General features: G+C 48.0%; 2 protein-coding genes across 8 annotated transcripts; one reads left to right on the top strand and one right to left on the bottom strand.

Moving 5' to 3' along the window:
- Positions 1–1,200: 1,200 nt before the first annotated feature.
- On the bottom strand, positions 1,201–22,942 carry LOC140904215 (uncharacterized). Its single transcript, XM_073326617.2, is given in 6 exon segments — positions 1,201–5,395; positions 5,397–6,759; positions 8,101–8,217; positions 13,618–13,744; positions 14,430–14,541; positions 22,917–22,942. Coding segments are annotated over 5 exon segments (1,944 nt in total). The 5' UTR covers positions 14,511–14,541; positions 22,917–22,942; the 3' UTR covers positions 1,201–5,139.
- Positions 22,943–23,194: 252 nt separating this feature from the next.
- On the top strand, positions 23,195–50,230 carry LOC144929959 (uncharacterized). Of its 7 annotated transcripts, none has more exons than XM_078850950.1 (6): positions 23,195–23,447; positions 24,358–24,499; positions 43,713–43,826; positions 43,936–44,036; positions 44,169–49,382; positions 50,094–50,230. In XM_078850950.1, the coding sequence occupies exon 5, from the start codon at positions 44,216–44,218 to the stop codon at positions 45,623–45,625; it is 1,410 nt and encodes a 469-aa protein (XP_078707076.1). In that variant the 5' UTR covers positions 23,195–23,447; positions 24,358–24,499; positions 43,713–43,826; positions 43,936–44,036; positions 44,169–44,215; the 3' UTR covers positions 45,626–49,382; positions 50,094–50,230. The 7 variants fall into 7 exon arrangements, with proteins under 7 accessions (XP_078707076.1, XP_078707075.1, XP_078707077.1 ...); XM_078850949.1 differs by having other exon boundaries at positions 44,208–49,382; XM_078850951.1 differs by lacking the exon at positions 43,936–44,036.
- Positions 50,231–71,647: the final 21,417 nt, after the last annotated feature.

The raw sequence follows: 71,647 nt of genomic DNA on the forward strand, positions 1-71,647 counted from the left end.
CCAGCCAGGGCTCTGTCAAGCCGGGCCTTAAAAACCTCTAAGGATAGATATTCCATCACCTCCCTAGGGAACCCATTCCCATGCTTCACCACCCTCCTAGGGAAACAGTTTTTCCTAATATCCAACCTAGACCTCCCCCACTGCAATATGAGACCATTACTCCTTGTTCTGTCATCGGCCACCACTGAGAACAGCCGAGCTCCATCCTCTTTGGAACCCCCCTTCAGGTAGCTGAAGGCTGCTATCAAATCCCCCCTCACTCTTCTCTTCTGCAGACTAAATAACCCCAGTTCCCACAGCCTCTTCCTCATAAATCATGTGCCCCAGCCCCGTAATCATTTTAGTTGCCCTCTGCTGAATTCTCCAATTTGTCAACATCCTTGCTGTAGTGTGGGGGGGGGGGGGGGGGCCCAAAACTGGATGCAGTAGTCCAGATATGGCCTCACCCATGCCAAATAGAGGGGAATTATCACTTCCCTCGATCTGCTGGCAACACTCCTATTAATGCAGCCCAATATGCCATTAGCCTTCTTGGCAGCAAAGGCACACTTGGCTCATATCCACCTTCCCATCCACTGTAATCCCCAGGTCCTTTTTTTGCATAACTGCCACTTAGCCAGTCAGTCCCCAGCCTGTAGCGGTGGATGGGATTCTTCTCTCCTAAGTGCAGGACTCTGCACTTGTCCTTGGTGAACCTCCTCAGATTTCTTTTGGCCCAATCCTCCAATTTGTCTAGGTCACTCTGGACCCAAATCCTACCCTCCAGAGACTGGACGCGTTACATGCTCTCACAGAGGGAAGAGCACACGTTCCATGATTTCACAGGCAGAATTTTAGGGCTATTTTGAGCCAGGGAACTATGCTATCGGGTGCTTTCCCTGTGTGGATTTGACAGGTGGATCAATATAAGATGCACATTGTGACCCTTCTCAGGGTGCTGAGGGCTGAGAGTCTCCTTGTTGCCTCCTGGACACTAGGAAGAGGGACTTTTGCATTTGGGAGCTGGATGTTAGCAACCAAACTCACCAGCCTGTCAGGCACTCAAGCACCCTTCTCTGAGCTACAGCAGCCCTGCCAGTTGACAATAGAAGCACCCGAACCCCTGGAGTTCCATCAGTGTGTCCCACTCTGAGGTCTAGCCCCGATCACCAGATATTCACAGAAATCCCAGATCCCCTCTGCCCAAAGCAACGGTATAGCCCAGGTTACCAGTTTTACTGTAGATCACTGCTACCATATCACACACAGCACTTGAGTACAGTTATTGAACAAACAGAAATGTATTTAACAAGAGAGAGAGATTTAAACAGAAACAAATGAGAGTGACGGAAACCAATCGTTACCAACAAAACAAAAATCACAAAATGCAACCTACACTTTTTAATAGTTACCTTTCCCGATCTAAGTAGATTCTCACCTCACATTTCAGTCTATTGCAGTGATTGCTAGTCCCTAGGAGCCATGGCCCTGCCTTTCATGAAGAACCACTGGTTGTTATGGATCTCTTTTGTCATAAACTGAAGCAGTCTTTTGTCTTTATTTGCAGAAAGGATGATTTCCTCATTGTCATATTGGCCTTTTCACTTCCACAGGGTTTTGATGTCTACAGTTTGGCTTTCATAGTTTTCCATTGGCTTTTCTGGGTTGGTGTAAAGGTTGACAATGGAGCAATACGTTGCATAATTAGCTAGCAAGGGAGGGGTGACAATTCCCTCCCACTGGAATGGGCCGTCCCCCACAAGACCAATGATTGGAGTGACTCACTTTCATGACAATACCATTTTCCGTGCACTTACATTACTTCTTCAATATGGCTCATACACACCTCTCTCAGTGATTAGGAGTATCAGTAATTAACAAGCTTTCAGTAGAGATCTCACTGCTATGCTTCCTGGATAAATATCATAAAATCAGTGTATTAGGTACAGCAAGTTTCTCAGGTCTGATACAGAAGTTGCTTGTGAACAACAGTGACCCATTTGGCAATCGGCCCCAATGAGTTTTTGTCTCTCAAGCACTGAGCTATACCGTCACTCCCTGATATAATAGAAAGGCCAGCACAAAAAATAGAGAAAGGAACAATAAGATACTAAAATGGCAATGGTTGGAACTCTATTTCTCTCAGTCTTTGGACTGATGGGTTCTAAGAGCTGTAGCTACAGTTGAGGAACCAGGCAATGGGACAGCTGGTTCAGCCCTCCATACTAGTAGCTTTCTTACATATAGGGAGATGAGTCAAAATTAGAATTGATGTCATGACTCGCTTCCCATAGGAGATCACTCTGTCTAAGGCTATGTCTACACTTCAAACACTGGAAATACTCTAAGAATCTAACATTGTCTTCACTGGGTCTAAGGTCACATTAACTACTTCTCTCAGCAGAGTGGATTTTTCACACCCCTGACAGATGTGGCCATGTCAACATAGCTTTTCAGCGTAGACGAGCCTTTAGATGGCTTTTTGATATAAAAGGCAATGGACTTCAACCTTTTCCTTAATACTGATGGTTGATGATTGAAGTTTTCCCACCTGCTGGTCACATCCTATGACAGATGTCATGCCTCTCCTTTACAAATTAGAGAAGTGGGGAAGTCAGTGACCCTTACAGTCTAAGCAGGTAAAAAAATTATACAACTTGTCTCTGCGAATAGTTTTCATTGGGCCGATATTCTCTTATACACTCTTTTTCACACACATTCTCCCACCCTAACCTTTGGAGTGAGGTTTTCTACCAGAATTCCTTATACTACAGGGGGTAAATTAAATCAAATTAACTTTTCAAGATAAGAAATCATTTCCTGTACAACTAACAAAACAAAAAACAAGACAACTTTCAGTTTTCCAAAATAATTCAGATTATCATGAGCCTCTTATTCTTTAACCAATAACTTCATCTATAATTTCATTTTCAGTGGTAACACGAATATATTCAAAGATCACAAATTCTTGTCATATATGTTAGTTTTCTTTTAATCCCCATTGCCAACAACTGAACCTTGGCTCAAGTTGTGGTTTGGCCCAACGTTGGTCCCAACCACTGCTGTAAGTTCATATATCTTTGGTTCTTCTGCCATGTGTCTTGGTGGAAGGGGTCTCCTAGGTGGGAATGTTTGCATCATGAGGAAGAATCTCTCTTTTCAAACTTGTTAATGTTTCAAAGTAGGAGGAGGTGGAGGAGAAGTGATGTAAATGCATAAAAACACAAGAGAAACTGTCTGGTCTACACTAAAGACATTGATCAGTGTAACTATATTGCTCACAGGAGCGAAAAATCAATACAGCTGAGCAGCGTAGTTACAGAGCCCTAGGCCCCTGTGTAGATGGCATTACGTCAGCAGGAGCGCTTCTCCTGCCAACATAGTCCACCCCGCACAAGCGGCGGTGGCTAATGAAGTCCAATAGTGGGAGAGATCTCTCCCGCTGGCTGAGAGCATCTGTAATAACAATGCTGCACCAACATCAGCTGTATTGTGTATCCATCGCATCAGACACAAAACCACAGAATCAGGACTCAGCATGTGTGTATCCAGAAGTCTGAAAATGGAGCCTGACACATTCGTTGCCTCATTGGTTACCATCATTTCTGCAGCCTGAAAGTCCTTGTTACCCACTCAGGCAGCCAGTTTGGATCCAAAGACTGAGTGCTTCATAGGACATTCCTTCCCCTTGGATCCCAAATGGTGAATGGTGATTGTTCTCAATCGAACCCTGGCATCCTTTGGAACGGTAATCAGCGACACTGCACTAATAAGTGGAGTGGTACAAACAATTTTCCTGGGGTCATTGGTCACCAGAGCTTCCTTTACTGGGGTGGAAACCAAGAACTGAGTGTGTATTCTTTCAACCCCAGTTCTTTTCAAATCCTTGGCCTTGGTTAGGGTAAATTTACATTTCTCTGAAGTAGAATCCTTTACAAAACCACTCAAAATCTCAGCAGTGTTAGTAAAGAATGACTTCCAGAAACATGCCCAGTTTTTCTTTAATTTCTGATTGGAGATTTTAAATAACTACTGTTTCTTTGTTAGCATGTCAGTAAATTGGAGAGTTCTCTCCTGTTGACAGAACTGCACTTGAACTGTCTCCATGTCATCATGGAGGGATGCGGAAAAAGCAAAGCTGAAGTGAGAAATTATGACTTTAGCAAATCGCCATTTGTCTTAAATTCTCCAATAAATCTGAGCTACATCCTATCAAACAGAACTAGTATCCAACTGGGTGACCAAACACTCTTCAGGAAAGATAAAAAGCCATGTCACAGAGAGATAGAATACATGACAATGAACGTGTCAAGTGAAATTTCAGGGCAGGTTACATCTGATTATTCAGAATCAGGACAGGAGATTCTCCCATCACATTCTCCTCTGATCCATTCAAATCAGCTTCACTCAGACTGTCTCAATAGTCAGCTATGTTATTTACAAAATTTTAGTATCCTAGCATCCCCATAATGGGGGACAAAACAGCCACCTTGCCAGAAGTGACTTTACCAATAGATGGAACCTAGGATTTAAACTCCAGATGATCACACTGTGTTTGGGATCTATTTGAATTCCCCTTCTAGGTCTTTGACACTTTCACCTCCAGTCATAGTGACTCCGATATAGGATTAAAGAAGCCAAAGTATCATCTCCAAGCACAGACAACTGAGAACACTTCATCACATGACACTTTGAGACGTGGAGGGATAGAACGCGATGAAGATAAACTCTGCATGGCTCAGACAGGAGGTAACAGTTCTGCAGTGATGGAGAAGGAGGGAATCTCTGAGTCACCCCGTCTCCTTCCAGTGTCAGAGGCTGAAAGGACACTTTTTTCCCTGCCCCTGCTCCTCTTCATTTAAATATAACTTGAAAAGTTCCCAATATAACTGCTCTTCAGCACAACCCAGAGCAACGTGAGAAGAACTGGCAATGATACAATCTGTATCATCGGTGACTAACAATAACTTTGCAATAAGAGGAATGCTATAAATGTGATGCTCCCTGGTTCCTGATAGGAAGGGCATACTCAAATTACTCATGAGACAATGGAAGTGATAGAAAGGACAAATGGGTCCACCTCAGAACAGGGCAAACTGCAAAAGGCAAAAATGGGCCCCTCATCTAGACAAGCTAAGGGAAAATGGGGCTGCAAACAGTTCAAGCAGCTTTAAAAGTTATTATGTGGGAATCAGGAAAAGTATTAAAGAAAAAAAAAGTACGGATAGCCCTAGAGGTTTTTATGGTATTGATCTCCCGTGCAGATTCTCTGATAGCTAACATGGGCTTAGTGCCAAGAGAAGGTATTCCCACACTCACGTCATTCATAGGGCCTCTCCCCTGTATGGATTCTCTGATGTTCAGAAAGGGCTGAGATGTTAGTGAAGCTTTCCCCACACTCACTGCATTCACAGGGCCTCTCTCCCATGTGGATTCTCTGATGCCTAATAAGGTGCGAGCTGCGAATGAAGGTTTTCCCACACTCACTGCATTCATAGGGCCTCTCCCCTGTATGGATTCTCTGATGTTTAGAAAGGGCTGAGGTGTTAGTGAAGCATTTTCCACACTCACGGCATTCAAAGGGTCTCTCTCCTGTGTGGATTCTCTGATGTTCAGAAAGGCCTGATCTGTGAGTGAAATTTTTCCCACACTCACTGCATTCATAGGGCCTCTCCCCTGTGTGGAGTCTCTGATGTTCAGAAAGGGCTGATTTGCTAGTGAAACTTTTCCCACACTCATTGCATTTATATGGCCTCTCCCCTGTATGTATTCTCTGATGTTGAAGAAGACCTGATCTGCGAGTGAAGGTTTTCCCACACTCACGGCATTCATAGGGCCTCTCCCCTGTGTGGAGTCTCTGATGTTCAGAAAGGGCTGAGGTGTTAGTGAAGCTTTCCCCACACTCACGGCATTCATAAGGCCTCTCCCCTGTGTGGATTCTCTGATGCCTAATAAGGTGTGAGCTACGATTGAAGGTTTTCCCACACTCACTGCATTCATAGGGCTTCTCCCCTGTGTGGATTCTCTGATGGAGAAAAAGGCCTGATCTCTGAGTGAAGTTTTTCCCACACTCACGGCATTCGTAGGGCCTCTCCCCTGTGTGGATTCTCTGATGTTCAGAAAGGGCTGAGCTGCTAGTGAAGTTTTTCCCACACTCACTGCATTCATAGGGCCTCTCCCCTGTGTGGATTCTCTGATGGAGGAAAACGCCTGATCTGTGAGTGAAGCTTTTCCCACATTCACGGCATTCATAGGGCCTCTCCCCTGTGTGGATTCGCTGATGTTCAGAAAGGGCTGAGCTCTTAGTGAAGCATTTTCCACACTCACTGCATTCATAGGGCCTCTCCCCTGTGTGGATTCTCTGATGATTAAGAAGGGCTGATCTGTTAGTGAAGTTTTTCCCACACTCACTGCATTCATAGGGTTTCTCACCTGTGTGAATTCTCTGATGCTTTATAAGGGCTGAGTTGTCACATAAGTTTTTCCCACAGTCAGTGCATGTATGTTTCCTCTTTCCCCTGAGGATTTCCTGCTGGGTTGCGGTTTCCTTGATGTCCTTCTGAGTTCCCTGACAGGAAATACATTTATCCACTTTCTCCCCTGGCTGGTTTCCCTCCTCTCTCTCTGGTCGGTGCTGAATCTCACAGGATTTTCCCTGCTCATTACTCCTGGACACATTCCTTTTCAATCTTTGTGATAATTCTCTGTGTTTATCCACTTGCCCAGCATCTTCCTGCTGATAATTCTGCTCCTCTTTCTCACATACCATTGCTTCACCTCCTGTGGTAGAGACAGAAACCTCAAAACAGGGATGGAAAGGGGAAGGCCAAATCAAAACAAGTGCTGGAAAGAGGTCAAATAAAAATCAGGCACTCAACTCCCCCAAACTCTTTCCCAAAATGTAGTAGCAGGATTTTATGTTTGCATTTTATATAATTTAGAATGAAGGATAAAGAATAATAATGTAGCATGTATTAAATGTATTGGTGTATGATTTGATCATATCCTGCCAGCCACCCTTTTTGAATAACAGAAAGGAACGGCTTAATGGGACAATGGGTACAGATACATCAGCCAGAATCTGTGTCTGGACTGATTTCAAGGCAGTAACAGATCTTTGAGGGTCACCAATTTGTTGTAGGTTTACCATTTTGAAATAAGAAAGAATCCCATGATGGTTTTCTTTTGCATTGCAATTTGACGTTTCTGTTCAAAATGTTGTGTGTAAATGAATTCTGTTTTGTCTGTGAATGAGGAATGTGTGTTTTAAGAGATAAGTGTGAAGGCCATCGCTGAACCAGATGTACGAGGGAGGAACTGGAGACAGACATAAGGGCTCCAGGAGGCAGCAACATGCCCCTATTGAAATGTCAGAGGGGGACAGTCTGACAACTTTAAAGGTGAGACAGTCACCTATCAATGGGGACAAGACAGCTGTGACCAAAACCACCATGGGATAACTCCCTGAGGAACTTGATGAAAGAACAAGATAAAGGATGAAAAGGATAATTTAAGAAAACGAGCACTTGTCATACAATAATTGATTACAGCATGCCAGTGCAAAACTCATTGGTCCCAATGAAGGAAAATCACTATATACACAGGATGCCTGGCCATGAAACTTTGGGTTTGTCCTGCCAAGACTTCAAAGCATCATGTCATAACCAACAGAACCCGGCTCCTCCTACCTGTGATCAACCTAGCTGGCCAATAGATTGATTTGGACTCTGGACTGGTAACTATAACATCGACTGGCAGGACAGTGTATTTGTGTGGTACACAAATGATACAACAATTAGCATATGCATTCTATCTTCAATAAATGCGGCGTATTGCCTTTTTCCCTGAAAAAAGATCCCATGTGTTTGTTATAAGACAAATAGAGAGAGGAGGGGATCAATTTGGCCTTCACTTCCCATCCAAATTTGCAGGGGGAAGGGAGGAAGCTCCTGCCTGGTGTCTGCTAGGATCTGCAGGAAGCCATGAGCTATATTTACCCTGAGGATACGACCCCTGCTAGGGACAATAATGAACTGAGAGACCTCCCAAGGGCTTTGTCGGGCATCCCAGATATTTTCTTCAGGCACTTACAGATTTTGAGTTGGTTTAATGTTTCCTCACCTGTGTAGGGTGCTCTCAGGATCTCTCTTTCCTCTGAACCCTGGAGGTCTGGGACCCATGACTCTTCCCCTTGTTCCACCTGGGAGATCACATCAGGTTTGGATACTGGAAACCCTGCTTAGATGAAAGAAAAACCAAGGAGTACAGTTGATTTCATAAGACTTTGTCACAAAAAACAAACATTCTATTAATTTAACTTCAGTACTTAGTGTGACCTGGTGTGCCATGGGCAGTCCTCACTGAAAATGCCAAGGTCAGGGGAGGCTGAAAAAGGGAGAGCAGATGCTCCTAAAACTGGTGGTTAACACTGAAGTTAAATTCACCAACCAGTCACAAACAGTGCTTCCGATCACCCACACTGGTTATCGAGAAGCTGAAAAAAGAAATCACACAGCTCCTTTTATTGCATTCTAGTTCTCTGACTCCCAATCAGCACCTAAGTCCAGTACAGTGAGAGGTTATTTAAAAACTCTGCAGAAATAGACAAAACGTTCTTCTGACCCCAAAGGGTCAGCGACATTACCAGGTCAGTATAGGTTTGAATCTTACATAAAATACCATGCTGCCTGCCAATCCTTTAGCATCTAAACTAAAGGTTTATTATAAAAGAAACAAACAATAAGGGAGTTGTTAAATGGGAGAGCAGTCAGATACATTCAGAAATCTATATATCAGGTTCTTAGCAGTACTGGTGAGTTGCTGGCTTCAAAGTCCATCTGGAACATATCCACAGCTTGGATGGGTCATTCAGTCCTTTGTTTAAAGCTTAGTTTGTAGAAAAGTTGCTCCAGAGGTAGGAAGAGGGACTGAAGACAAAATGGAGTTGATTCAGCTGTCCTTTATATTACTTTTGCCACGTCGCTTGTACTTCCTGTGTCCCAAACACAAGCTTCATAGCACATGGTATGGAAAAGCCTTGGAGTTCTAAGTACACAGGCATATCCCTGCATGTCTTGCTGACTCAATAGATGTATCCCATTAGTCCTTTACATGGGTTCATTGTACAGGTGATGACCCTGGATGGGCTATCGAACCGGCTAGGCACTGCTGACGCCAATATATCTGGGTGTGTCACCCAGAAACACTGCACAAGTGTGGAAATACAGATATACCCTACATATCTATAACTCACAATACAAAGGTGATACAAACATAGAAAGAAAATTATCATACTTAGAAAATCATAACGTTTTCACTGACATTACATGGCATATCTAGTACGACTCATTGCAATTTATTATATTGGTATTAATAATAAAATTAATAAATAATAATAAAGGGTCTTACAATTTCAGACAGTGTCACACTTAGTAAACCAATGAATTCTCAGGACCATCTCCCCAGGTCCTTGAAGTTGCTGAACACTCTGCTTATGAGGGATTGAAATACCCACATACCTGCTGCAAACACACACAGACAGACACTGTGTCCGTCTGTACCCCTATGTTCACTCTTCTAGAAAATTATGACCAATTTTGTACATAATCTGGCTTCTGAGGTATCATTTGAAAACACATAATCTACTGAATATTATCCTCCTGTTAAAATGTGTAGCAACACTGTATCTAAAGTTATGAGGTTTTACTGTGTGATATTACTGAAAAAGTTACAATGCTGGAGAACACCCACAGAGGAGTTCTTCAGAGACAGCAAGGCAAACAGCTGGTCAAACAGCCATTCTCCGGCAGGGAGAAGGTGTGAAGAAGACATTTACAGTCCATTACAGGGACCACTTGAAGATCATATCTACAACAGACAGCCTGTCACCATGACTCAGCTGAGAACTGACGTTGTTTCCAGTCCAAAGGACTGAATTTTAAAAAGAGGTGAGAAAAATGCTTGGGACTCTCTCTCTCTCCCCCATTTCCCTCTGCTCATGACAACTCCTGAAGAACTGAACTTGGGGGGCAGGGGTGGGTAGGGGGAGTCCTGGCTGAAAGGAAAGTCAGCCTGTCTCAGCATATGGTGAGAGAAACATTTGCTTTGAATCCATTTTAGCTTGTTAAGTTAGACATTTAGTGTTTCATCTTGTATTTCTTTTGTAAACAATTCTGACTTTTATGCCTCATTACCTGTAGTCACTTAAAATCTTTTTTTCAGTTGTTAACAATTTTGTTTTATCTAACCAGTGTTTTTGGATTAAAGTGTGTTGCAAACTTCATTTGGGATAACAAGGCTGGTGCATGTCATTTTCCACTGATGAAATGACAGACTTCATATGAGCTTGCATTGTTCAGTAGTGTGCTGGACAATGCAAGATGCACATTTCTGGAAGAAAGTCTGGGACCAGAGAATTTTCTGGGGTTCTCCTGTGGTGCACTGTAATTTGTGAGTGGCTGACTAGCAGCACTCAATACTGTGTAGCTGGGAGCGAGTTACATGCCGGAGATTGTGTGTTAACTGCCCAGGAGTGGCTGTTCTCACAGCAAAGCAGTGTAAAAGGCACCCCAGCTTGGGGAACTGAGGGGAAACAGCTGTTCAACAGTCCAAATTGTACTGTGGTTAATGTCACAGATACTCAATTTCAAAGAGTCTCCTAAAACACAGAGAAAGTAAATCCATGTCCCACAAATCGAAAACTCCAGACAGAGGGCAAATCTCCCTGGCACTGCTTCTTGCTGACACAGAGGTCCAGAGACAATGAGAGAGTCCTGGGGAAGCTGGGAACAGTAAGCATGGGCTGGTGGGGTTCAGTGGAGAAAGGGAACAGGAAGGGCAGGGATATTACTGAATGCAGGATCTCAGCAGTCCTAGATGTCAGGATAGCACATATTATAGCCCACTGGAAAACATAATCCCAACTATACATATAAAATGATGGGGTCTAAATTAGCTTTTTCCACTGAAGAGAGGGATCTTGGAGTCACTGTGGATAGTTCTCTGAAAACATCCACTCAGTGTGCAGAGACAGTCAAAAAGTGAACAGAATGTTCGGAATCATTAAGAAAGGGATAGATAGTAAGTCAGAAAATATCATATTGCCTCTATATAAATCCATGGTACGCCCACATCTTGAACACTGTGTGCAGACATGGTCAACCCATCTCAAAAAAGATATACTGGAATTGGAAAAGGTTCAGAAAATGGGGGGGAGGGGGAGAGAAACCAACTCGGGGTATGAAACAGCTTCTGTATGAGGAGAGATTAAAAAGACAGGGACTTTTTAGCTTGGAAAAGAGAAGGGGGGATATCTGAGAGGTCTATAAAATCATGACGGGTGTGGAGAAAGTAAAGAAGGAAGTGTTATTTACTCCTTCTCATAACACAAGGACTAGGAATCACACAATGAAATTAATAGGCAACAGGTTTAAAACAAACAAAAAGGCAGTATTTCTTCACACAACCCACAGTCAACCTGTGGAGCTCTTTGCCAAAGGATATTGTGAAGACCAAGACTATAACAGGGTTCAAAAACAGAACATGATAAATTCACGGAGGATAGGTACATCAAAAGCTATTATCCAGGATGGGCAGAGATGGTGTCCCTAAATTCTGTTTTCCATAAGCTGGGAATGGGTGACAGGAGATGGATCACTTGATGATGACCTGTTCTGTTCACTCCCTCTGGGACACCTGGCATTGGCCACTGTCAGAAGTATCCAAGCATGCTAAAGGAGTTGGCGGATGTGATTGCAGAGCCATTGGCCATTATCTTTGAAAACTCATAGTGATCAGGGGAGGTCCTGGACAACTGGAAAAAGGCAAATGTAGTGCCCATCTTTGAAAAAGGGAAGGAGGAGGATCTGGGGATCTACAGGCCAGTCAGCATCACCTCAGTCCCTGAAAAAAAACATGGAACCAATTTTGAAGCACTTCAAGGACAAAAAAGTGATCAGGAACAGTCAACGTGGATTCACCAAGGGCAAGTCATGCCTGACTAATCTAATTGCTTTCTATGATGAGATAACTTGTTCTGTGGATGAGGGGAAAGCAGTGGATGTGTTATTCCTTGACTTTAGCAATGCTTTTGATATGGTCTCCCACAGTATTCTTGCCAGCAAGTTAAAGAAGTACGGGCTGGATGAATGGACTATAAGGTGGATAGGAAGCTGGCTGGATCATCGGGTAGTGATCAATGGCTCCATGTCGGTTGGCTGCCAGTATCAAGCGGAGTGCCCAAAAAGGTCGGTCCTGGGGTCGGTTTTGTTCAATACCTTCATTAATGATCTGGAGGATGCTGTGGATTGCACCCTCAGCAAGTCTGCAGATGACACTAAACTGGGAGGAGAGGTAGATATGCTGGAGGGTAGGGATAGGATACAGAAGGACCTAGACACATTAGAGGATTGGGCCAAAATAAACCTGAGGAGGTTCAACAAGGACAAGTGGATGTTTGTCCTTAGCTACATCTAGTTTGGGGATGTAACTCAGTGATAGAGCACATGTTTTGCATGTATGAGGCGCTGGGTTGAATCCCCAGCATCTCCAAGTTTGCCTTTGGAGGGGGGATTTGATAGCTGCTTTCAACTACCTGAAAGGGGGTTCCAAAGAGGATGTATCTAGGCTATTCTCAGTGGTGGCAGATGGCAGAACAAGGAGCAATGGTCTCAAGTTCCAGTGGGGGGAGGTTAAAGTTGAATATTAGGAAAAAAATCTTTACTAGGAGGGGGGTGAAGGACTAGAATGGGTTTCCTGGGGAGGTGGTGGAATCTCCTTCCTTTGAGGTTTTTAAGGTCAGGTTTTACAAAGCCCTGGCTGGGATGATTTAGGTGGGGATTGGTCCTGCTTTGAGCAGGGGGTTGGACTAGATGACCTCCTGAGGTCCCTTCCAACCCTGATATTCTATGAACGCTAGGAAATTATAAGCTATAATTCAGGAGCAACAGATTCTAATTAGTCTGGAAAAGCAGAATGTGAAAAATAAGAATCAGGGTCATGTGACTTTGGCAATGGGGGACTCAAAAATCCAAGATGCCTGCAGAGAAGAGAGATTATGGCTATTACACATGGTGATGGGAGAGCAAGACTCTCCAGGTCTCAAGAAGCTTCGCTACTAACTTAAGTCATTTTCACACGCTGGGGTACAATCCAGATCAATGAGGAGTTGTGTCATCTGTAATCCTGGGTGATATTCAAGGTTCTGCTGCTGGAGCTCCCCTCTCTGGATACCCCCCGCCAGCATTCAAGGATGCACTGAGTCTCTGTGTGATAAGTAACCCTGGACCAGCAGCTCCGACTCCAGCAGCCTGCTTGTTTCACCCCAAGCACATTCTGGTCTGGATGGAGTAGGCTCAGGGTTTGAGAGAAGGCCATGGATAGGAAGCTTCTGTTGGTTATGCTGGACCTAACCCCCAGTTTTACTTGTGTAAACAGGAGATATTTGACACTGTGCGATACTGCTCCTGTGCTCTGTTGCCAAAGTGTTCTGCAGCAGGGGAGGGTCTCTGGCACTGTGTGTGTCACTGGCATATTGGGGTGATGCTGAAACAGGACAGAGTAGAGGTGGCATTGTGGGGCTGGTGTGAACCTTATCTCTTCATTTCCCTTTCCAAGAAGAGAGGGGACAGGAACCCTTACCCAGCGAGGTCACATTCTCATAATTCTCCTGCATGACGTCTCTGTAGAGGGCTCTCTGAGCGGGGTCCAGCAGAGCCCACTCTTCCCTAGTGAAATACACAGCCACCTCCTCGAAGGTCACCAGCCCCTGAAAGAGCAAGAGTCCAACACTCAGTACCTGCTGCCCTACTCACAGCCCCAATATTTGTGGGGGAGAGGAGCCAATCAAATGGAAGCTCTGGGAGGCTCACAGTCAACAGAAGCCCACCCCCACCCTGCTCAGAGCATCCAGGAAACACCAGGGTGAGGGGACGAAGAGAGAGCCCCTCCTCTCTCCTAGCAGATCCACCACACACCTACTAGCCACAGACTGGTACAGGAGATGGAGCCCCTAGCAGGGTCCAGGGAGAGCTCCTTGGTAGGAAGCCCAACACCCTCCTCATTGTGAGGAGCTGGATATGAAGGGAGGGGAATCTCCCCAAACCTGACTGGTGGGTGCCCCCTTTATCTCTCACAGCAGCTGCTGGTTAGTCAGGTCAGGCTCTAGCACTATGAGTCTGGTGAGTTTTCCCAGCTCTATATAGGTGGGTTATTTTCTGTTTCACAAATGAGGGCATTTCCACCTCCGAACCTCATGGGTCTGTTCCTATAATCTAGACCACTTATTAAACAACTCCCAGCAGCTTTGCCACCCCCTGTCCTCCTCCCTTTCTCCACCCTGGGAATTTCCTGCCCCGCTCCAACCCAGAGGGTGCAAACCTTCCCATCTCCAGCGTATTTGCTGCCCCCTCCCTCCTGCAGGAACCCCCCAGAAACCCCCCAATAATTCCTACATGAACTGGCTCCTCTGCAGCCATTTCTCTCCCCTGTCCCATGGGAGGATGGAATGAACTGGAGCGAAACATGGACGTCATTCTGCAGCCTGGCCGGGTGAGAAGGGAAATTCTGGAGGTTTCAGAACAGGCTTTAGTTAATTTCACATCATGCTTCCCCCAGGCCCTTTCCCTGCAGACAGATATCCTAGATTCTGCCATGCTGGAAAAATGCTTCATCTCTTTATTACAGTGCAGACCTGGCCCCTCCTGCCAGGCTAAGCCCAAGGACACATTTTTAACCTCTCTTCTCCCTCACCACATCCTGTAACAAAGTCTTTGAACAAAATGCTCAAAAAAAGGAGAACCAAAGGAGTCACTTTCGATGATTCCGTCTGACACGGACCTCATGGCAGCCACACCCCAGCAAGAGGGATATGGAGTCAGGAACTGGGCTTTCCTGTCTGATGCTCATCTTGTCCACAGGAAAGTGACTCTACCAAGGATGCAGTAATTAATCTGTCTGGACAGATTAGATATCTGGAAATCTCTCTCAAAACTCTTCTCTCCCACAGCCCTTTTCAGTCTCTCTTTCTATCTCCTTTTCCCTGTCCCCTTTCCCTGCCCACCTGGTACGAAAGTCCCATTCCTGGGTTGTTTGCTCCCCATGGCTGGATTTGTCCCTGCAATTGCTAATGGGAGGAGAAATGGGGGTGGGGTGGGGGAACGCTGTTTGTGTAGAGTCATTTTAATGCCAGACCCCAGCATTTTCCCTTGGTTTCTTTTAGTTACTTGGAGTCTCTGGCTCAGAATTTAGTATTAACAGGGCCTATAGGGCTAGTACCAGCTGGAGAAAGTCATCACCTGGGCCAGGCAGAGAAGCAGCTTTAATTAAGTTCATTTCCCAGCTCAGAACCCCCACTGGGTCTCCCAGATCACAATGAAGGCTGCAATGTGTGACCCAGGAAGCTGAACCCTAATATCCTGAGCAGAGAGGGACAGTGTGTTTGAGCAGCATTCCCGTCTTTAGTTCTCTGGGGAGAGCAGTTAATGAGAGTACCTCCTCACAGGGAGAATTGCTAATCTCATTTGCCCCACTGTCCATCTGGAGTCACTCCTTGTCTTTCCATGCAGTGACTCTGGTTTAACAATGGTCTTAATGAAACCAGATTTCAGAAAGAATGAGTCCAGAATGCTGTGGATGAGACCATTGTGTGGCAATGCTAACCCCCTTTCTACCTCCCTGACCCCCCAGATCTAGGGCAAGGACTGGGGGCACGAATTTTCCCAACGGAACCGGAAGTTCCTGCAGTTTTCAAGAGAGGAGAAAAGCAAAATCTGTGTTTGATAAGTGGATAGAAAGGTATCACAGTGACTGGGCATGGCTGAGGAATGACAGGCAGTGCTTGGAGCCAGGATTCTGACACAAACTGATCAAGGAGACTAAGCATGGTTAATAGCAGCCCCCACAGCCAGGGTCCCCCAGACACCCCCCCAGTGTCCAAAGCCCAGACTCCCCCAGCCAGGGTCCCACCAGGTATTCCCTGGGACCCAGCCCCCATAGTCCCTGGCCAGGGACCCCAGATGCTTCTCAGAGCCCCACCAGCCAGGGAACCCCCATCAGACCTTCACTGCCAGCCTGAGAATCCCAAAGGATTCCCTCCACCAAGAGTCCCCAGCAGCCAGGGACTCTTTCCCCCCCCCCCCCCCACTGTGAACTCAGTCCCCCACTGCCTGCCTGGGATTCTCCCACTGCCTGCCTAGGATCCCCACCTGCCCTTCAGCAGAATCTGCCATGCCGTTTGCCAGAGACCCCCTGATGCTTTACAGTGGGACCCCACACTCTGTCTGCCTGGCATCCCCCAATCTAGTGCCAGAACTCCCCGCCCCAGCTCTGTGCACCGGGCATGGCAATGATCCCAGGAGTCTGCAGGGGAAGCCCAGACAGAGCCCCTGGCACAGCACCAGGCACCCTCTAACCCCCTGCCCCACCTCCCCAAGAGACCCCCACCCCCACTGTTCTGCAGCCAACAGGCCCCCAGTGACACCCACCTCCAGGACACATAGCCTCAGGGCTGGGCACATCAGAACTACCCCCCGAAACCTCAAACCTCCAGAACCCACCAACCTGACTAGGGTACCCCCTGCCCAGTCACCCAGAGGCCTCCCCCTACTACAATGACCCTTCAGCTCCAGCTGCAATCTCCCCACACAGACATGCCACACACCCCCGCCCCCCGGAACAGTGTTACCTCAGTATCTGATAAATGGATAGAAAGTTATCACCATCCTCTGCTGGCCAGTCACACAAGCAGAGGGAGCCCTTGGGGATGCTTCTTTAACAGGAGAGTGGAAGGCATGGAGGGCCAAAATAGGTAACAGAGTAGCAGCCGTGTTAGTCTGTATCCACAAAAAGAAAAGGTGTACTTGTGGCACCTTAGTCTCTAAGTACTCCTTTTCTTTTTGCAAAATAAGAAAGAAATTTCCATGCCCTGTCACTAGCAAATAATGGCCACCATGCATCCATCCCAGAGGTGGCTACATCTTAGCATGGCAGGAAGAAACCTCTCACAGAGACCATTTGTCATGCTGTGTGGGATACTTCTAGACCCACGCTGTACCCAGAGTGACCTCCTCATCCCGTGCCAGCTGGAGAAAAGAAAAGGGTCCAGCCAACTCTCCTGGTACCAGCTGGGAACCACTGATCCCCCAGACAGGGCTTTGATTTGTATTAAATATGTGGCTGGTCTCTTTCTTCAGGAAACCTTTTAACAGAGATAAAGGAGGGAAAAAATGTTTCTCAAAGGAGCGGAGAAAGAAGATCACTGGGCAATTTTAACCCCCTGCAACATCCAGGATGGAGAATGACTAAGGGCCACAGGTTCCCTCCAAGGAAGGAGAAGTTGCTGGGATTTAGAAATATGGGGAACAGCCTTAAACCCAACAGGATTTCTAATTGACATTTGATAACAACATAGAAAGAGGCAAAACCTGAGTTTTGAGATCAATGTTCAGAAATGAAAGAGAAAGGGTGCAAATCGGAGGGATTTTGGATCCATTTTGCAAATTATAGAGAGGAAAGTGGAAAATCAGAGGGATTTTATATCAGTTGTTGATATGAGGTAAAATCTGTGTGTATTTCACATGAATATTTGATAAATGAATAGAGGGGAAACCCCTGTATACCCATGTTCAAGAATCTGAGAAAAAGTGGGGGGCAGTACTACTCAAAAGGATCTGGGGGTTATAGTGGATCACAAACTGAATCTCAGCTAGCCTTGTGATTCAGTTGTGACGAAGGCTAATTCTGTACTGGAATAGGTTATCAAGGGAGGTTTTGGATTCATCATCATTGGAGGTTGTTAAGGACAGGTTGGACAAACACCTCAGTGTTGGGGGCTGGACTAGATGACCTCTCATGGTTCATTCCAGCCCTACAGTTCTATGATTCTATTCTGAGGAAATGTTTGGTCACTTTATTACAGCACTGACCCGGCCCACCCCACTAGCACTAAACCAAGACATTTTGAAACCCTCCCAGTAACAAAGTCTGGAAACCAAATACGAGACAAGAGCAGAACAAAAGGAGTGACTTTGGAAGATTTCCCTTGACATTGTCCCCGGGGCAGCACACTCCCACAGCCGGGGGCACAGGGAGAGTCAGGAATCGGCTTTTCCTCTCCCTGCACCTCACCTTGTTCACTGGAAAGGGAATCTGCCCAGGGATGATGCAGTTAAGTGTGTGGGGGCAGGTTAGAGATCTGGGAATCTCTCTCCCCAGTTATTTCTCCCACTGCCCTATCAATCTCTCTCTCCCTTTTCTCCTTGTGTTTCCCATCTCCTGGCCCTCCCCCTCTGGCAGACAGACAGCCATTCCTGGGTGTTCACTCTCCTATGGCTGGATTGGCTCCTGCAATTGCTAAGGGGAGGAGAGATGTGGGGTGAGGAGGGGCTATTTGTGCAGAGTCTCTTTCATACCCATCCCCAGCATGTCCCCTGAGGTCTTTATCAATCACTTGGGAGTATCTGGCTCAAATGTGGTGTGGACAGAGCCTAGGGCTGGCCCATGGAGCTAATTACAGCTGGAGAAAGTCCTCACCTTGCCTGGGCACAGAGGAAGCTTCACTCCAACTCACTCCCAAGCCCAGACCCCACCAGGGGAGCAACAGCTGGTCAGACTGGTCTCCCAGATCACAATGCAGGCAGCAGCATCTGACCCAGGAAGCTCAACCCTAATATCCTGAGAAGAGAGACACAGTCAGACAGAGACTGAGGGCTTCCCCCAGCCCCTTTAGCAACAACTGAAACCCCCTCCCCACAAGGACATATCCTGATTTTATTTGCCCCCATTAATCTGGAGTCACTGCATGTTCTTCCTTGAAGTGTCTCTCGATTAACACTGGTCTGAGTGAAACCAGAAACATGGCTCAGGAGGGATGAGGCCAGAGTCCTTTCCTCCTCCCTCACCCTCTTCTTCTGAGAGGGATTCAAAGCAAAAGTTTTCCCTCTCAAACTTGAAGTTCCTCCAGTTTTGAAAACGGGGAGAGAAGCAAAGCCAATCCTGATTTCATATCAGTAATTGACAAATGGATAGAAAGTTATCAGCAGCCCCTGCCAGCCATTCACACAGGTGTGGGGAGCCCTAGGCGATGCTTCTTTCACAGGAGAATGCATGGCATGGAGGAGCCACATTTTTAAAGAAATTTCCATGCCCAGTGACTGGCAGATAACGGCCAATAGGGACCCACTCCAGAGACGACTACATCTCAGCACTGGATGAAACCACCCCTCATGGAGACCATTCGTCATGGGTGTTTGGGATACTGCTGGTGAACATGGTGAAGGGCTAACAGCATGGAGATTCTCAGCCACTCTGGGTACAGCCTGGGCAGCAAGGAGCCAGGCACAGACTGAGCCCTCATCCTGTGCCCCCCGAGGAAAAGAAAAGGGTCCAGCCAACTGTCCTGTGAGCAGCTGGGAGATACCATTCCCTGAAATAGGGGGAGGCCTCTGGCTTTGATGTGTATTAAATATGGGGCAAGTCACTTTCATCAGCAAACATTTTAATGAAGATAAAGGGGGAAAGAAATGAGTCTCAAATGAGAGGAGAAAGTTGACCCTTTAACTCCCTGCAACTGGCAGGATGGAGAATGACTAAGGTAACAAATTCCTCCAAAACAGGAGAACTTGCTGCAACTAAACATGGGAACATCTCCAAACAAAAGATGTTTTTTTTAAACAGACATTTGATAATTACATGGAAAAAGACTGACATCCATGTTAAGTCATTAAAGAGAAAAGGGTGGAAATGTGGAGAATTTTGATCGATTTTCACAAACTAGAAAGGAAAGTGGAAAAATGTGAGGGATTTTAATATCGATAGTCAATAGTAAGTAAGGAGGTAAAATGAGAGTGAATTTCATATTGTTATTTGACAAATTGAGAGAAAATGGGAAACGTCGGCAAAACTTTTCTAAGTATATTCAAAAATTGGAGAAAAGGTCAAAATCTGAGGATATTTTATGTTAATATTTTATTATTAGTGAGACATGGAAAAAATCTCAGGGAATATTAAATTAGAAATAGATAGCTAGAGAGAAAGGAGGACAATTTTTTAGGCCACTCTCCTGAAGACGACATCTGTGTGTAGCTCAGAGATTTGTCTCTCTCACCAAGTGAAGCGGGTCCAATAAAAGATATTACCTCACCCACCTTGTCTTTCTAAATGCAAAGCAATGCACATTGGAGAGAAAAACTGCAGCTACTTATACACTGTGGGGTAAATTAACTATCAAATGTAGCCCATAGATCCCGCTTTAGCATTTATTTTATGCAGCAGTAATGCAAAGAACCAACAGGCCTGTATCCTGTACAATACTGGCTTGAGCAGTTAGCATAAGGCTTGAGGCTTATGAACTCTGGCACAGATAAATGGTCTAACAGTCACCCCTAAGGTTTGGAGAACTGGAAACAGAGTGTCTAAGGAGGAATTTCATCCATAAAGACATCAGCCAACCAGAGGAAAATGAGCTAACACAGGCTTTTCAATAGAACATTCACAGATGTCTGACCACAGGAGTGCCACGGCACCGAATTGACACATTTGACCCCAGGATCATAAGATCATTAATACACAAACCTATAGGAGCAGGACACCCCAACATTAGTAGGGAGAGGAAATACAAATAAGGAAGAGGGGAGAAACCCCTATGAACATGTATTACACCTAGTGGCGTCAGCAGAACATATTATCGGCTACACAACTCAAGAAAGGGATCTGCATGTTGCTGTAGACAGATCAATGAAAAGCTCCACTCAGTACACAGCTGCCAGCAAAAAAGCTAACACGTGCAGATTCATAAGGAATGGGATGGAGAATAACATGGAACATCCGAATATAAATCAAGGGGGCAGCCTCCAATATCCTGCGACCACCGTGGCTACTACAGCAACAAAAATGATTAGGGGACTGGGGCACATGAGTTATGAGGAGAGGCTGAGGGAGCTGGGATTGTTTAGTCTGCAGAAGAGAAGAATGAGGGGGGATTTGATAGCTGCTTTCAACTACCTGAGAGGTGGTTCCAGAGAGGATAGTTCTAGACTATTCTCAGTGGTGGAAGAGGACAGGACAAGGAATAATGGTCCCAAGTTGCAGTGGGGGAGGTTTAGGTTGGATATTAGGAAAAACTTTTTCACTAGGAGGGTGGTGAAACACTGGAATGTGTTGCCTAAGGTGGTGGAATCTCCTTCCTTAGAAGTTTTTAAGGTCAGGCTTGACAAAGCCCTGGCTGGGATGATTTAATTGGGGATTGGTCCTGCTTTGAGCAGGGGGTTGGACTAGATGACCTCCTGAGATCCCTTCCAACCCTGATATTCTATGATTCTATGACTGCACACAGGATATTTTAGATCTATCTTGGAGAACTGGGGAAGAAATAGGTCTCAAAAGAAATATTTGATAATGAGAGAAAAGCACCCGGATCTGAAGAGATTTTCTGTTAAGTGAGAGTAGTTGGACACTTTGACAGGATTGTATATGGAAGTTCATTAAACAGACAGTAATAATTCCCCCCCCACACACACCATCCACATGGGCAGCAGGGAGCCCTTTGGGGAGGTACTTTAAGAGGGTAGGTGAGGGGAGTATGGAGCAGGAAAACTCCCTGGCAGCGGGGAGGAGGCAGCAGCAGGGGCAGGCAGGCGACTGGGGGCTAGCAGGGGAGCTGTGTTGGGCAGTTGGGGGCAGCAGTAGCCAGGACTGTGTAACCTTGGGCTGGACAGTCTCCCGTGGGTTTTCTTCCCTCCTTCTGTCCCCCCCTTCCTGGCTTTGGTGCTGGCACAGAATGGCCACCCCATCCCACCCCAGAGGCAGCTGGGTCTCAGGGCTCGGCAAGCGGCACCCATTAAGCCCCTTCTCGTTTGGGGAATGATTCAGGACAATTTCCCACAGAAATAAAATTCGCTGCAGGTCAAACCTCCCAGACCTGAGACTGTTACATGAACACTGGAGAATGAGAGAGAAAATGGGGCAAACTCTGAAAAGCAGACGGGAGGAAGGGGCAGGAACTGCTCCCTCCGCACCGGCCCGTCACAGCCCCGGGCTGCTTGGGCCCCGCCGGAGACGGCCTCTCTCGGACTCTGCCCGGGCCGTGGCAGCAGGGGGACCCCGCGAGGGGAGCCGGGCTGTCTGAGGCGAGGGGAGCAAAGCCGAGCCGGCCCCGGGGCGCGGCGGGAAGCCGGGGCGGCCGGGGGGCTGGGCTCCCGGCACCGGGGGCTCCCCGCCGGGGGGCGCGCACACCTGGGGGCACGCGGCGGGGTCCTCCCGGGGCCAGCGGCTCCTCCAGCCCCCGGCCTGGGGTACACCAGGCTCCGGGGGAAGCCCCAGCGCGGCCCCGGCCCGGGCTCGCTCGCAGGCCCTGCGGCCGGGGCCGGGCGGGTCGCGCTCCGGGGCCGCTCCCCGGCCAGGCGCGGAGCCCGGGCGCTGGGACACGCGGGGGCGCAAGTGACCGCGACCCGCTGCCCGACCCCGGGACGCGCCCCTCGGGCAGGAGACCCCCGGCCCCAGGGCCAGCCGCTGGGCGGGTCTCCCCGGCCGCCGGGCCGCTCGCCGCCTCGGGGGCCCCGGCGCTGGCCGAGGGGGGCGGGGCGGGGCGAGCCGGGGCGGGGCCGGTCCTAGGGGCGCTGCCCGGGCCCCGGGGAGCAGCCGGGCCGGAGGCCCCGGGGCTGAGGCTCCGGCCGCCCAGCGAGCAGCCCCGGCCCGCGCTCCCCGGCTCCCCCCGCAGCGCAGCGGCCGGGCCCAGGGGCGGGGCCGCGAGGGCCCAGGCCCCGCCCCCGGGACGCCAGAGGTCGCCTGAGAGGCGGGAAGGCGCCGGGGGGCTCCGGGCGGGGGGGGGGGGGGGGATGTGTGTGGTCGGGTCTGAGAGGCGCCGGCTGGGGGAGGGGCGTGGGCCGGGGGTGTCTGCGGGGGGAGGGGATGAGAGGCTCGGGGAGAGTCAGGCTGACCCTTACCTGCGCTGCAGAGGGCGGAAGCGCCTCCCGGGGCAGGCTGGGAGATGTAGTTCTTGACTCTCCCGGGAACGGAAGTGACGTAAAAGGGGATAACGAGGCGGTCTGGGAAGGCGCGCGGGGCGCTGCGGCTCTGCCTGGCTCGCGCGCGGCCGCTGGAGCCTCTCCCAGAGGCGGAGGAGGGTTTCGTGCAACTCGAGCCCTTGTCTTTGCCCCGCCCACAGAGAGGAGTGCAGGGAGAGCTGTGACCCCGCCCCGCCATGTTTCCCGGCTCCGGGCATGCGCAGATCGCGGGGTTGGGGGGGGGGTCGCGCATGCGCAGAGGCAGAGCTCGCAGGGGCTGCATTTCCCAGAGCCCCTGGTTCGGGGGCCGGGCCGGGCCAGCTGCTGCGCCCCGGGGCTGCGGGGCCGGGCTGGGCCGAAGGGTCTGTGCCGGGGAGACCTTCATCCACCCCGCCGGGCCCCGCTCCCGCCGGAGCCGCCCTGGGGCCGTCCCGGGCTCCGCCCGCCCCGCTGCGGAGCTGCAGCCTCCAGGTACCGGAGCGAGCCCCGGGGCCGGGCGGTGACGCTGCCCCAGTGTCCGGGGGGGGGACCAGCCCCCCCGGGGTCCCTGCGTGGGGCCGGGCGGGGGGAGACCTGGGGAAAGGGGCGGAGGGAAAATGTCGGCGCAGCCCGGACATGGCCGGGGGGGGGGAAGAGCCGGGGCCCCCCGAGGGGCGGGGAGGGAAAGGGGGGGCTGAGATCCCCTCGGATTTACCGGGCCCCCCCCGCTCCCGCCCTGCCCCCTTTCTCTCCCGGCAGCGACGAGCAGCAGCCCGGGTGACCCCCCCCTCCCCCACCTCCCTGAGACGGGCTCTGCCCCCCCCCGACCCCGTTTCCTCCCCACTTCGCGCGTGGCCAGTTCAAATCTCCGCCTTGGGGGGGGGGTCCCCCCATTTTACCTGCAGTGACTTGTCCCGGTTTAGGGGGGAACCTCCTGAGGTCCCTTCCAACCCTGACATTCTGTGGGAAGTGCCCCAGATGGAGACGGCCCAGTCCCAGGTTTCCCAGCCCCTACTACTTCCCTGCCCCCACCCTGCCCAACCCAGCAGCCTCCCCAAGACACCGCCGGCTAGTCACATTCCCAGACCCCACAGCCAGTGACCGTCTGACTCCAGCCCCACTCCTTTCCCCTGTGAAAGCCACATCACCCAGGGCTCCCTGCCGGCCATGTGAGTGTGGGGCAAGAAGAATCCATCCCACTCTGTTGTTGTTTTAATAGCGCTGTATAATCCCCTCAAATTTCCCCTCCTTTCTCTTGAACTGTTGAATAGAGGCATAAAATCTCCCCAGATGTTGGTGCTTCTCTCTTATAGTGGCAAATATTTCATTTGTGCCCCATTTTCTCCTCCGTTCTGAAACACTGATATCAAATTCTCGAAAATCTTCCCACTTTTCTCTCCAGGTGTCTGACTGAGATCAGGGCTCCTCTCCTACTGAGCGTGGCCCTATTCTGCCAGGTGGTGCAGAGATCCCAACTGAGATCTGGGCCCTGTTCTGCCAGGCACTGAAGAGCCCCCAAGTGAGATAAGACCCTACTGTTTCAGGTAAAACTGAGATCCAGCCCTCTTGTGCCAGGCAGTGCATGACTGCGGCCACCATTGTGCTGGGTACTTTAGAGACCCCAACTGAGATCCGTGTCCCAGTTGGGCCTGGCATTGCACTTAACCTGATGAAGATCACCCCCCACCGCTGTACCAGGCACTGCACGGACCCTGACAGAGATCCTGGCCCCACATTTTGGCTGGTGCTGCAGGGACCCCAAAGAAAATCATGGATCCTGTAATGCCTGTAACCCCTGTTTGAGGTCAGGCCCCTTGTTCTGCAGGGTTCTGCACAGACAGTGACCAAGATCGGGGTCCCCATTGTGACTGTTGCTGAACAGACACCGAGGGTATGTCTACATTGCCATTAAAAGCCCACAGCTGGCCCATGCCAGCTGACTCAGGGTCACAGGGCTCAGGTGAAGGGGCTGTTTAACTGCTGTGTAGATGTCTGAGCTAGGGCTGGAGCCAGGCTGTAGGACCCTGTGAGGTTGGAGTGTGCCAGACCTTGGGCTAGCTCCCAAGCCGGAACATCTACACCACAATTAAACAGCCCCCATAGCCTGAGCTGTGTAAGCCCAAGCCAGCAGGCACGAGCCAGCTGCTGGTGTCTAACTGCAGTGTAGATATGCCCCAGTGACAGTCCTTGCCATGAAAAGCTCAAAAGCTAAACAGGCAAATAATGGGAGGCTACTCTCCATTTTACATATGGGGAAGCTGAAACTCAGAGAGCTGAAGTAATTTGCTCAAGTTTGCATGGAGAATTTGGGGCAAAACTGGGATCTGAACCCAGATTATTTGAATCCTTGCCTCTCCCCTTAACCCCAAGCCCAGCTTATGTGTGTACAGTGGTGTTGTGGCCTGTATTCACATTGCATTGGCTTCAAAGAGAGGCTGTGGCATTTCCTTCATTGGAGGTTTTTAAGACCAGGTTAGAGATACTTAGACCTGCCTCATAGAATCATAGAATATCAGGGTTGGAAGGGACCCCAGAAGGTCATCTAGTCCAACCCCCTGCTCAAAGCAGGACCAATTCCCAGTTAAATCATCCCAGCCAGGGCTTTGTCAAGCCTGACCTTAAAAACCTCTAAGGAAGGAGATTCTACCACCTCCCTAGGTAACGCATTCCAGTGTTTCACCACCCTCTTAGTGAAAAAGTTTTTCCTAATATCCAATCTAAACCTCCCCCACTGCAACTTGCAACTAGCCTCATCACAGGAGGCTTGAGTAGATGACTTCTCAAGATCCCTTCCATGCCTACATTGAAATAATTCTCTTTTGTGCTGTGTCAAGATTCCTTCCCAACTCTGAACTCTAGGGTACAGATGTGGGGACCTGCATGAAAATCTCCTAAGCTTATTTTTACCAGCTTAGATTAAAACTTTCCAAAGGTACAAACTATTTTCCTTTTTCCCTTGGACTTTATTGCTGCCACCACCAAGCGTCTAACAGATATATAACCGGGAAAGAGCCCGCTTGGAAACGTCCTTCCCCCCAAAAAATCCTCCCCAAACCCTACACCCCCTTTCCTGGGGAAGGCTTGATAAAAATCCTCACCAATTTGCATAGGTGAACACAGACCCAAACCCTTGGATCTTAAGAACAATGAAAAAGCAATCAGGTTCTTAAAAGAAGAATTTTAATAGAAGTAAAAGAATCACCTCTATAAATCAGGATGGTAGATACCTTACAGGGTAATTAGATTCAAAACATAGAGAATCCCTCTAGGCAAAACCTTAAGTTACAAAAAGACCCACAGACAGGAATATCCATTCCATTCAGCACAGCTTATTTTCTCAGCCGTTTAAACAAACAGAATCTAACGCATCTCTAGCTAGATTACTTACTAAGTTCTAAGACTCCATTCCTTTCTGTTCCCGGCAAAAGCATTAAACAGACAGAGAGGCTTTGTTTCTCCCTCCCCCCAGCTTTTGAAAGTATCTTGTCTCCTCATTGGTCATTTTGGTCAGGTGCCAGCGAGATTATCCTAGCTTCTTAACCCTTTACAGGTGAAAGGGTTTTTCCTCTAGCCAGGAGGGATTTTAAAGGTATTTAGCCTTCCCTTTATATTTATGACATGCTGTGTCATGTTCTATTCTGAGCTGTTGGAACTGTGATGCACCATGTCAAGTTGCACAGTTTTATGGTGCATTGTTTTACCTCAGCTTCTTTGGTGCCTGTGTTGTGTTGGTTTGTTTTGAGCTCTTTTTCATTGTGTACTTTAGGGTGTGTTAGTTTGCATTGTGTTGCTTTCTTTTCCTTTGTATTGTCATTTTATGCTCTGGAGTGTAGGTTTTTTGTTGTTGTTGTTTTTGTTTCCTGAGTTGCCTGACGTTATGTTGTGGTGGGCATCTTTCTGTATGTTGTGTTTTTATATGTATATATTGAATAGCATCATAGAAATGTCAGTCTGGAAAGGACCTCAAGATGTTATGAAGTCCAGCTGTCTTTGCTGAGGTAGGACCAAATATGTGCAGATTATCTCTGACAAAGGTTTGTCCTACCTGTTCTTCAAAACTTCCAGAGAAAAAGAAGTCAGCCTTGTAAGACTATTCCAGAGTTGAACTACCTTAGCTCTGGTGATACCCACACAGATTTTAGTGGTGAGCAGCTCTGGGGTCTCCTCTCTCTCCAGTGAGTGGGCAGCTGCGTAAATAGACTAAAGTTGGGAGGAGAAAAATTTACATGTCCAAGATCACCCAGGCTGTCTGTAACGGAGCTAGAAATAGATCCCAGTTCTAGTGCCATCATACTGCTGTTTCAGGTACTGAAGGTCTCTGCTACGCTGGTGTTTTAGGCACTGGTGCAAACCCTTAGTATAGGCAGAATTTACACTAGTGCACTCTGATTGGCACTGGTGCACCATGTCCCAGTTCGAAGGCTTTCGAGGGCAGGTGGGGGACAGTGACCTTACTGAGGCCTGGGGCTGGCTGAACAGTGCAGCTGGTAATGGAGGGGCAGCCGCAGGGTGGATTTGATTTAAATAGAGTCTTCCTGACTAGTGATTTAATCGTGGTTCTCTACATAAAAGTTCTTGTTGGTTGTTATAATCTTAATACATATTCTTCATAACTCTGAGATAGATGTAGGTTTCATTATTAGAAGGTACACACTATACATTTTTAAACCGTGATTTATTTTGAAAACTTTTCAGATTATTTTTACAGCTATATCAGAAAATGAATGATTGGTTATTTCATTTACCAAAGGTAACTGAACTAGATATTTACGAACTCATTGGGAGGTGAACTATCTCCAACAGGTTAATTAATATTTGGAGGATTTTCTTGCCATGCTGTATTAGGTGGAGATCCTCACCAGACAGACATTTAAATTGTTTTATTTAACTAAAATAACATTAAGTATTCTGGATGTTTTTTCTTCAAGAGCAAACATATAATATTTTAACAGAAGAAGCATATGTCCCTTTCTTCTCACATTTATCTGCAGACTTCTTCTCCTTGTCCGGATCTATTCCGTCCCCAACAATCTTCTGTTCACTGAACTTTTTGAAACTTTGCACTTTTAGCGAGTGGTAATGGATTGACTCTGTGTATACACAAATTTGCAGGGGGACAAGAGAGTTGAGGTCTGGTATTTCTCACCTCTCTCTATATATTTATTTAAAAACATTTTTGCTGTTAAGAAGCATGTTACTTCTGGAGACACACATCCACGGTTTGAGAACTGCAAAACTAAGCATCTCTGATGGTATCATCTAGACTGAGCACTGAGTCCCATTGGGTAGGTAGATTAACCTAAATAATCTATACAGAAGCCTGTGGAACCCCATAAGATTGCGTTCCTAATCCATGAACTATTGGAACTCAGTTACAAAACTTTTCTTAAACATTATGTGAATATATTGTCTCATAATATAGAATTAGAATTTATAATCCCTATTCCATGATGAGAGACCTTTGAGCTACAATGTATCTTAATTAAAACTATCTTTAGATAAGTTTATACCTCAAAAACATTTTACAAAAAAATCTGATTTAAATCAAAACAATTTTTATCCACTCTGGGCAGCAGTGAGTGCTGGAGATATGAGCCAGGAGCACAGCCCCACAGGACTGGACACTGACTTCTCCTGACCCAGGACACACACCCCCAGCTGTGTGCAGGGACTGCAGCCTAGCTGCCATGCCAAGACAGCCTGTGCATCCATGGACAAACCACCTCTTCCTGCAGCCTAATACAGTGTTATCTGGGGACCTTTCCAAGCTGAGGGTGACGGGGCTCAGCAGATACTGGCTCTGTCACTGACCTTGCGGAACTCACAGCCCCTCTCCGTTTTCCTCCTACCCATTGTCTACTTGGATTGTGATCTCTTTGGGGCAAGAACTGTCCCTCTCTGTCTGTGCAGTGCCCAGCACAATGGGGGTGCTGATCTCCATCTGTGTCTGTGCAACGCAAAGCACAGTTTATAGACTCACAGACTTTAAGGCCAGAAGAGACCATCATGATCATCCAGTCTGACCTCCTGCACGTCGCAGGCCACAGAACCTCACTCACCCACTCCTAGAATAGATTCCTAACCTTTGGCTGAGTTAATGAAGTCCTCAAATGTTTATTTAAAGACTTCAAGTTACCAAAAAAAATCCACCATTTACACTAGTTTAAACCTGCAAATGATCCATGCCGTGCCCCATGCTGCAGAGGAAGGCCAAAAAACCAAAACCCCAAGGTCTCTGCCAATCTGTCTGTGGGCAAAATTCCTTCCCATCCCAAATATGGCAATCCATTAGACACTGAGCATGTGGGCAAGACCCAGCAGCCAGACAACTAGGAAAGAATTCTCTGTAGTAACTCAGAGCCCTGCCCATCTAGTGTCCCATCACCGGCCTTTGGAGATATTTGCTGCTAGCAGTTGCAGATCAACTACATGCCATTGTAGGCAGTCCCATCATACCAATCCCTCCAGAAATGTATCGAGCTCAGTCTTGAAGCCAGTTAGGTTTTTTGCCCCCACTGCTTCTCTTGGGAGGCTGTTCCGAAACTTCACTCTGATGGTTAGAAACTTTCACCTATTTTCAAGCCAGAATTTATTGATGGCCAATATCCATTTGTTCCAGTGCCAAAATTGGTGCTTAACCTAAGTAACTCCTCTCCGTCCCTGGTATTTATCCTTCTGATGTATTTATAGAGAGGAATCCTGTCTCCCCTCAGCCTTCTTTTGGTTTGGCTAAACAAGCCAAGCTCTTTGAGTCTCCTCTCATAAGGTAGATTTTCCATTCCTCGGATTATCCTAGTAGCCCTTCTCTGCATCTGTTCTACTTTGAATTCATCCTTCTTAAACATGGGAGGCCAGAATGGCCCTCAGTATTTCAGATGAGGTCTCAACAGTGCCTTGTATAACAATAGGTTTCAGAGTAGCAGCCGTGTTAGTCTGTATCCGCAAAAGAAAAGGAGGACTTGTGGCACCTTAGAGACAAACACATTTATTTGAGCATAAGCTTTCGTGAGCTACAGCTCACTTCATCGGATCCGATGAAGTGAGCTGTAGCTCACGAAAGCTTATGCTCAAATAAATGTGTTTGTCTCTAAGGTGCCACAAGTCCTCCTTTTCTTTTTGTATAATAATACTAACCCTTCCCTGTGTCTACTGGAAATACCTTGCCTGATGCATCCTAGGACTGCATTAACCCATATCATGGCTGCAGCACATTGGCAGCTCATAATTATTCTATTATCAACCAATACACCCAGGTCTTTCTCCTCCTCTGTCACTTCCAACTGATAAGTCCCCAGCTTATTGCAAAAATTCTTGTCATTAATCCCTAAGTATATAACTTTGCTCTGTTAATTTTTATTCCATTTCAATTACTGCAGATTTCAAGGTCATGTAGATCTTCTTGTATGATATGCCTGTCCTCCTCCATATTGGCAATCCCTCCCAGCTTTGTGTCACACTTCCACTTTTTGTGCCAAGGTCACTAATAAGAATGTTGAATAAGATTGATCCCAAGACTAATCTCTGAGGAATTCCACTAGTAACCTCCCTCCAGCCTGACAACTCACCGTTCAGTATGACCCCCCTTGTAGTCTCCCCTGTAACCAATTCCTTACCAACCTTTCATTTCTCATATCCCCATCTTCTCCAATGTAATGAATAGTTTCTCATGTGGAACTGTATCAAATGCCTTCCTGTCATCCAGATGCTACTGCATTTCCTTTGTCCAAAAAATTAGTTACCTTCTCACAGAACGAGATCGGGTTTCTCTGGCATGATCTAACTTTTGTAACACCATGTTTTATTTATTATAGTGCTGAAGGCTGGAAGGAACTGTTAGCAATAGGCTGAGAATGGCCATGTGGAGATGGGGGAGGGGATGGCAGACAGTGTGGAGGTGGCGGAGGGGATGGAATGTTGGAGGGCTATCTGGGATTTTGTTTGTAGGAGTCCATGCATCTGCTCCCTGTGGCCATGGTATATTCCATATCAAAGCAGCACATCAATAGAGCAGATGCACACACCATAGCTCCATCTGGAACATGCAGCATTCACTGCCAGACGGGATGGGCGATCTTTCAGTGGCCTAGCTTGATATTCCTGGCTGAGGTGGATTCAGTTGGATGGGGTTCTGGGGCTCTGATAGTTTGTGGTGATCCTTTTTACATAGTCAGTTCTTTCCCTTTATTGTTTTACCCCAACCTGTGCCCGATGCCACTATCTTGTTAACTTGCTTTTGTTATTTCAGTTACAATTTTTAAATAGGATCTAATAATTGCAAAGCTGAATGAAAGATAAACCAAACAGAACCATATGAATTTTGGCACATCACTAGGTATAGTTTGACCAGCTAAGGTATGCTGTAATTACCTGGCTACCTATAGCATTTTCTGGTGGGGTGGATGAAGCAATGTCAAAGAGCCAAAAGGGCTTTTAGGGTGAAAGGGCTCGTCAGGTGTTCGCTCTCTAGGGAGCATGTCACCGGCTAGGGGCTGTAGTCTTTCAGGAGTGGTGCGCTGGATTGCATTTACTGATCTCAAAATAAAAGGTTAAGACTTCTGGTTCACAATATCGAATCTTGCAAACAATTATACAAATAGGCCCTAATGCTGTTTAAACAACATGGTTTCAAGATTCAAAACTGAAATTAAAATTGAGATAAATGCATTAGAGATGAACTGACACCTAATTTCCATTTCTTAATGCCTGAAATTTTGACACTTGCTCACATCATCTTTTTTTTTAAAGCGACGCACAGCACACAGTCAAGTTAACTAATGAAAGCACACCAATTATTGATTGCTTTGTGATGCAGAAGCATCTGATTAAGCACCGAATTAAAATGGTACCATGCAAGTGGAAATGCATCAATGTAGCTTAGCTCCAATGTGTTTAATTGTGAATGAAACGTTTCTAAATTAAATAAATTGAAGGATTGTAAACAGGGGGAAATACACAGAAGTGCCTTTACCCAGTCATGTTGACTTCTTGTCCCAGCCCCCAATGAGTTCTGGCCTCCTGGTCGATTCAGCTCCCAGTCCCACATCAGCTGTGCCCTCTCCCAGCCTAACCCGTTTCTACTGCAGTTCTTTGTCCCCCTTGTCCAGACGGGGTTGGTGCTGCAGCCCCTAAGGCACCTGTGTTAATCACTGTCTCACATACTGGGGCTCTTTAGGTTTCATGGAACGATTTATCAGCATTACTGACTCTGGGAGATGGGAGAGAGGAGAGGCTGAGAGGGAGTTTGCTTCCCACACTCTGCAGGGCCATTGTCAACCCTGCTGGCCTCCATGTTGTGTCATCCTTCACCCTCCCTCATGTGTCAGAGTGTCACCTTCTGATCAGAATGCCAGTGACCTCAGCAGAACTCCCAGACAGGAGCTACATCATGATGGGGTTATGGTACTGAGAGTCAAATACATCACAGGGAGGGTGTAATTATCCTCAAAGCAAGCATTACAGTCTAGGAAGTGAAAGAATTAAAGTACTTTGTTACTTAAAATTATGCTTGAAAGGATTGGATTTTTATTAATAAATTGCAGTAAATGTTGACTTCACTGTACACACACAGACAAACAAATATTTATATAGGTAAAATACAGAAATACTTCTGGAGAAAGTTGAGTTTGATTTAAGATTATTTACGCTGTATATTTTGCATGTTACATTGACAATTTGTGTTTGAACAGTTATAAAGATTGGCTTTGGAATCTCAGCATTTACTGTAATTACATAATTGTTGCCTGACAACCCTCATAACTTCCCACCACTCTGAACATTGAAATTGTAAACACTGAAAAAAGGGCTTAAATATAAATATCGATATCAATTGAAATAATAAAATAAAAGAAATAGAGAAAATGAATTTTGCCAAACTCACTTAACAGCAATTGCAATATAGTAGGGGATGGAAATTCACAGCTAAGGCACTCAACCGTAATTCCTCCTGTAGTGACACCAGGCAATCGCGATAGGGTAAGGAATAAGGCATTTTAGTGTATAAAGTTCCAGATTAGATTATACTGCTTTGTAAAGACATGAGATCTTTCAGGATTTCAACTTCACTGTGTTGTTTCTTTTATTGGTAATTCCCATAAATCAGTAGATAAATAAGATGCTATCAGTTATGAAGTGGCAGTTTCGGTTTCAGAATATTATTTTGCGCTAGGGGCCAGGTCCTTGGAGAGGCAGAACCTTGGTTTCATTTTAACTTGTCCATGCTCAGCAGCTTCTGGAATTTGGTTCAAGGTATTTACATGTTTCCGTGGCCTGTTCTTAAAAGTGCTGCTAGAGAATGGGGGGAGGGGCGGAAACTCACTGCAGGATCAGGAGCTGAGTCCCTTACATATTTATAGCTCATCAGAGGAAGGATGGGGACTGGTGGGTGTCTGGGGATTTAATAATAAAAAAATATCATTGTTCTTAGTGAATTTACATCTTCTAATTCCCAAAACCCACTAATTATCTCTGCCTGCCCCCAGGAGTCTGGGGAGGGGAGTACTAGTAATCTCCTTTGGCCAGTATGGAACCTAAGGCACAAGGATCTTTTAGTAGCTGGCTCAAAGTCACCCATTGTGAAATTCACTTCACTGGATAAATCTCTAGTTGCTGGGCTCTACAGGGGGTGGGGAGGTGAATTCAATCCCCCATTCCTGGGCATGGACTGCCCCATGCCCCCACAATCCTCACCCCACTCTCAAACACTATCCCAACCTTCCCCTGCAGTGATGGACCCACTTGATGCTGCCAGAGCCACCTGCCATGGGATCTAGAGGGGGCAGAGGCCCAGCTCTAGAGGTGCCACCACAGCCCCCATGCTGTGCTGTCTTTCCAGTTTGCAGATGGCTCTAGTTGTCTGGGGACCCAGCCCATGCATCCACCATACACAAACTTCCTCACAACACACATCCCAGGTTGGGAAAGAACCATCTGGGGCTGGCTGCAGTCTCCCCTTGCTTCTGTGAGAGGAGTGGGGTGGTCCCTCATATAGGACACAAGCATACCTGGAGCAGAAGGGAAATGTAGTTTCTTCCAGGGGCTTGAAAATGTTTGGTTTAGACTCTGGAGCTCTGTCTTCCTGTTTGTTTCCTTCTGCTACTTTCAGATCTCATGGAGAGGCAAGGTGGGTGAGGGAATTTCATTTAGAACCAATTAAAAATACCTTTTTGATATCCAGGGAACCAACATGGCTACAACAACTCTTTTCCCTTTGTATCTCTCCCCGCCCCCCATCTCCGCCTCAGCTGAGACTGTCCCATATGATGGGAAAATAAGGGTTCAGTCCTGTAACTGGATTGGGTTTCTCCAGCACTAATGGGAGTGAAAGCCTGTGTGCATTAATGGCGGCAGCAGAAGCAGTAGCAGCTCTGAGACTCAGAGATGCAGGGAGAAGAGATGGGAGTGAGCAGGTTATGTTTGTGCAGGGTGTGAGTTACTCATATGGGAATCTGTGCCACTGCGTATGCACAGAATTCACGTCCAGTGCAGAATTTTTTTTTTTTTTTTTTGGCATGAAGAAAATACATTCTGCCTGAGAAGTGCTGCGGTTCTGCCTGTCACCCACCAGAGGCCCCTATGGCACCAGAACAGCCAGCTGGGTTCATCTTGGTGGGAAATTGTTGCCCTGAGCTATACCCCAAATGGGAAGAGAGTTAGTGGGTGCAACTTGGGAGAGTCCTGAGACACGGCTGCCTCTGGAGGTAGGGACAGGGTGGTCATTCTCTACTCACAAGAGGGTGTGGAAGGGGCCCAGGAGGAGCAAGTGTCCCTTAGGGAGACTGCCAGCTCCAGGTTACCCAGTCCCAGCCGCTTCTGCCCCCCACAATACCCCAAACCTCCTCACCCCTCCAACTATCCGCAACCAGTCTTCCCTCGCTTCCACCCCTTATTGTGTGGCAGAGAAACTCTAAGCTCTAGCCCCTTCTCTTTAACCCCCCCACCCCAATTTCAGTTGTTTGGTGGTGCCCTGATTGTTTTCCATTGATCATTTGGGAGGGAGCAAGGCTGCTCACTTGAGCCTTGCATTACCTTCCAGCTGACTAGTGAGGAGTGACAGCTCTCTTCTTGGGTGGATGGGCCAATCCCAGGGCCTGTTACCTCTCCATGATTTATTTTCCATTCCAAGTCCATATAGTAGATTTTCAATATAAATGCTTTGTTCCTTACATGCACCCCATTCGTTGATCTCTCAGTCATTATGAGTCATGACCTGTTTTGAGCTTCTGTAGACGCCCCACATGATCATCCTCCAAGAGATGTTTGGTGTGATGGGTTTGTCAGTTCTCAGGTGAGAGCTGCTGGCAAAGACCAAGTGACCCTTTGCCAAGGGATCTCTGTGTCACTGTCTAACCCCCATAGGCCTGGGAGGGGACAACTTTCTGCCAATGGCCTTCAGGATGTGTGCTGAGTTCACTTCAGTGCTCCCTCGTCCCCTCTCCATTTCCCTTCTCGGTGTGCTCTCTGGGATGCTGCCACGCTTCCTGCTCCCCAAGCCACCCTGTATCTACTCCATGTGCTGGGCTTTTGGCAGCCTTCAGTGAGAGGCCATCCAGCCCATCAAACTGCCAAACTGCTGGGCCTCAGAAGATATATATATCTTCCTACTGTGTTTTCTATTCCATGCATCTGATGAAGTGGGTTTTAGCCCACGAAAGCTTATGCCCAAATCAATTTGTTAGTCTCTAAGGTCCCACAAGGACTCCTCATTCTTTTTGCTGTTACAGACTAACACAGCTACCACTTTGAAACCAGAGATCGTTCAGTAAGTCCCTCATTTCCTCTGTGTTGAGAGGAGTGTACTTATAAGTATTATGAGCCACTCTATTGTCTGCTGGCCCTGACCACCGAATGGTTACTTGGGGGGAGCCAGGGGAGCGCTGGCACTTAAGTCTGGGTTAAAGAGGAGGAGGAGGAGCAGGAGGAGACCAATTATCCCAGATTTTCATCGTGAGTGCTGGGTTCCAATCCTGGATTTGTTTTTCAAGGTGTTTCCAATTGATTTCATTTTGGTCTTTATCCGTATTGCTGCCTGAACCAGTCAGTAAGATTACCCTTCTGTTGTATGCTACCAGCAATACGACATGCGGAGGAGCTGCTTTCTTTTATTTTTGCTTTTAGAGTATTGTTTTCTGCTTGAAGCTCACTTAATTTGTGGTTTAAATCTGTCTTTTGGTTCACCTCTGATGTAAGAGTCTTTTGGAGTGTTTCCAATTCCCGTAACTTCTTTTCATATTCACGGTACAGTATCACAATTCCTTTCTCTAACTTTCCTTTTGTCTGACCAGACCACCACAACATGCTATCCTTCACACTCATACCCTCATTCCATCCATCCTTTGCCATAGTCTTTTGAACCTTCCCATGTTTTCCTCCTATAAAATCAACGATTCTCCCTTTCGTAGAGGGTATCGATACACCCTGGGGCAAGTCATATGACATTGTTACCCCGCTTCCTGAAACCCACTCAATCGGCACTTCAGGGGAACTGACCGAGCACTCCCTTGTACTCAACGCTACTGAAGCACACTCTGGTGCTGAATACTTGGTTTGCTGTAGACGAAGGCTGCAATACCGAAAACCCTGGCCACAAACACAATCCCATTCAGTCCTCTCGTCTGTGCATCCTATATATGGTTCGTATTAAAAAGGGGTGCAAAGGGTGTCTTGGGGAGCGCCAAACCGAGGTGTGCACTAGAGGTGGTATCCCTGGTTGTGAGAAACTCTCCAAGGATTCCTGATCACACCCTGCTTGCTGCACCAAACTGGGAAGCAAGGAGATGCTTTTCCCCAAGAATCAAGCAGGCACATTTATTCACAGTCCCGGGAAGGCTGATAAACAGCTTCAAAAGTGCAGTGTCACAGTGACCAATTATGTATCTTTCCTCATCGCGCCATTTGCATATATCTTATACGTACAGAGACAAACATTGTTTCAGAGAGAGAGAGAACATTTAACGTGATACTGACATGAGCAGAACATATGCATAGACACGATTTTAATTACATCAATTATCTATGACTACCCGTAAGGCGAAGGGGTGGGGCATGAGTGTTCACAGATATCCTAGGGCTGTTTGCAGGGTTTGTTCTGTTCTAAGAGCCGAGTTACTGGGCGGACATTTGACCATGCAGACTATCAGGTACTTACAGCTGTTAGTGTCATTGGACCTCTGATGTTTCTGTTTCTGACTCAGATGCTAACAAAATTTCTAACTCTTGCCTAACACAGATTACTTAGCAAATAACCAAAAACTCAAACTAAGTCTAACATACTAGATGGATAGAATTTGAATTAGCAATTTCTCACACTGACTGATCATACAAGCAGTCCACCAAGTTTCCATACACAAGTTAAAAATCCCTTTACCCTGACACCAGTACTTCCCCCAGTTCAGTCTTTGTTCCTCAGATGTTTCCAGGAATTCTCTTGTGTGGGGAATGAGGCCAAGACCAGGGGGATGAGGCGGACGAGGCTTTCTTCTAGCAACTCGCAGAAGCTACTAGATCGCATGCCCTGGTTCTCATGGGCAACTTCAATCATCATGATATCTGCTGGGAGAGCAATACAGAGGTGCACAGACAATCCAGGAAGTTTTTGGAAAGTGTAGGGGACAATTTCCTTGTGCAAGTGCTGAAGGAATCAACTACGGGCAGAGCTCTTCTTGACCTGCTGCTCACAAACCGGGAAGAATTAGTAGGGAAGCAAAAATGGATGGGAACCTGGGAGGCAGTGACCATGAGATGGTCGAGTTCGGGATCCTGACACAAGGAAGAAAGGAAAGCAGCAGAATATGGACCCTGGACTTCAAAAAAGCAGACTTTGACTCCCTCAGGGAACTGATGGGCAAGATCCCCTGGGAGAATAATATGAGGGGGAAAGGAGTCCAGGAGAGCTGGCTGTATTTTAAAGAATCCTTATTGAGGTTACAGCGACAAACCATCCTGATGTGTAGAAAGAATAGTAAATATGGCAGGCGACCAGCTTGGCTTAACAGTGAAATCCTTGCTGATTTTAAACACAAAAAAGAAGCTTACAAGAAGTGGAAGATTGGACAAATGACCAGGGATGAGTATATAAATATTGCTCGGGCATGTAGGAATGAAATCAGGAAGGCTAAATCACACCTAGAGTTGCAGCTAGCGAGGGATGTTAAGAGTAACAAGAAGGGTTTCTTCAGGTATGTTGGCAATAAGAAGAAAGCCAAGGAAAGTGTGGGCCCCTTACTGAATGAGGGAGGCAACCTAGTGACAGAGGATGTGGAAAAAGCTAATGTACTCAATGCTTTCTTTGCCTCTGTCTTCACGAACAAGGTCAGCTCCCAGACTACTGCACTGGGCAGCCCAGCATGGGGAGGAGGTGGCCAGCCCTCTGTGAAGGAAGAAGTGGTTCGGGACTATTTAGAAAAACTGGACGTGCACAAGTCCATGGGGCCGGATGCGTTGCATCTGAGAGTGCTAAAGGAGTTGGCAGCTGTGATTGCAGAGCCATTGGCCATTTTCTTTGAAAACTCATGCCGATCAGGGGAAGTCCTGGACGACTGGAAAAAGGCTAATGTAGTGCCAATCTTTAAAAAAGGGAAGGAGGAGGATCCTGGGAACTACAGGCCAGTCAGCCTCACCTCAGTCCCCGTAAAATCATGGAGCATATCCTCAAGGAATCAATTCTGAAGCACTTAGATGAGAGGAAAGCGATCAGGAACAGTCAGCATGGATTCACCAAGGGCAAGTCATGCCTGACTAATCTAATTGCCTTCTATGATGAGATAACTGGTTCTGTGGATGAAGGGAAAGCAGTAGATGTGTTATTCCTCGACTTTAGCAAAGCTTTTGACATGGTCTCCCACAGTATTCTTGTCAGCAAGTTAAAGAAGTATGGGCTGCATGGATGCACTACAAGGTGTGTAGAAAGTTGGCTAGATTGTCGGGCTCAATGGGTAGTGACCAATGGCTCCATGTCTAGTTGGCAGCCGGTATCTAGCGGAGTGCCCCAAGGGTCGGTCCTGGGGCCGGTTTTGTTCAATACCTTCATTAATGATCTGGAGGATGGTGTGGATTTCACCCTCAGCAAGTTTGCGGATGACACTAAACTGGGAGAGTGTTAGATACGCTGGAGGGTAGGGATAGGATACAGAGGGCCCTAGACAAATTAGAGGATTGGGCCAAAAGAAATCTGATGAGGTTCAACAAGGACAAGTGCAGAGTTCTGCACTTAGGACGGAAGAATCCAATGCACCTCTACAGACTAGGGACTGAATGGCTAGGCAGCAGTTCTGCGGAAAAGGACCTAGGGTTGACAGTGGATGAGAAGCTGGATATGAGTCAACAGCGTGCCCTTGTTGCCAAGGAGGTCAGTGGCATTTTGGGGTGTATAAGTAGGGGCATTGCCAGCAGATCGAGGGACGTGATCGTTCCCCTCTATTCGACATTGGTGAGGCCTCATCTGGAGTACTGTGTCCAGTTTTGGGCCCCACACTACAAGAAGGATGTGGATAAATTGGAGAGAGTCCAGCGAAGGGCAACAAAAATGATTAGGGGTCTGGAACACATGACTTCTGAGGAGAGGCTGAGGGAACTGGGATTGTTTAGTCTACGGAAGAGAAGAATGGGGGGGGATTTGATAGCTGCTTTTAACTACTTGAAAGGTGGAGCCAAAGAGGATGGATCTAGACTATTCTCCGTGATAGCAGATGACAGGACAAGGAGTAATGGTCTCAAGTTGCGGTGGGGGAGATTTAGGTTGGATATTAGGAAAAACTTTTTCACTAGGAGGGTGGTGAAACACTGGAATGCGTTCCCTAGGGAGGTGGTGGAATCCCCTTCCTTAGAAGTTTTTAAGGTCAGGCTTGACAAAGCCCTGGCTGGGATGATTTAGTTGGGATTGGTGCTGCTCTGGGCAGGGGTTGGACTAGATGGCCTCCAGAGGTCCCTTCCAGCTCTGTTGTTCTATGATTCTATGTCACACACCACCTTATGTAGCTTTTCCATATGGTAGGAACCATTTGTTCCAAACTCAGTTCCCAGTCCAGTTTGTGGAAAAATACAGGTATCAAAATAGAGTTCAGTGTCATTTAGTCTGGTCACATGCCCTGCTGAGTCATAGTAACCATGACTCATATGCTGGCTGAAACATTCACAGGAAGGCTAAGCTCTTCCACGGTCCATTGTCTTTGTTGATGAGCCATCAGCACTGTCTGGCTTTTTCATTGTTGTACCTGAAAGGCTAGTTGTGGGTGTTACCCAGAGTAGGCATATTTGAAATACAGATACATAGTCAATGTCCATAACTTCAGATACAAACATGATCCATGCACACAAATAGGATAATCATATTAAGCAAATCATAACTTTTCCCATGACACCACACATGATGTATCTTGCACAAAATGCATCATAATTATGTCCTAAAGCCCACCCAAAATTCCTTCTTTCAGAATACTGTGGCGTATTGCGCCTGTTTGTGGTTACTCGTTAGTTTGTCAAAATGAGGGTGCAAAATATCTGACCCGGGCTTCTCTCCTTAGGCTTATTCAGGTAAATCCCAGACTTCAGCATAACTACTCCCACAAAGCCTCAACCTAATATAAAGCCCTTAACTGTAGCAAGATTAATAACCCATTTATTTATGTTCACCTCCTTGCTCCTCTATGCATGTTCCAAGCTAATAAGCAATACTCTGATAAAGACATTTTATTCCTCTAGCGAGTATAAAATTGCCCACAAGACATGAGACTAGGTCATAGATCATAAAATCAGGTCGGGGTCAACAGGAGTGAGAGTCTTGTCCCCCCTCTCCCCAACTGCCCCAGCCACAAGCTGTCTTCCCTCCAGGCTCCTTGGATCTTTGAGCCTGTCCCTTTTGAGGTTGCGTGGCCCAGTTCTTGTTTCTTACATTCTCCTTTTCCGGAAGAATTAGAGGCTGTTGTTCCTGAATTTTAGTGTTTAATTCCCAACCTTCTCCACAAACTGGTGGAGTTTAATTCTCCCTCTTATTACACTTGAGTCACTAGATTTCCTAATTCCCCAAAATGTGCTTTTGCAATGTAACAGTTCTGAGGTAGCTAAGCCTTTGACCTTCCTCCATGGTCTGCTCAAGGAATGCCCTCTCAGGTATCAGGCCTCTAGCCAGCCCCTCCCTATGGGTAGGGACCCACATGCCTCTCCTTTTGACCAGGGTTTGAGGATTGCAGCTTGTTCTCCACTGTGTTCACTGGACTAACGTCCAGTTCCTGTGCTTTGCTTTCTCTCCAAGAGCTGTGAGCAGTGTGTGTGTGATAGAGGTGGGAATTCTGCTGATACTTCTATTATGTGAATACACACTTCAGTTTCCCTCTGTGATTGGTATTGCTTTGATTAGAAAGAGCAGGAGATATGAGGTGTTTTGTCATGTAGCTGTCATAGGGTGATGTGAATGGGTCATTAAGGACTGTCTGGGATCAGCCTACATCAATGGAATACCCGACAGAGACAAGGGAATAATTGTCACCTGGCCATGGGAGGATCTCCGCTCGGCTGAATGAAGCATACATGGACTCGTTGTGTTTTTGGGAGCAGGAAGAACTGGGCTTGCAGATGCAGGGAGTTGTACTGGAGTGAAGACAAATGGACAGGCACAGTGAAAGGAAAACAAAATGTTTTCTACCGCAGCAAGGCTCAAGGGCCTTGTGGGGAGGGATAGCTCAGTGTGTTTGAACATTGGCCTGTTAAACCCAGGGTTGTGAGTTCAATCCTTGAGGGGGCCATTTAGGGATCTGGGGAAAAATTGGGGATTGGTCCTGCTTTGTGTAGGGGTTTGGACTAGATGACCTCCTGAAGTTCCTTCCACCCCTGATATTCTATGATTTTAAGGGCATTGGCCAGTCTGGACTACATAGAGAAGCAAAGACAAACAACTTTCCAATGCTTTGTTTCAGTTGACTAATGAACCCTGCTATGTTTTAAAATTCTGCCCAGTGTGCGAGCAAAAACTTGCTGAGGTGCATTGAAGCATGAATGAGGAACGGTCTCTGAAGAGGAGTGTCGTTCAGCTGGACCTGCTGGCAGAGCTCACAGGTTGAAATAGGAGTTTTGAAGCCAGAGGCTCAGTCTCAGGTGGTGAAGCTGCATGGCTTATCCTTGTGAAAGAGTGGGACCCCTTGGGGGTCTAGCGCACTCAAGGGGCACGTCCCAAGGACTGTTTTAAAATCCAGGGCATAGCACAGATCCTATGGATCCAGGACAGTGGGCCAGAGGTTAAGCCTTATGAGGAAAACATATAAAACAAGAAGAGCATCTAAATGCATATTTACCATCGCCCCCTCATCAGTTCTCTTGGGAATCCCTGATCGGTTCCGAAGTGTATTAAAACCTTTCTTAAAGGGTTACCTCTTGGTTATCAGGTCAAGTCAGTTTGTAGCCCAAAAAGCCCCCTCAATCAGCTCAAACTCAGCTATTTCTCCCAAAAAAGTCTGTCTTTTTCAGTCTCCTGAAAGAGGTAAAATCAGTCACTGCCCCCTTCTGCATTGGGCAAAGCTTCAAATGATGGGAGATCTGCATAACCAGCCTTGAGATCTGGCATTCATCACCCCTTAGTCACACCAGATTGCACAGGAAACCCATCCCTGAGCCCTCCCTGGTATCATCTGTCCCATCTCAGCATCATAGTCTGTGAAGTGTTCATGCTTTCAAGGGCTGGCTCATATATACAGATAACAGTCATAACACAGCCAGTGTTTGCTGGCAATGAAAACAGAGTAATTGACAAACATGAGCAATATCTAATCCTTTACAGCATGAAAGTGCATTGGGGGGAGGGGACAGCAGCCAGCTGTGTGGGGGAGGGGGGGCCCAGACACTGGGCATAGAGAGCCTAGAGTCAGCTGTGTGCTGGGGAGGCAGGGCATGAACCAGATGTGTGCAGGGGAGAAGTGCTGTGGACACAGCTGAGAGCAGGTGCGAGTGCCGTCTGCTCTGCAGCATGATGAGGGAGCCCAGCGTCCGACTACCAAGTGCCCTCCCTGCCCAGGGGAAGCTCCACAGTGGTTTTGCTGAGCCCAGACTTGTATGAGGAGGGAAGAAATTGGCAGCAAGTCTCAACTTCAGCCAGCCCCCAGCCTCTGCCCTGCGCCCTGTGGAAAAGTCAGGTGTCTTTAGGCAGAAATTGGGGCGGGAGGGTCATGACCCTGTGTGCCCTGCCCACACATCACCTCTGCTCTGCACCCTGGGGATGAGTCAGGTGTCTCTGGGCAGAAATCTGGGGGTTGTGATCCTGCATGCCACACCCACCCTCTGTTCAGCAATTCCGGATGTGAAGGGTGATTCCAGAAATGAGTAACTTCGGGAAAAAATGCAGTCATAGCGGCAATTTCCAGAAAACTTTGGCCCTAGTCGTAACATTAAATACGGTAGTCTCAAGATGGATGCCTGTGTTCATCAGCTCTGTCACTCTGCTTTCACATAGTTCACTCGGCTGGTGGGTTCTACCTCTTCCCCTGTTCTGTGTCCGCCTTGTCTATTTAGATTGTAAATTCTTCATGGCATGGGCCATCTACTATTCTGGGTTTGTACTGTGCCGAGCACAACAGGGACCCACTGTTAATTGGCCCTTAGACATGAAGATAATGAATATGATTTATAATAATAATTCTCCTGCCACTTTGAGCCAAAGAAGCTGGCCTTGGGATGTTACTACTTAAAAATGAGCTGCGGTTAAAGCTATGGAATATTCTTTGTGACAGGTATCCCACAAATTCCACGGACCTTCCTTATTTTCTTTGCTTTGAGCAGGGTTTCCAGTTTCCAAACCTGATGTGATTTCATGGCTGGAACAAGGGGAAAACCCGTGAGTCCCAGATCTCCATGACAGTGAGAAAAAAGTGCTCCCGAGAGCTGCATGCAAAGGTGAGGAACTGGTGAAACCAATTCAAAAACTGTCTGTGAATACAGGAAACATTTAGGATGCCCTACAAAGACCTTGTGAGCTCTCTAAGTTGAGGATTGTTCCCTGCAGATGTGGAATCATGAGGCAGATGTCACTCATGGCTTCCCATGTACCCTGACTGACAACTGGCAGCAGGTCCCTCCCCAATCTTCCTTTCCCTGAGATTTATGGTGAGATGCAGACCCAGAACTAATCCCTTCCTCTCTCCTCTGGGGAAAGGTTTGATCTCTCCCGCACATACTTTGGTTTGTTAATTCCGTTTTCCATTCCTGTCTCTAAGATTTCCTTTCTCTCTGGCGCAGGGAGTGACCTATGTCTGGATTCTCTCTGTCTCCCATTAGGTGTTGGGATGGTGAATGAGAATGAGGAGAAACCCCAGCAGGAAGATACTGAGCAAGTAGAATCACATGAAATGTTATCAGGAAGATCCAAAGGAAATGATTCTGGAAGTTGTGCACTCCCAGAAAAAGAAGAAACTTGTGAGAGTCAGCACAGGCCAGAGGAAAACCTCAGTAGCCACTCAGACCTTATTAAACACGAGAGAATCAACATGAAAAAGACACGCTACACATGCCATGAGTGTGGGAAAAATTTTAATCGGAGCTCAGAACATATCAGACATAGGAGAATCCACACAGGAGAGACGCCTTACACATGCTCTGAGTGTGGGAAAAGCTTTAGTCAGAGCTCAAACCTTATCAGACATCGTAGAATGCACACAGGGGAGAAACCCTACACATGCTCTGAGTGCGGGAAAAGCTTCAGTCGGCGCTCAAACCTTACCACACATCAGAGAATCCACACGGGTGAGAAACCTTATAGATGCTCTGAGTGTGGGAAACGCTTCATTGATGGTTCAGCCCTCATCTCACATCAGCGAATCCACACAGGAGAGAGGCCGTACACATGCTCTGTCTGTGGGAAAGGCTTCAAACACAGCTCACACCTTATCACACATCAGAGAATCCACACAGGTGAGAAACCTTATGGATGCTCTGAGTGTGGGAAGCACTTCATTGATGGTTCAGCCCTCATCTCACATCAGCGAATCCACAGCGGAGAGATGCCCTACGCCTGCTCTGAGTGCGGGAAAAGCTTCAATCAGAGCTCACACCTTATCACACATCAGAGAATCCACACGGGTGAGAAACCTTATCGATGCTCTGAGTGTGGGAGGCACTTCATTGATAGTTCAGCCCTCATCTCACATCAGCGAATCCACAGCGGACAGATGCCCTACATATGCTCTGAGTGTGGGAAAAGCTTCTATCAGAGCTATGCTCTGATCACACATCAGAGAATCCACACTGGAGAGATGCCCTACACTTGCTCTGAGTGCAGGAAAAGCTTCATTCATAGTTCAGCCCTCATTTCACATCAGAGAATCCACACAGGAGAGAGACCCTACACCTGCTCTGCGTGCAGGAAAAGCTTCAATCAGAGCTCTGCCCTGATCACACATCAGAGAATCCACACAGGAGAGAGACCCTACACATGCTCTGAGTGCAGGAAAAGCTTCAGTCGGAGCTCTGCCCTTATCACACACCAGAGAATCCACACAGGAGAGATGCCCTACACATGTTCTGAGTGTGGGAAAAGCTTTAGTTGGCACTCAAACCTTATCACACATCGTAGAATACACAGTGGAGAGAGACCCTACACATGCTCTGCGTGTGGGAAAAGCTTCAATCAGAGCTCAAGCCTTATTAGACATAATAAAATCCACATGAGAGAGAACTGTAATAAATGCCTTGACTAGGGCTGGCCAAAGATTTTTTTTTAAAAAAATCACATTTGCTAATTCCCACATAGTGATCTTTGCACCATCTTCACCGTGGTCTCTCAGCTCCCCCAGATGAGTTGCCTGCTTCTGCCTTTTGCTGCTCACCCTTCTTTGGGGTCAGTCTTGGAATCTTTTCTATCAACTCCTTTCGTTTTGAGTTGTAGGAGTGTGTCCCCCTCCAGCCAGGAATTTTCATCCACTCCAGACAGATGGTTTGATTCCAACAAGCTTCACTGAGGCAAAAACTACCTGTGCCTTACATCCACTAGGATTGTACATGGCGTTGGCGGCAGCTCCTGTTAGTGATCTTGGTGTAAAAAGACAATTACAGTTGTAGAGCCGATGCAGCCCAGGTGCAGTGGTTGTATTAGCTTTCCTCTTGAACTGACCTAAACTCCATCACTTTTTCTAGTCTAAACAAACCCTGAGCATCACGGTTACACTGTTTCCCCCATTTGAAAGCAATTGTTAGTCATCAAGTTTCCACTTCGGGAACAAATTGTTTCATTCCTAGTTGCTCTAGTGTTGCTTCAGGTTGTGCTGGAGAGCAGATATTTTTTACTACCATTTTCCTCACTTAAAATATATTGAACTATAACAAAGAGCAGGAACAGGGCAGGGATAGGGGAAAAGATCATTTCACCCTCTGTAACAACAGAAGAAGATAGGGTAAGTCAGAGGGATTCCCTTATTCCCCATCACTATCCCAACGCCCATGTTGTTCAATTGGTTAGGTCAATATTTTTTCTAAAGGGCTGGGAAGAGGATTGCCTAATAAATGACTTGTAACTAAGCAAAATACCCATGCATTTGGCTCCCAAAGCAGTTGTGACCCAGGCACTGCAGGAGGTCACTCCTGCAGGTATCTCCTTCCAAATCAGATGCATGATGCCTATTATTTGGGAAATGCAATCCCTAGCTAGGTAGAAATGGAAAAAATGAAACTGACATTTCTGTTCCGCTCACCCTGGGAGATGCTGCAAATGTGTAGAAAATGAAATCCGTGTTGAATGTGATAGAGCTGCAGAAAGATACCTATTTTTAATAGATTCCTGACTTTTGGTGTCTTACAGGGATTTTAAGACACACCTGAATTTAGTCCCTAATTTAAATCCTTGCCACCAGATTAAAGAAATAAAAGGCCATATTTGGGGGATTTATACCTCATTATCGCAACTGATATGTTGTGTGGTTGGTGAAGAATTCTACCCCAGAGAAGTGTAAAATTACTCCAAGTAAGGTCAACGATTTGACAAGAACTCAGGTAGAAATTACAGGTTTTAGTGGTTGATTTTCACCCAAAGAGATGGACGCTGTGGTGACCTATGGCCCAGGTAAACTATTTTTAGAACGCTGCTCTCTAGTTAAGTGGCATTGATCACACTCCTAAAGGATGCTATCATTAAATTGTGAACAGCTGTCTTCTACCATTTGGCTCCAAAGTTTCATGAACCCCAGAGAGAAACAGCTGATTGCTTCAGAACGATTCTATGCCTATGGGTCCCAGTCTGGCTGCCTTGTTGGACAAGAAGCACTTCCATGCTGGGCAAATGATGGTAGCCAATGGGGAAATGTATCAGATTACAAGTTCAGACTGCGGGACACATGAATGCTGAGTCGTCATGCTGTGGTTTTGTCTCTTAGTTTTGTTCTTGAGTCTAATGAACTCACAGAAATGGAAGGCTCCTAGGTTATTGTAGAATGTGACTTCACACAAAGCTCACTGGGTGGAAATGGGAATAAAGACAAAACTTCCCTATTGGTTTATATTTTTAATCTTTGAATAAGTTGTTACCAGCGACAATGAAATTAAACATGAAGTTAATTAGTGAAACGTAAGAGGCTGATTCTGTGATAATTTTCAGTGTTACAGTATAATTCAGCTTTTCTTCTAGTTCTCTCCCTGCCCCCTCCTACTATATCGGAAATGGTGACTAATCCTGAAATTAAAACCTTACTCCAAAGGAATTAGAGTGGGGGAATATGTGAGAGAAATAGCATGTACGAGAACAGAGACCCAGTATAGGCTGTAATTATTTGTATTTCAAATGGAATTTATTTTGATAAATTTTAAGATCTTCTGTTAAGAGGAAAATTACTTGAGACAAGATGTGAACTTTTTATCCAGTTAGAGGGGAACAGCCACAGAGTTCCCCAGGTCTCTTGTTTGCAAAGCAAAGATGTCACATCAGGCAGGAGATGTCAAAATCTAAAATGGTGATGGATGTGTGATGGGAGCTTTTCTGGGTTGTTTGGGGTTTTTTTGTTTGTTTTTTGTTTTGTTTTCTTTTTGCAACCAGGTATTTTTATAGGGCCTGAGGCCCCTTTTCCTTCCAGCTGTTTAACCCTCAGGCCTGGCTCTGGAAACCACCTCAGAACTGTCCTTGTGTTACTTTCATGTTTCATATCTTTGGGGTTCACACACCCACACTACATGCAGTTCACAGCAACTGTTCTTTTGAGAAACCTGCTGGGTTAAGCGGGCCTTTTCCAAACTGACATTGGCCCAAAGTCTGCCTCAATTCCGCTGGATTGGAACATGTCTGTATCAAAGGAGTGGTTCACACCTGATTTGCCCAGAGACCTTGGGGGAGGTGTGGTAAAATAGGATAAGTAGGAGTCAACAACAATAAAGGTAAAGGCGAAAGACCTTCACCTTGCAGGTCAACAAGCCTGTTCTATTCATTCCCTCTGAAGCATCTGGCACTGGTCACTCTTAGGCAGCACACAGGGCTAGATGGACCATTGGTCTGACCCAATATGACCAGCCTTGCGTTCTTATGTAAGTCGTCTACGGCCTTGTCTATGCTGGCAAGTTTCTGCACGGTAAATCAGCTTTCGGTGGTGTAACTTCTCAGGTGTACGCATGGACAAGCCACTTAGTGCACAGAAACTGTGCAGTTGCAACACTGTAAAAAAAAAAAAACATCCTGATGAGCGGCGTAGAGCTTTCTGCCCCGGGGCTACAGCACCACGATGCCAGTGGAGACACCCTAGTTGCTTACAGCGCTGCGATTGGCGTGCGGGAGGTGTCCCACAGTCCCTGTTCTCGCCTCTCTGATCATTGGTTTGAACTCTACTGCCCTGCCTTCAGGTGACCAACCATAAATCCCATCCCTTAAATTCCTTGGGAATTTTGAAAGTCCCCTTCCTGTTTGCTCGGTGACGCATGCAGTGGTCTCAGCGCATCTTTCCAGGTGACTATGCCTGCTCCATGCACCAGCGATCCCCCGCGTGGAGCAATGCCGAGCTGCTGAACCTCATCAGCATTTGGGGAGAGGAGGCTTTCCAGTTCCAGAATTATGATACCTACAGCGAGATTTCACAATGCATGAGAGAAAGGGTCCATGACAGGGACACCCTGCAGTGTAGGGTCAAAGTGAAGGAGCTGTGGAACGCCTATCGCAAGGTGCAGGATGCAAACCGCCGCTCCGGTGGTGTGCCCAAGAGCTCCTGGTTCTACACTGAGCTGGAAGCGATACTTGGTGGTGACCCACCTCCACTGTGAATGCCACTGTGAATACTTCGGTGGCTCATGTGCCAGTCAAGAGTGGACCAAACCAGGAGGAGGAAATCTTGGATGAGGATGTGGAGGCGGAGGGGGACCCAGACGCAGAGGACAACTCGGAGGTGAGAGATGCATGCAGCCAGAAGTTCTTCTCTACCCCAGAGGAGGCTAGCCAGTCACAGCTGTCAGAGCTTGGTGAAGTGGAAACAGGAGAGAAGGCCCTTGGTAAGTGGCTTTGGTTTTGGGAATCATGGAAGCAAGTTGTTGGGGGCAGGAGGGTTGCAGAAGGAAGGTTTGTGTCTGTATGATGTGCATACCACCACATACTTAGTCTGAGCAGTGGAATAGGGTGTTCATTGACTCCCTTACTTCACAGGAATCTGCCCCAGAGATCTCCATGAAACTCTCATGGAGATACTGGGCAATCTGCTGCTGCAGGTTCTTTGGCAGAGCTGCTTTGTTTCTTGCCCCATTAACGGTAACTTTCCCGTGCCACCCTGCCATCACTGGGGGGGGGGGCATTAATCATTGCTGCACACAGGCAAGCTGCATAAGGGCCAGGGCAGATGCCAGTCTTGGAGAAGACCCACCCTTGATTTCCTGCTCACCCTCAGCAGCGAGATATCTTCCACAATGAAAGCAGCCTGTGGAAAATGTGGGCACACGAATGATTATAAGCGCCCCCCCTTCCCCCCCCCCCCCACACACAGTGCTTTCTCTCCCCAAGAGCCATGTGCCCAGTGTACAGGTCCTGGAACAGTGATTTCTCCTACCCTTGCTGTTACCATTTTGGGGGAGTTGTGGCTCATGTGATTGCCTGGGGTCAGCCAGTTAGTGATAGGTATGTGCATAGGGACTGTTTTTTAAATCACTGCATCAGTGGTCTGTGTGTTGCAGACAAGACTGCTTCTGTAAATTGTTGCATTTTGGTTTCAGATATGACCTTGGGAGCCGAGCTTCCGTCTTTGTTATCACTGGCTGAACTGCTATGCAGAATTAGAAAGCAGCCGTGAAGAACTAAAGAGAACTTTCTGCATGATGTCATGATGCACTCCATGGCCGAAAAACAAGAATTGAAGGAAAGGCCGGACAGCGAGAAGAGGGACCGAAAGGAGAACGCAGTGCCCCAGAAAGAAGCCATGGAGTGGCTCTTAAACGTTTTGGAGTGCCAAGCAGACACAGTCCAGGCACTGCTAGCTCTGCAAACTGAGCAGCTCCGCACCCGCCCTCCCCTGCACCCACTATCACAAAACTCCCCCCAGATACTGCCAACATACTCCTATCAACCTCCTGGTTCCAATCTGTACCCGCTGCATTCCACTCCTGCACCATCACAGTCCAGCCCTGTGGCCACCCTGTACCCACTGCACTCCACACCCATCCATCTGCAGTTATTCCTGCTGAAGTACAGTACCTGCTGCACTGTATTCCAAAGGATAAGATTGCGTATGATACCTAGTGTGATACAGCATGTCCAGAGGGCAGCAGGAGAGTGGGGGTTTTTTTAAGCAAAAAAAGTGGTTTTTATTTGCATAACACACTTACACATTGCATATGCTGTTGTTTTTGTTTTGTGACACAGCAACCAATCACAATTGTTTTCTCATTAGCTTCAGGGGAGGGAAGTGTTCAAGCTCGCCTGGCCCAGGGCGGGGGGGCTTCCTCGACTCACGTGGTCTTCCACCCTTCTGAGTTACCTGGTGGCCCAGAGTGAGGGGGCTTCATCGACTCTCAAGTTCTGCCACCCCCTCGAGTTACCTGGCGCCATGCCCAGTGTCACCAACAATTCCCTCCTTTGAAAGCACCCAACAAGAGGGGCAGGCTGTGGGGTGGACAACCCGGGGGGGGGCACGTGCACCCACGTGTGAAAGAACCCCTCTAAGGTGGTGGTGTCCACAGCAGCGGTTGGGGCTGGGGTCCCTTACTTTCTCCCCCAATCAAAGAGTCAAACAAAGGGAACCGGATGGGGACACCGAGCAGAGAACCTCGGACAGCGCCCACCGCTCCTCAAAAGCATCAAGGGAGTCAGTGGACACTGCCCAGAGGAACTCCGCCCAGATACGTGAACGGACCGGGGATCGAAAAATGGCCCCACAGTCACAGGAAACTCCATCAGCCAACCTCCTTGCTGTGGTTTTATAGATGGCTGTTTCAACCAGGGCCAGGAGGAGGTTAACTAGGAGATCCTGCGACTTTGTGAGGCTATGGATGGGGAGTGCATAAATAAAAAGGTGAGGGGAAAAATGCAACCAAAAACGTAATAGAAGATTTGTGAGGAGCCGGAACAGGGGCTGCAGCCTGGTGCACTCCAAATATATGTGCGCCAGGGTTTCCCTCACACCGCAAAAGGGACAAGTAGCTGGGATGGGGGTGAACCGCTCCAAGTACGTGCCCGTGCCCACAGCTCCATGAAGGACCCGCCAACTAATCCCCCGACGGGCCTCGGAACCAAGGTGGAATATAGGCTGTTGTTAAAATGCCAATAGGCCAGCCCCGGCCTCTCCACACAGAGGGAGGCTGTCACGGTGGCTAGGTGATGGTCAGAAGATGGGGCCAGCCGAATGCTGGAGGATTGGGCTCGTGAGAGATGGAAGCATGATAAATAAATGCGGTCCAACTGGGAGTGGCGCGACTGATGGGCTTCCACCCGGACAAAGGTTAATGTGGAAGTGTCATCCGGGTGGTCGTCATGCCAGATGTCCACTAGGGAGTGATGTTCAACTATCTTCCAGAGGGTGTCCGCGGCAGCCAGGCTCTGCTTGGTCCCCGAGCGGTCCCGCTCCTCGAGGGTGGTATTAAAATCCCCTCCCAGGACCAGGCACTCATGAAAATCTAAGGTGCCAAGGAAGGCGGACGCCTGCTGATAGAATTGCAGCCGCTCTGGGCCCGATGTCAGGGCATAGAAGTTAACGAGGTTAACCATGAGTCCCTCCATACGGACCTGGAGATGCAGCAGGCGACCCGGCACGGCCTTGGCGACCCCTAGCACCTCATGCCATAGGTCAGGGGAGAACAGGGTCGTCACTCCAGCCTGTTGAACCATGGAATGGCTAAAGTAGACCCTGTCCTCCCACTCCAGCCACCAACTGTCTTCAGCAGTCATATCCGTAGGGGTCTCCTGCAGGAAAACCACAGAGTACTCTCCCTCCCGATCAGGCTCGAGGGTTAAGGGGGTGGGGAGGGAGCTGTCAGTGATATCGGGTGTGGGCTCTATGGTGGATTTAGCGGCCGCAGCATCAGGAGGTGGATTATGTTATGTAGGGCCCCCGCCCGGGAAGGAAGTCGATTGCTCCGCACCAACGGGGTGCGCCTGGTGACTCGTGTCCTGGCCATGTGGTGCCGGCTGTCACCTGAGCAGGCTTGGTGGTTGTCAGTGGGGTACCATCAGTAGCTGGGTCGATGGAGGAGTCCAGGGGCTCCTCAGAGGTGGGAGCAGAAGCAGCATTTAGGGGGAGGGAGCATGGGGAAAAGAGGGGTGGAGTGAGGTTGCCCAGATCAAGGTTTGCTGGCAAAAGGTCGTCCTCCCCGTGGGCGACCGGGATCAGATCTAGGGCCTCGATCTCCTCGAACATGGAGGAGAAGACACTTTCCACCACCCCAGGGTTCTCCCCGCTGGCACCTGCCAAGACGGTTGCCTCGGGGTTCACTGGGGCTTCGGGTAGTGTCAGGACAGAAGGGGCTTCCTTGAGGGTCTCGGAGGGGAGGTTCTCCTGTGGAGGGGAGACACTACCTTCCGGTGCTGCCACTTCTTTCCCGGCTGGCACCGGTGGATGGGACGCACTTGTGGGCAAAGCGGAAGGTTCGGCATCGGTGCCCCCCTTCCTGGTCTTCCAGGGGGCCTCTGCTTTGGGTGGATGAGGTGGAGCTCGAGCCTTCTGCTTGCCTCGCTTCCCCTGGACTAGGGCCCAGCCCTCCATGGCATCATCTGGGGACTGGTTAGAAGGGGTGTGTCGGGGGTAGAGGCGATGGCTCAGGGACTTGGGGGGGGGGAATGGTGGGGCAGCATAAGGGAGGGAGGATTCTCCCTGGGGCAGGCTCTCTCCCATGCCTGGTGGTATCTCTGCCACCCCCTCCTCCATAGGCCCCGCCAGCTTGTCAGCAGCGAGGGTGGGGCTCTCCCACTCGTCTGGCCATTGTAGGGCAGGTGTCCCTTGGGCCTGAGTGGGAGTAATGGTGGTCCGAAGAGGATGGGGGGTGGGTTCGGGTACCTGGTGGCCAGGGGCGTCAGCAGTGACGGGGCCAATGTCCTGCCGGGTCTCGGGGATCCCAGGTGCCCCTCCTTTCCGGGCTAAGGGGCAGTCCCTCCGGACATGCCCAGACACCTGGCAGAGGTAGCACTGGGCTTCGTCTGTGGAGAAGTACACCTGGTAACGGGCCCCCTGGTGGGGAACTAGGAAGGACCCCTCGTGCGCTTCTCCATCACGCGCCGCCGGCAGCAGTAGAAGCTGCACTTGCCAGCAGAAGGAAAAGATGTGACAGAGGGTGGGGTCCTTGCAGCCCAACAGGAGAGGGCTGATAACAGAAACAGGTTTCCCCAGGATGGAAAGGGCAGGTAACAGGGCAGCATTGGGGAGAAAAGGAGGGACAGAGGTCAGGACAAGGCGGACGCCCAGGTCCTCTAGCGGCTCTAGAGGGACAAACACCCGCCCCACCGCCAGCCCCCTCTCCACCGCTTCCTGGGTGGCAGCCTCCGATGCTAAGATGAAGATGACCTTCCCGTACATTTTGGAGGCCGCCACAATGGCCGAGGGCCCCACCACTCTCGCCAACGCCCACATGTAGGTCTCCACATGGGGCGAGGCATGCACCAGGAGGCATCGGACACCATGCTTCCTTGTCATGGTAGGAAAGGGGCCCCGTCCGCTGTTGATGGTGGAGGAGGCGGTGGGCGGGAGAGACGACAAGACGGCAGGCGGGGGGGCTGAGGGAGGGACACCCGCAGAACTGTTGGAGGAGGCAGCGGGGAAGGACGCCATGGTCAGTGGCGGGGCCGCAGCAGTGGGGGTGGCCTCTGCCATGGAGGGCCTGGTGGTTTTAGCGGGACCCTTCCCCTTCTTCTTGCCCTGGCCTTTCCTGCCAGCTGGGGGGACTCCCCTAGAGTCTGGGGCATGGCAGCGGCGGAGGTCACCCCAGTGCCTTCCATTGCCGATGCCCCAGCGGGGGCAGCGACAGGTGGTTAACAGGAGTTGGGGTCAGGTAAAAAGGGACAAGCTGTGGGGTGGACAATTCGGGGGGGGGGGGGGCAAATGAACCACCGTTCGCTTGTCCAGAGAGTCTTGTTTGGTTGGCTTGTGCTTCTGGCCCACACGGTGGAATCAGGGCGAGCAGCTGAGTTCAGAGGCAGATGTTAAGCAGCCAGCAAAGACGGTGGCGGGAGGCGGTGGTGAAGATGGTAGTGTGGGGGTTGGGAGGACACAGATGGATCGGGGGGCAGTTCTGTGCCACACCCCCTGTGTCCCTACAAACACAGTCAAGGCTTCCCCCTACACGAGAGCACAGTTTGAAAGTTACTCAGTCTTAAGGCCCCCTCCATGGCGATTTGTAGATTCCCCGGGCGGTGTTCCTCTGGTAGACGGCTTTTTTCCTTTCTTTTCCAGGCTTTCTTTGCAGCTGTAGCATTCCAGGGATGCCAGAACAGATTATAAGAGTCTCTCTTGGCCGGATACGGGTGCACAAACAAACAGCAAGCGGCTGGGTCTCTCCGCTCCCTTCCTCCAGGGAGCAGGCCAGCATGCCCCCCCCCCTCAGGGGGCCTCAGCTGCAGCAGTAGCACTGTCCGAGGGCCGGCGGGGGGGCTGACAGCCAGTCGGCAGCCGACCAGCACTCAAGCAACAGCAGAAAAACAACAAAAGAAGGGGGGGGGAGAAGGGGGGAGAGCGTCTGGCCCGGTCAGGGGGGAATCTGAAAGCAGGGGCAAAAAGTAAGGAAAGCCCAGGCCAGAGGGCAGCAGGAGACTGCCAGAAGGGAGACTTATTCCCTGTAGAGGGAAGAAAGTTTCCTATAAATTAATTAAAGCACCTGAAGCCAGTCACATGATAAAAACTCCCTGCTTCAATCAGACAAGAGGAGGAGTTGAAGCAGAGTGGATTGGCGTTGGAGCAGAGAGCAGTTTGGAGGGAAGCAGAGGAGAGTTTGGAGAAGTGCTGCCGTGGGCTAAGAAAACCAAGACCCTCGGTAAAGGGACACCTGGTTTGTGCAGAGGGAGGGCAGGAAGCCCCACAAGCTGAAGGGCAGGAGAGAGAAGTAGCCCAGGGGAAGGAGCCACTAGTTCTAGTGGTTTACTGCTATCCCCAGGGCCCCTGGGCTGGGACCCAGACTAGAGGGCTGGCCTGGGTCCCTCCCTCTCCTCTCCCCTCCTCTAGGACACGAGTGGGGCAGTTAATACCTCAGTTCAGGGGCAAGAAATAGTGCCCTGAACACCCCTCCCCCTGCCCCCCAAGAAGAGAAAGCGCGAGACCCATCATAGTAGTGCCAGCAATTTGCCACACTAGACATACACAAATCTTTAATTGTCCCAGGACCTCACCTCCTCATGGGACCCTCCCATCCCCCACAGTGCTGATGTTTTTCTTTTTTGTTTGTCTCTCTCCTCTGCTTGTTGCTTTTTAATAAAAGTATAGTTTTGGTTAGAAAGCAAACAGAGCCCTGCAAAGCAACAGGCAGTTTTCTTAAGCCGTCATAGTGCATCATCTGCACCAATCACAATCACCTACTAACATTACAAGCACTGCACTCCTGTGCATAGCAACAAATATTAGTGGCTTTCAGCTTCAAATTGCTGCCTCAAGGCATCCCTGATCCTTATGGCCCTGCACTGCGCCCCTCTTTAGCCGGCCACCCCACAGCCGATTAAGGTTTCCTGGGGCCCTGGGCCAGAACAAGTGCAGGGCCCTTCCCCACCCCTTCTAACTGTGGTCCTGCCCCCATTCTGCCTGTGGCCCTGCCCGTGGCCCCACCCCTTTCTGCCCCTTCCCCAGGGCCCTGCCCCTGTTCCAGACGGCCTCCCCCCACCCCTGCTTCCCCCATATTGGAGAAGCTGAGGCCGGGGCAGGCAGCAAGAGGTTTTCCAGCCCCGGGGCTGCAGCATGGGGTGGGCTCAGGGGGCACTAGGGGCTTCTCCGGCCCTCCCCCCACGGCTTCCGCCAGGGAGTGGGATCAGAATGTGGGGGCTTTCCTTGCCCTGCCTGCCTGGCAACCCCCGGGCACAGGCTCAGTGGCTAATCTGCCATTGCCCCCGGCACGTCACCCTGGGTTGGGGATGAGACCTGCCCCCGGAGGTACCCGCTCTGCTGGTTCAGCCCTGGCAGGGTTTGGACTGGGAGCGGGATCTCTGAACAGCTGCTTGCGATGAGGGGTGCTAGGGTCTTTGTGTGAAATCAGCTGTCGGGGGGGCTCAGCCCTGCAGGGTGGGCACTTGTGTCCCAGAAGCCAGCACGATGAGCGGCACCGACAGGGTCCCACAGCAAAGGGGTGAATGTGCCCCTGAGACTGAGCTCCCCTCTCCGGGGCTGCCCTGGCAGGGCACTGGATGAAGATAGAGGCTCGAGGGCAGGATAGCCCTGCCCTTGCCCTGCCAGGGCTGCCGGCCCTCGGAGCTCAGGGGATTGGCTCAGGGCAGCCAAGCCACTAAACACACACCTCACCCCTCAGTTCCTGCAGTTTTGTTTCACTAGTGTTGGGGACCCTGGGGCATGGCCACTAGGTAACTCGAGGGGATGGAAGACCACGAGTGTCGATGAAGCCCCCTCGCACGAGGCCCAGGTGTCCTTGGCCCCCCTCCCGCCTGGAGGCACTCGCAGCAGTTATGCTGAGGATCTGCAACAATATGTTCCAGAGTCAGACTGCCTGAAACTAAACAAGGCCAAACAGGGCAGATATGGAAGAACAATGCTGAATAAAGCAGCTTTATGTATAGGTTAACAAACGATACAGAGAACAAGGGAACTAGCTGGGAACGGGATTGGCTGGCTAGATGGATACTTAGGGTATGCTGGGAAAAAAGATGTATAAAAGCCTGTGTAACTTCCTGCTCTGTGTGCAGGATTTGAGATTCTATTCTCCCTGGACCTTTTTGCAGCTGCAAATAAACTTTTCTGCTTCTCCACCCCGTTGTGATTATTGGGTGCAGCACACCGGGTAGCGAACCAACCCCAGCTGTTGTTTAGCCTCTCGGCACTGCATGCCGGCAACAATAACAATTATCAAAAAGTGTCATGTTTTCTCTAGTGACGTGCTAACATATTTTGCCACCAGGATAAAGATGGAATAATTCTAATGAATTACCACAGATTAACATTGGTGTAACTGAAATTATGCATTCAATATCCTGTTTCAGGTTAGTAAAAATAAAAGAATGCTGCAGGTTTTGCGGACGTGTACAAGATACAGATTTATAAAAACAACATGAAAACAAGTAGTTATGCTGGGGAAAGGGGAAGCCTTATTGAAGCTGGTGGGCATACCAGTTGTCCTTTATTCAGGATCAATATAAAAACAATCAAGCTCTTTTGTGGAATAGATGGCTGACTTAATAGAAGTCACCATCAAGTGAAGCTGGAATAGGAGTTGAGCCATAGAGTGGAAGGGGCTTTCACTAGGGTCTGAATGCAAATGCAGGGGGATGGGGTTCGGGGCGGGGGGGAGGAAGAGAGGGAGTGTGACACCGCAGAAGCACAAAAGAGCCCCAGAGAAGTATTTGTAGTGTGATCTCAGAAAAAGTTGAGAGAGAGAGCGAGAGCTTTAGGGTAGACTGCTGGATAGAAAGAGGCTTGGAATTGTGAGCCAAGAAACTATTCCTGCTGTCGTTAGGGAAATAGAACTTTGGGTACATTCTTTGTAAATAAGCAGGATTGTGTCAAAAAAATACCTGACTCCATCATCCATTTCTCTCCCTAATGGAAACAACTCACAAGACCCAAAATAGTCACTAATTGCTCAGGTCAAAAGGGATAACAATATTGTGAATTCTTTTGTTTTCCTGTTCTTAGATAAAGAATAGACCTGCTTCAGTAAAGAACCATAAACACTGAAAATACTGTTTTGTTCTCTCAGAGCTAGCTCTCAGTAGATCTAGAAAATAAGAGTGTTTGTTGTTACACAATCCTTAGAATTCAATTATTTGCACAAATCATTTTAATTTTTCTCTGATTAGGATTTAAAAATAAGCAATTAGATATTCTGTATAGTGTTTAGGAAATTTGTAGGATTAAAATCAGCATGTATTCTGTATACATGGCTTTACCATATATGTAACCTCACATCTACACTTGTAAGAGGACCACATTTCCTGAAGCAGTTTCAAACCACTTCAAGCTAGGACAGTTTTAAGCTACTTCATGTTTCAAATGTGAATGGTGTCCAGCTGTGTCAATTAATTTTTTTAAATTATGACCATGATCTAAGATCCACATTTTCAGAATTTTCTTGCATCATTCATATGCTCGAATGAATAAGGCTGCTTTCCTGAACTGCGGTCCATATTTGGAACTGTCTTTATAGTTTAGACTCAGCCACCCTTCTTAAACAGTTTGGAAGTTGTTCGATACTCCCTCGGGATCAGATTTACTCTTCTTTACACAGATTTGGGCTCTAGTCGGGGAGCGACGTACTCATGTAACCGAGGAGCAGAGTTTGGCCCTAATATGGGTTCAGTCTCTCAGTTAGGCCTGTCTTTTTATCTTATCTATTGATATGGCACCCATCCCAAGAGTAGAAGAGCAGCTGTCCCATTTCAGACAAGATACACCAATACCTATATTGATTATTCACAATGGGGTTTTTATCTTTGTTGTACTGTTCCTTTTGAGAAATAAGAAAATAGAGTAAAAGTTAAATGTACTTTTTCTCCCAAATCTATGTGCCATTCCTGATCTTGATTGAACAGGAGAGAGCGTCTTCCCTCTGGATTAAGAATCCAGCTGAGACAACTACCCCAGCCCCACACATTCTACAAGGGAATCCAAAGTCAGAGCAGTGGCGTTCAGTGAAGGGGAGCTGCTCTCTTTGAACATCCTGATAGATGAAATAAAGGCCTGGGGGTCATCATTAAAAGTACCTTAAATGGGAGCTCAATCCCCAGAGCTATGATTGCCAAACCAGGAAAAAACAAGAAAGTATGTCCTCTCAGGGATTGGCATATTCAAGTTTACAAGAGAGACGATAAAGACTGGCCATGACGTAGAAAAATCAAAATTCAAGTTTGCCAGTAAGAAAAGAGCCTGAGTAATAGTCAGCTAAAGAATGGAAGGGACCAGTTTACCCAGGAAGTTACAAGAGCCTTTATTAAAATGGAGAGCTACTTTTGTCCTTCTGTCTGCTTGCTTCTGGCAAAGGTTGACTCAGGAATAGAGGGGGAATCTCTTGGGGTCCAGCAATTCTGCTGGCTTGGGAAAGTGTGCACTGCATCACCCACTCTTCCCTGTGTGAGACAATCTCTGTGCCTCTGTTTCAACAGTTGAGAACCCTTTAAAATATCTTTCTTTACAGCTCAATACAGAAATTGCCAGAACCTAGTCCTGTACTTTTTTCTTTAAAAACAAACAATGAAATGGGGATGTTTGCACGACAATGATATGAATCGATGTCTGTATTTTTATATCTTTAGACGCCCAACAAATATATAAAAATCTGCATTAAAATAACAATTAGTAAGTTTGCAAAACTGAGCAATGGAAAGTTCAGAAATGCCAGGATTCAGGGAGTCTGAGTACTGTGCACGTGCATTTTGACACAGTCTTTAATTGCACAATTGTACTATTTTTTTCCACAGGCCCCTCATTCAGTGACCATTGAAGTGTTTGTTGTTTGCCTTCAGACACTGTGTACATACTTCTGCAATGTGAACACATCAAGTCAGGTTCCAGGTCGCACTCCTTCTCTTCCAGGGGCTCAGTAGCTAGGGCCCAGTATATCTAAAATATCAGGTAAATCCCTGGGATTAGGGTTGTGGCTGACAGGACCTATTTCTCAGGCACCATGAAGTTTTCTACTCTAAGGATGAGGCTTGTCTGTGCAGTAGATAGAGCTTTCTCAGGGGACAGTCTGTGACAGGAGAACACACTCCCATGTCATTCCGAGGATATTAGAGAGACAAGGTGGGTGAGGGATAGGGTGACCAGATAGTAAGTATGAAAAATTGTGATGGGGGTGGGGTGGGATTGAAAGGCATCTAAACCCCGAATATCTGGACTGTCCCTATAAAATTAGGACATCTGGTCACCCTAGCTGAGGTAATATCTTCTGTTGGACCAACTTCTGTTGGTGAAAGAAATAACCATTCAAGGACCTGAAGGAGAACTCTGTGCAGTCCTTTCACCAACAGAAGTTAGTCCAATAAAAGATATTACCATGACAGATGTGAGTCATATTATTAATGTACTAGAGGAAGCTGCTCAGATACTTCATTGGTGAGAACAGTATAAAAACCTATATAGAATAAAGTGAAGGAGAAAGAGAGAGCCTCTTTCTGAGATTATCCTTTTCCTTCTCCCTAATGATCCTATTTGCTAACAAATATATACATTCTTAGTGCTGTTGTGGCTTTGTGCAGAAGTGTGAATTGTCTCAGTAGATTCTGATGTATTTTATCTTTTAGGCAAAGATATCGAAAACAGGGAATATAAACAACACATGTTATGCAAACCCACACCACTAGGTGGAAGCGGATATTTTGAGTTGTCATTAATTGAGAAATGCTTTCAAAAAGCGAAGTAATGTTCTTGGAATTCTGCTTTAAGGCACACAGCTAAGCAGAGTCATCTTTTGAGTGCTAGATCTTTAATTTTTTTTTCCATATGAGAACCTGCTTAAAATCCCATTAAGAAACTGTGTTCTCTTCACTCGCCTATTGATCTGTGCTGTGACGGAAAAATATAATTGTCTGTCAATAATGGCTTTTATTTGAAGCAGAGAGTTAGAAAACATGTGTGTAAAATGCTTTGAAGAAGAAAATCTCTCCATAAATGCAAATTATTATTATTGTTGTTATTGGGTCAAATTCTACAGTAGGTATTTAGGCTCCTAGCTTCCACTGATTTCAGTGGAAGTTAGGAGTCTAAAGACCTTTGAGGAGCTGGGCCTCATACCCTACTCAGTCAAAACTTGGACTGACTTTAATTCAGCCTAGCCCTGCGTTGGGTTAAGCCCAATATCTTACTGTACATTGTACAGAAGCTTCTTGCTAGCAGGAGTCAATCTGCAGCTGTTTTTTCAGTAATGCTGTCAAGGTTCCTTCCCCACTCTGAACTCTAGGGTACAGATGTGGGGACCTGCATGAAAACCTCTGCTTACTTTTACCAGCTTAGGCTAAAACTTCCCCAAGGTACAAGCTATTTTACCCTTTTGCCCCTGAACTTCCACTGCCACCACCAAACTTTAACTGGGTTTACTGGGAAACGTCGTTTGGACACGTCTTTCCCCGCAAAATCCCCCCAACCCTTGCACCGTACTTCCTGGAGAAGGTTTGGTAAAATCCTCACCAATTTGCATAGGTGACCACAGACCCAAACCCTTGGATCTGAGAACAATGAAAAAGCATTCCGTTTTCTTACAAGAAGACTTTTAATAGAAGTAAAAAGGAATCACCTCTGTAAAATCAGGATGGTAGATATCTTACAGGGTAATTAGATTCAAACATAGAGAATCCCTCTATGCAAAACCTTAAGTTACAAAAAAGACACACAGACAAGAATAGTCATTCTATTCAGCACAGTTCCTTTCTCAGCCATTTAAAGAAATCATAATCTAACACCTACCAAGCTAGATTACTTACTAAATTCTAAGACTCCATTCCTGTTCTGTCTCCGGCAAAAGCATCACACAGACAGACACAGACCCTTTGTTTTTCTCCCTCCTCCCAGCTTTTGAAAGTATCTTGTCTCCTCATTGGTCATTTTGGTAAGGTGCCAGTGAGGTTACCTTTAGCTTCTTAACCCTTTACAGGTGAGAGGATTTTTCCTCTGGCCAGGAGGGATTTTAAAGGGGTTTACCCTTCCCTTTACATTTATGACAACTCGCGACTGCGCCATGCAGGAGTGAACCCTTGCACGACCACTGAGTGTGTGGGGGTGACCCAGGGGGAGCAGCTCAGACACACACAGGAGCCGGCTCGGGGCAGGACATGAGCCCTGCAGGGCAGGGGTGGGGGTGGCAGTGACATCACAAGGGCCTTTTGCAGCACTCAGCTGATTGGTGAAAGGCGGTTGGGAGGCGGTGACCTCACAGAGAGTCCACGACAACGGCCAGGGAGGACAGGCTGCAGGGCAGGGGGATCTCAGAGACCCCCGGGGCTTTGCTGCAGGGAGTCTCCTTCTTGAGGTGTCTCCTTGAGGACTGAGAGAGAATTCAGGGTCTCGTATGTGAGCGCGAGGTGGAGCCTCTCTGGAGTTTTCTCCTTTCCCACTGCTCACTGAGCGAGAAGACAGACGTCCCTGTGGAGAAGGGAAGAGCCCCGGAGAGGTTTGGTACCGAGGCAGCCTGATCCACCCGGTGCTGGCCAAATTCTGGGCATGGAAAACAGGAGGTTAAGGTGGGACAATTTTCCCCCAGCTTGGCCTTTGTCCCTTTGAGTCCTTGGGGTTTGTCTTTTTTGGTTTCCCTTTTCCTGCTTCCCTCCCTCCACTGGCGAGGAGGGGGCACTCTGTCGCCCTCATGGTGGGAGGCCTCCCAAAGAGATGGGACAGGAAGCGTGCTCTGAGAGTGATCCTCACCGGTGACCTGAGCCATCCCTGGGCCATCTGGGGAACCCTCAGCCCACCGCCAGAGTCTCCACGCTGATTGGCTGAGCAGGGGGTGTCGTGGCAGGGAGGAGACTCAGGACTTTGTTGTTCTCGTTTAAGGCCCAGCAAATAAGCCAGAACCAATCATCTGCTTGGTGAATTGTTCTCCTTCTCGCTGCTGATTGTCTCTGAGCCGTTGCTGGTTCTCGCTGGTGTTCTCGTGCTTCTAAAACACTTGCTGAAGAATCAGTGTGAATGGTTGTTGGTCTGTAGCTCTTTGCAGCCCCCTTTATTCTGGTCATTCAGTGTGTGAAACTCCAGACTGATGGTTCGTTTGAAAGTCAGGACACCCGGGTCCTGTTCCCAACTCTATCCCGACAGGTTGTGTGAGGGAAGACAAGGCCCTTCGCCTTTCTCAGCCTTCGTTTCTCCCTCTGTCAGTTGGGGAGAACAATCCTCTCACACCTGCCTCCCGGTGGGGAGAGGCTGGAGAGCTGTGGGGACCTGTTTGAGAGCGTCACTCGGAGCAGTGTATCGTAGGAGGTGTCCTTTCGGGTTGAGTCATTCCAGAGGATGATGTCGTGCAGCAGAACCCCATTTTCCCAACCTGGCGTGACACAGCTTTGCATGGGAACCGAACCAAGGGCGCACACAGGTCCAGAAGCCGGCGATTTCTCCTTTGGCCACTAGATGGCGCTGCAGGCTCCCACTTCCCCCTTCTCCTGGTCAGCGCAACGGGGGTTAGTCTCCCCAAAAAGAACGCCCGTCTCACTTTGAACGTTCCTTGATGTGCACCCTGTGGGCTGTCGGGATACGTGTCCAAAAGTTGCAGGGCTTGTTTCATGGTCTCCACAACGACAATCTTTCTTCCTTTTTAGACGTGACGACCTTTTTGGTCAAGATCCTTGATTATTCGGGGACTTATCCCGGAAGACCCAAAGTATATGGGACATAAGACTTGTCTGGAAGGGCGCACAGGGCTAAAGTGTTTTTCGCCATAGCAGGTGACTTGTCCCAAGAATGACGTCCATCCCCCTTCCAAACAAGCCCCAAATGAGCTGTTACCAGAATTGCCCTTTACCTTGGGGTACGCCCATTTGTTAGGGTTACTCTTCTGGTGGGGGGAGATTCTGCAATTCTGTCAATGTGCTGCTTTTGTCACTTGTGTTTTCCTATGGATCGCTACTCCTTCCTTCTGCAAGTTCCCTCCCAAAGAAGCTACCCTGCAGGACCTCGGTGCCCCAGGGCTGGGGTCTTCCAGCCCCCAAATGTGATGAACATGAACAGACACACAGGCACACACATGAACATAGCATGTCAGAGAGGACTGGGTCATTAGCACTCGCAAGCTGACCCCTGATGTGTCCCGGGACTCAGTGGGCTGGATTGAACAGCAATTTAAAGCTGGTCCCCTCGTATGTCCTTGGACTCAGCTGGCTGGGCTGAGCAACACCTTAATCTGCCACCCCCCTATGCCCCAGGTTCAGCACATCCCTATCTCCACCTCCACCCCACAACCATTCTGCTAGTAACCCACTTGCTGAGCAAACCCCGAGGATTTTTGGGGCTGCAGGGATCTTTAGCTTGGGTACAAGGAGCGTTGCTGCCGAGTGAATGGAGAAGCCAAAAACACCCATGGAGGTGGGGTGGGGGGCTAGCAAACTATAACTGATCACAGGAGGCAGGGTCAGGAGGCTATTCCTAGAGAGAGACAGAGGCACAGAAAGAGACAGATGGATCTCAGCACTCCTTGAAGCTGGAATCGATCAGGGTTCCCAGGTGGCCTTGGTAGCTGAGGGACCGGAGCGCTGGAGCCCGGCAGAGTCCCCAGCACAATCAGTCAGTAAAAGCGAATGAGGAGGACTTGTAGCACCTTAGAGACGAACCAATTTATCTCAGCATAAGCTTTCATGGGCTAAAGCCCACTTCATCAGATGCATGCAGGGCAAAATACAGCAGGAAGATATATTTCAGAGTAACAGCCTTGTTAGTCTGTATTCGCAAAAAGAAAAGGAGTACTTGTGGCACCTTAGAGACTAACCAATTTATTTGAGCATAAGCTTTCGTGAGCTACAGCTCACTTCATCGGATGCATACTGTGGAAACTGCAGAAGACATTATATACACAGAGACCATGAAACAATACCGCCTCCCACCCCACTCTCCTGCTGGTAATAGCTTATCTAAAGTGATCACTCTCCTTACAATGTGAATGATAATCAAGTTGGGCCATTTCCAGCACAAATCCAGGTTTTCTCACCCTCCGTCCCCCCACACACAAACTCACTCTCCTGCTGGTAATAGCCCATCCAAAGTGACCACTCTCTTTACAATGTGGATAATCAAGGTGGGCCATTTCCAGCACAAATCCAGGTTTTCTCATCCCCCCCCCTTCCAAAAACCACACACACAAACTCACTCTCCTGCTGGTAATAACTTATCCAAAGTGACCACTACATTGTAAGGAGAGTGATCACTTTAAATAAGCTATTACCAGCAGGAGAGTGGGGTGGGAGGCGGTATTGTTTCATGGTCTCTGTGTATATCATGTCTTCTGCAGTTTCCACAGTATGCATCCAATGAAGTGAGCTGTAGCTCACGAAAGCTTATGCTCAAATAAATTGGTTAGTCTCTAAGGGGCCACAATACTCCTTTTCTTTTTAAGTAATCACAGTGGGTTTCAGCCCCGTAGGATCACCTGGAAGGATTTTTCCTTCCTTTCAAAAGGGCAGAACCCAAACCCCATTCAGAAGATGCAGGGAATCTTACAGTAAATTCTTCCCACATGGTCCCCTTTGTAAAGCCAGTCTGTCAGAGCTTGCCTTAGCACAAGAAAATAATGCCAGGCAGTGGTAAGCACACAAACGAGACTTTATTTACGAGAGGGAAAAGGACTAGGCTAGGCTAGAGAAGTGGGGGATTAACAAAACTTGAACTCTGGAAGTGCTCCAGTCTCCCAAACAATTACACCCAGGAGGTCATGTTGATGTTGTCTCTCCCTTCTCTTGCAGGGACAGCGATGGACGGCTGCTGCTCTCTTGACATTGGACGTCAGGGAGGGACTCCATGATGGACACAGGAATGGGTGAGTAGACCGAACTAAAAACCCTCCCTATCCCTCTTTGCGTCGTCTCTGCCTGGATGTTAGACCCTATCTACGCGGATTCAATCCATGCGTGGGAGTGTGAGGCAGAGGAGGCCTAGGATTACTTTAAATCAAAGCTGCAGAAGCTATCAGAAGCCTGCATCCCAAGAAAGGGGGGAAAATTCATAGGCAGGAGTTGTAGACCAAGCTGGATAAGCAAGCATCTCGGAGAGGTGATTAAGAAAAAGGAGAAAGCATACAGGGAGTAGAAGATGGGAGGGATCAGCAAGGAAAGCTACCTTCTTGGGGTCAGAACATGAAGGGATAAAGTGAGAAGGACCTTGCAAAGAGAATTAAAACCAATTGTAAAAGGTTCTATAGCCATGTCAATCAGAAGAAAACCAAGAAAGAAGAAGTGGGACCGGTAAGCACTGAGGTTGGAGTGGAGGTCAAGGATAATCTAGGCATGGCCCAATATCGAAACAAATACTTTGCCTCGGTCTTTAATAAGGCTAATGAGGATCTTAGGGATAATGGTAGCATGACAAATGGGAAGGAGAAGATGGAGTTAGATATTACCATATCTGAGGTCGAAGCGAAACTCAAACAGCTTTATGGGACTAAATCAGGGGTCCCAGATAATCTTCATCCAAGAATATTAAAGGAACTGGCACATGAAATTGCAAGCCCATTAGCAAGAATTTTTAATGAATTTGTAAACTCAGGGGTTGTACCGTACGATTGGAGAATTGCTGACATAGTTGCTATTTTTAAGAAAGGGGAAAAAAACGTGATCCGGATAACTACAGGCCTGTTAGTTCGACATCTGTAGTGTGCAAGGTCTTAGAAAAAAAATTGAAGGAGAAAATAGTTAAGGACATTGAGGTCAATGGTAAATGGGACAAAATACAAGACGGTTTTACAAAAGGTAGATCATGCCAAACCAACCTGATCTCCTTCTTTGAGAGAGTAACAGATCTTTTAGACAAAGGAAACACAGTGGACCTAATTGACCTAGATTTCAGGAAGGCGTTTGATACGGTGCCACATGGGGAATTATTAGTTAAACTGGCAAAGATGGGGATCAATATGAAAATTGAAAGATGGATAGGGAAATGGTTAACAGGGAGATTATAGCGGGTCCTGCTGAAAGGTGAACTGTCAGGCTGGAGGGAGGTTACCAGTGGAGTTCCTCAGGGATCAATCTTTGGGACAAATCTTATTTCAACTTTTTATTGCTGATCTCAGCACAAAAAGTGGGAGGGTGCTAATCAAGTTTGCCGATGATCCAAAGCTGGGAGGTATTGCTAATTTAGAGAGACCGGGATATCGGACAGGAAGATTTGGATGACCTTGTAAACTGGAGTAATAGTAATAGGATGAAATTGAATCATGAGAAGTGTAAGATCATGCATTTAGGGCTTAATAACAAGGATTTTAGTTATAAGATGGGGACACATCAATTAGAAGTAACGGAGGAGGAGAAGGACCTTGCAGTATTTGTTGATCATAGGATGAATATGAGCCACCAATGTGATATGGCCGTGAAAAAAGCTAATGCGGTCTTGGGATGCATTAGGCGAGGTATTTCCAGGTATTTCCAGTCAAGATAAGGAGGTTTTAGTGCCGTTCTACAAGGCACTGGTGAGACCTCACCTGGAATACTGTGTGCAGTTCTGGTCTCCCATGTTGAATTCAAACTGGAAGAGGTACAGAGAAGGACTACTAGGATGATCCGAGGAATGGAAAACCTGTCTTATGAAAGGAGACTCAAGGAGCTTGGCTTGTTTAGCCTAACTAAAAGAAGGCTGAGGGGAGATAGGATTGCTCTCTATAAATATATCAGAGGGATAAATACCGGAGAGGGAGAGGAATTAAAATTTAAGCTCAGTACCAATGTGGACACAAGAACAAATAGATATAAACTGGTCACTGGGAAGTTTAGACTTGAAATTAGACAAAGGTTTCTAACCGTCAGAGGAGTGAAGTTTTGGAATAGCCTTCCAAGGGAAGCAGTGGGGGCAAAAGACCTATCTGGCTTCAAGATTAAACTTGGTAAGTTTATGGAGGAGATGGTATGATGGGATAACATGATTTTGGCAATTAATTGATCTGTAAATATTCATGGTTAATAGGCCCAATGACCTCTGATGGGATGTTAGATGGGCTGGGATCTGAGTTACCACAGAGAATTCTTTCCTGGGTATCTGGCTGGTGAATCTTGCCCAAATGCTCAGGGTTTAGCTGTTGCCATAATTGGGGTCGGGAAGGAATTTTCCTGCAGGGCAGATTGGAAGAGGCCCTGGACATTTTTTTCCTTCCTCTGTAGCATGGGTCACGGGTCACTTGCTGGAGGATTCTCTGCTCCTTGAGGTCTTCAAACCCTGATTTGAGGACTTCAATGGCTCAGACATAGGTGACAGGTTTTTCGCAGAAGTGAGATTCTGTGGCTTGGGTTGTGCAGGAGGTCAGACTAGATGATCTTGATGGTCCCTTCTAACCCTAATATCTATGAATCTATGAATTAAAAACCCCACAGTGTAGGTTGGGGCTTCCTGGAGCCGTGATCCCTACCTGGAGATGCTGAAATCTCTCTCTTGTCTGTCTCCTCCTGTCTCCAGCTCCGAGCCAGGCACTTGTCAGTTACGTGGTGAACTGATGATAGTGGAAGTAAAAAATCAAAACCCAAAAGTGAAGCCAAAAGCGCAAGCCGGGCAGGCAAGGCAAATCGCAAGCTGTTGCCATAGACTAGTCCTCCCCCTCCTCAAATAAGCCACCCAAACCGGGACACCACAGACCCCAGGAACCGCAAACCGACCACCTGGAAGCAGCAGCAAAAGGGCAGCAAGGACACAGGCTGACAGAGAGTGGAAGGAAAATCAAAAGTGAAAGAGCCCAGTCTTTGAAAGCTTTTTAAGTTCTCTGCAAATGCTCCCAGAAGAGGATGGGGCAACCGACAGGCAATCATGCTCTTGGGCAGAGGAAAAAAAAGCTACTCCTGGACCAACAACAAAGCAAAAGGAGAAGGAACAGACAGTGAGTGGGACAGAGAGATTTATTCAAGTGAGCTGGTAATTCCTTAATTCCCTGGGTTACTTCCTGGCCATTTCTGTCACTTTAGTGCCATTAAGAAAAGTGTTCTCAAAATCTCTGGGTCTCCTTGCCATATGTTGTGCTTATGAAAGATCCTTCTCAGCTCCTTTTAATTTCCTGCTTTCCAGTTACTGTAAATAAACCATTTACACAATTCTTCTTGTTTCTTCCACATTCATGTCCCACTTCCAGTTGTTGGGGGCAGAGTCATGAGATGTGTTTGTGACACTCTACACCTTGGGGGAGCGTCTTATGCTGATAAGAAGCACATGGAATCTTTTCCGGGGAAAAGGCAATACGCCGCATTTATTGAAAATACAACTGTAAGCATACGCATTTCATCACACAGACACACACACACACATCCTGCAGATGGTCTTACAGTTACCAGTTTGCTGTAGCTCTTGTCAATCTAATATTAGATTGAACACAAGCGAGGAGCTGGGCTCCGTCGGTCGTGATCCGATGCTCCAAGGCTTTGCAGGACTGAACCCAGAGTCTTATGGCAAAACAACCCAGCTTTAGACTTGTCAATTCCCACTTTCGTCTGTGGATTTTGCAATCTCATTCTGCAATCGTTAGTCCTTAAATGGGGTTAATCTCCGGGTTTTCCACTGTTTTCATTTGGTGGTTTTGTTGGCTTCCCATCCTTAGCTCTTCTTTGTCTTGCATTCAGGGTGCCTGCCTCGCCTCTGAGGTCATCAATGCTGCTAACATGTTTAGCGTCGGATACGGTGGATGTTTTCTGATTGTCTCCTGCTCTTTCCAAGTCTCTCACGTCTTCTTGACCATCTGGACATTTGTGAGGCCTTTTCACAGACATCAGAATCTGGCTGATGCACCTTTACCAATGGCACATGAGGCCGTTCCTTCCTGCTCTCAGAAAGGGTGGCTGGCAGAATATGGTCAAATCCTATCCTACATCAATCCATTTAATACATGATTATCCCTTCTCTTTCATTATGCAAAATGAAAACATAAAATCCTACTCCTCTCAGTGCCCTGTAACCCCTATATTCCTCATCTTGTATTGAATTGTGATGTTGCCTTGCACGGCATGGTTTATATGTATCAGGGGAAAGATTAGGAGATACCAGCAAGGAAGGTCAGCAACCCCCGGGTGGGGTGTGATACAACCCATCAAGAGCCATTGCCCAGCAAGGAAGCTCCCATTCAATGATTCCCCTGCCTGAGGCCACAGCAAGGAAATTGCTCCACCTTGCTGGGAGATTGAGCAATGCCCCCGTTCCCACCCCAGACATGCCTGGACTGGGGCTTCCCAAGCACACGGGCTGAGGGTGCAAAAACCAAACCCAAACCTGGGGCCCATGCTTGGCCTTTCTCCTTTCCCCACCGACACTGCAAGCAAGAAGGACACTGAAGAATTGAGACTGAAACTGGGGGTTGTTGCCCAGTCTAGGAGGGTTTGGAGTTCACACTGTGCGCGTAGGTGTTTATTTCCTTTGGTAACTAACTCGGATTTTTTGCCTTTCACTTAATACCACTGAAAATCTCTATTTTGTTGCCAGTAAACTTGTTGACCTGTTTAACTTGACCAGTGAGTTTCCCTGAAGTGGATGGTAAATTCCTCAGTCATCAAAGGCTGGCGTAGAGCCACTTTCCACTGCTGAAGTGGGGAAGCAATTCCTACGATAGAGAGCCTACTCCTGAGAAACAGGGCTGGGAGCTGAGGGGATCCGGCTGGTGCCTCCCTGTGTGACTCAGGAGTGGCTCGGGGAGCATTCATGTAATCAAGCTGGGTGATAACAGCACCTGGCCGGGGTGCTGCTGGTCACTAGCAGGGCATTGGGAGAGACAGCCCAGGCTGGAGAGGGTTCAGGGGGCACAGTGGTCCCTTAGGTCCCAGGCTGCACCTCAGGGGGATCCCATCACATTGTCCCCCTCCAGCACCCACAGGGAATAGCGAGCCTCTAGGAGCAGCGTTTGGGCTTTGCTGAGAGGTGTCACTTTCTAGTCTGTGCTCTGTCTCTTCTCCTGGACACACCCCTGTCAATCAGGAATTGCTCAGCTGTGCTCTGCAGACAGCTGACTGGTGACACAGGGCACAGCCCAGGACGGGATGGAGGTGTGGCAATGCTGAGCGTCACAGGCCATGGGTTTAGACAGCTAGAAAATCACAGGAACAACACGGATCCACCAAGCGGAGTTAGGTGCCGAAACTCCCCGTACGGCGCATGGGCCACACAGGGACCTTACAATACAACTCCCGAAAGCCAGCTCACAGGGCAGGGAGCCAGCCAAGCCCTTGAATGGGAGAGACTGAGGAGGGGGAGGTGTCCTAGCCCGACCCTTCTCTCACAGCACTCACCTGGGCTGTGTCCAGCTGCCTCGCATAGCTCGGGGCATGAGTACCAACCTCAGGGCAGAGTGTTACACACCAGGGCACACACCCCATGGGAATTGGGAGCTCGATAGTTTGATTTCACCCACCAAGAGCTAACTCCCCAGGCACGGCAACAGCCTGAAGAGGAAGTCCCAGACACTCCCCTTGGGCACTCTGCTCTGTCCTGCCACCGAGGCAAGCCTGCCTTTGGGCTCGATCTGTGGCTCAGGGAGTCCTGAGCAGGACCTGGTGC

The sequence above is a fragment of the Lepidochelys kempii genome, chromosome 28, assembly GCF_965140285.1.
Source record: "Lepidochelys kempii isolate rLepKem1 chromosome 28, rLepKem1.hap1, whole genome shotgun sequence".
Taxonomy (NCBI): Eukaryota; Metazoa; Chordata; order Testudines; family Cheloniidae; genus Lepidochelys; species Lepidochelys kempii.

Coding starts and splice junctions, on each gene's coding strand:
- LOC144929959 (XM_078850950.1), top strand. CDS start 44,216: ATGGTGAATGAGAATGAGGAGAAACCCCAGCAGGAAGATACTGAGCAA.